The sequence below is a fragment of the Capricornis sumatraensis genome, chromosome 19 (assembly GCF_032405125.1).
Source record: "Capricornis sumatraensis isolate serow.1 chromosome 19, serow.2, whole genome shotgun sequence".
NCBI lineage: Eukaryota > Metazoa > Chordata > Mammalia > Artiodactyla > Bovidae > Capricornis > Capricornis sumatraensis.
Genome location: NC_091087.1, coordinates 76,801,967 through 76,871,553, shown reverse-complemented (window position 1 = coordinate 76,871,553; position 69,587 = coordinate 76,801,967). Strand labels below are relative to the sequence as shown.

Below are 69,587 nucleotides of genomic sequence, written 5' to 3'. Positions count from 1 at the left end.
CAGCTTGTCGGGGTGAGCAGGGGCTGGGAGGGTGGGAAGATGGCCTGGTGCTTTGGGGGAGCAGGTACAGCTTGAGAGGGTGAGTAAGGGGCTAGGAGGACAGGGGGAGCCCCTGGTGCTTTGGGGGAGCAGGTACAGCCTGTGAGGGTGAGCAAGGGGCTGGGAGGGCAGGGGGATGCCCTGGTGCTTTGGGGGAGCCGGTACAGCTTGTGATGGTGAGAAGGAGCTGGGAAGACAATGGGGGCCCCTGGTGCTTTGGGGGAGCAGGTACAGCTTGAGAGGGTGAGCAGGGGCTGGGAGGGTGGGAAGATGGCCTGGTGCTTTGGGGGAGCAGGTACAGCTTGTCGGGGTGAGCAGGGGCTGGGAGGGTGGGAAGATGGCCTGGTGCTTTGGGGGAGCAGGTACAGCTTGAGAGGGTGAGCAGGGGCTGGGAGGGTGGGAAGATGGCCTGGTGCTTTGGGGGAGCAGGTACAGCTTGTGATGGTGAGAAGGAGCTGGGAAGCCAATGGGGGCCCCTGGTGCTTTGGGGGAGCAGGTACAGCTTGTCAGGGTGAGCAGGGGCTGGGAGGACAGGGGAACCCCTGGTGCTTTGGGGGAGCAGGTACAGCTTGAGAGGGTGAGCAGGGGCTGGGAGGACAGGGGGAGCCCCTGGTGCTTTGGGGGAGCAGTACAGCTTGTGATGGTGAGAAGGAGCTGGGAGGACAGTGGGGGCCCCTGGTGCTTTGGGGGAGCAGGTACAGCTTGTCGGGGTGAGCAGGGGCTGGGAGGGTGGGAAGATGGCCTGGTGCTTTGGGGGAGCAGGTACAGCTTGAGAGGGTGAGTAAGGGGCTAGGAGGACAGGGGGAGCCCCTGGTGCTTTGGGGGAGCAGGTACAGCCTGTGAGGGTGAGCAAGGGGCTGGGAGGGCAGGGGGATGCCCTGGTGCTTTGGGGGAGCCGGTACAGCTTGTGATGGTGAGAAGGAGCTGGGAAGACAATGGGGGCCCCTGGTGCTTTGGGGGAGCAGGTACAGCTTGAGAGGGTGAGCAGGGGCTGGGAGGGTGGGAAGATGGCCTGGTGCTTTGGGGGAGCAGGTACAGCTTGTCGGGGTGAGCAGGGGCTGGGAGGGTGGGAAGATGGCCTGGTGCTTTGGGGGAGCAGGTACAGCTTGAGAGGGTGAGCAGGGGCTGGGAGGGTGGGAAGATGGCCTGGTGCTTTGGGGGAGCAGGTACAGCTTGTGATGGTGAGAAGGAGCTGGGAAGCCAATGGGGGCCCCTGGTGCTTTGGGGGAGCAGGTACAGCTTGTCAGGGTGAGCAGGGGCTGGGAGGACAGGGGAACCCCTGGTGCTTTGGGGGAGCAGGTACAGCTTGAGAGGGTGAGCAGGGGCTGGGAGGACAGGGGGAGCCCCTGGTGCTTTGGGGGAGCAGTACAGCTTGTGATGGTGAGAAGGAGCTGGGAGGACAGTGGGGGCCCCTGGTGCTTTGGGGGAGCAGGTACAGCTTGAGAGGGTGAGTAAGGGGCTAGGAGGACAGGGGGAGCCCTGGTGCTTTGGGGGAGCAGGTACAGCCTGTGAGGGTGAGCAAGGGGCTGGGAGGACAGGGGGAGCCCCTGGTGCTTTGGGGGAGCAGGCACAGCTTGTTGGGGTGAGCAGGGGCTGGGAGGGTGGGATGATGGCCTGGTGCTTTGGGGGAGCAGGTACAGCCTGTGAGGGTGAGCAGGGGCTGAGAGGGCAGGGGGAGCCCCTGGTGCTTTGGGGGAGCAGTACAGCTTGTGATGGTGAGAAGGAGCTGGGAGGACAGTGGGGGCCCCTGGTGCTTTGGGGGAGCAGGTACAGCTTGTCGGGGTGAGCAGGGGCTGGGAGGGTGGGAAGATGGCCTGGTGCTTTGGGGGAGCAGGTACAGCCTGTGAGGGTGAGCAAGGGGCTGGGAGGGCAGGGGGAGCCCCTGGTGCCTTGGGGGAGCAGGTACAGCTTGAGAGGGTGAGCAGGGGCTGGGAGGGTGGGAAGATGGCCTGGTGCTTTGGGGGAGCTCGTACAGCTTGTCAGGGTGAGCAGGGGCTGGGAGGGTGGGAAGATGGCCTGGTGCTTTGGGGGAGCAGGTACAGCTTGAGAGGGTAAGCAGGGGCTGGGAGGACAGGGGGAGCCCCTGGTGCTTTGGGGGAGCAGGTACAGCCTGTGAGGGTGAGCAGGGGCTGGGAGGGTGGGAAGATGGCCTGGTGCTTTGGGGGAGCAGGTACAGCTTGTGATGGTGAGAAGGAGCTGGGAAGACAGTGGGGGCCCCTGGTGCTTTGGGGGAGCAGGTACAGCTTGTCGGGGTGAGCAGGGGCTGGGAGGGTGGGAAGATGGCCTGGTGCTTTGGGGGAGCAGGTACAGCCTGTGAGGGTGAGCAAGGGGCTGGGAGGGCAGGGGGATGCCCTGGTGCTTTGGGGGAGCAGGTACAGCTTGTCGGGGTGAGCAGGGGCTGGGAGGACAGGGGGAGCCCCTGGTGCTTTGGGGGAGCAGGTACAGCCTGTAAGGGTGAACAGGGGCTGGGAGGACAGGGGGAGCCCCTGGTGCTTTGGGGGAGCAGGTACAGCCTGTGAGGGTGAGCAAGGGGCTGGGAACACAGGGAATGCCCCTGGTGCTTTGGGGGAGCAGGTACAGCCTGTAAGGGTGAGCAGGGGCTGGGAGGACAGGGGGAGCCCCTGGTGCTTTGGGGGAGCAGGTACAGCCTGTGAGGGTGAGCAGGGGCTGGGAGGACAGGGGGAGCCCCTGGTGCTTTGGGGGAGCAGGTACAGCTTGTGACAGTGAGAAGGAGCTGGGAGGACAGTGGGGGCCCCTGGTACTTTGCAGGAGCGTGTACAGCCTTTCAGTGTGAGTAGGAGGTTGGGAGGCCAGGGGGAGCCCCTACTGCTTTTGGGGAGCTGGTACAGGTTATGAGGGTGAGCAGGGGGCTGAGAAAGCAGGGGGTATCTCAAGAGCTTTCAGGGAGCAGGTATAGGTTATGAGGGTGAGCAGGGGCTGGGAGGACAGGGGGAGTCCCTTGTGCTTTGGGGAAGCAGGCACAGGTTATGAGGGTGAGCAGGGCCTGAAAGTAAGGGGGTGTGCCTGGTGCTTTGGGGGAGCAGGTACAGCTTGTGAGGGTGAGCAGGGGGCTGGGAAGCAGGGGGCATCTCAAGAGCTTTAGGGGAGCAGGTAGTGCTTCTGTGGATGAGCAGGGGGCTGGGAGGGCAGAGGGAGCCCTTGGTGTTTTGGGGGAGCAGGTACAGCTTGTGAGGGTAACCAGGGGGCTGGGAGGACATGGGGTGCCCCTGGAGATTTGGGGGAGCAGTTATAGCTTGAGGGTAAGCAGGAGGCTGGGAGGACAGGAGGTGCTCCTGTTGCTTTGGGTGAACAGGTGTAGCTTGTGGGTGAGCAGCGGCTGGGAGGACAGGGAGTGCCCTTGGAGATTTGAGGGAGCAGGTACAGCTTCTGGGGATAAGCAGGGGGCTGGGAGTTCAGGGAGCTCTCCCAGGGTATTAGGGGGGCAGACAAAGATGGTGCAGCCGGGCAGGCGCTGGGATGTCACGCCCCTGCCGAGGACCTCAGCTGCCCATGTGTGCTCAGCACACCAGTAGGAAAGGGTCCTAGGGTGCAAGCGGCCGTTTGTGCTATGGGGCCAGATTCAGGGACACTGGGCAGTGTGGGCCCTGCAGAGAAGATGGGCCCAAGAGCGCAGCCGTCCAGAGCTGAGTCCAAAGAGCTGAGACAGGGGTGTGGGTGCTGGACGAGGGCGAGGAGCGGGCATCAGGGAGCAAGGACACAGCGCTGGGAGAGCTCCGGCCACAGCTGGTGAGGTGGAGGGCTGAGACAGGGGTGTGGGCCGCCCCTCAAGCTGACGGGGGCGCGGTTTGGTGGAGGGACGGCATGAAGAGCAAAGCAAGGAGGAGCAAAGACCTGAGAGGAAGGGCTCTGGGGCTGCAGGGGAGGGGCGCCCTGAGGGCACGGGGTGGGCTGCACTTCCTGGGCCGAGGGTCCGCCTGTCCCAGCAGCCTGTGTGGCTCAGGAGCCAAAGTAGGGCCGGACCTGGCACGGTGTGCTTGATAGGGCGGTGCGAGGGGGCAAGGAAATACAGGGCGCCCTCTCAGCAGTCAGACAGGCTGCAGGCCCAGGGAGCTGACCAGGATGGGGGAGCAGGGGCCATGGGTCAGGCCAGGCTCCAGCAGGAGGGAAGGGGCCCTGGGCTCTAATCCAGGAGGCCACACTCACCAACCCAAGCGGTGTCCAGACATCCCAGCTGCAGCACACAGAGCCGGGTGGCCACCATGCCGGGCAGTCGTCAGACCCTGGAAGCAGATGGTGGCTGGGCTCAGAGGTGCCCCAGGCCTGGGCACCTGAGGTCCTGCTGGACCCTGCATTCACCAGCCTCCTCTCTCACAGCCTCCACCACACCCCCGAAAGTCTACCCTCTGACTTCTTGCTGCGGGGACACGTCCAGCTCCATCGTGACCCTGGGCTGCCTGGTCTCCAGCTATATGCCCGAGCCGGTGACCGTGACCTGGAACTCGGGTGCCCTGACCAGCGGCGTGCACACCTTCCCGGCCGTCCTGCAGTCCTCCGGGCTCTACTCTCTCAGCAGCATGGTGACCGTGCCGGCCAGCACCTCAGGAGCCCAGACCTTCATCTGCAACGTAGCCCACCCGGCCAGCAGCACCAAGGTGGACAAGCGTGTTGGTGAGAAGACGACCCCCGGGGAGGGTGTCCACTCCAGGAGACCAGGGTCAGCCCCTCTGCCTGCAGGGACCCCACCCCCAGGGGTGCTGTGAACCAGGCCCAGTGTGTCAGGGGAGGCCCTGTCTGTCTCTCTCCTGATGGTCTCGCAGGCTTGGGGAGGGGTCGTCTGGAGTTTCCACCAGGTCCAGGGTAGCCGAGGCTGGTCGACGTCCACATGCCTGGACCCACAGAGACAGGCCCTGGGCTCAGACCTGCCAAAACCCATCCCTGCCCTAAGCCCAGCCCATGGCTTCCTGCCCCTGGTAACCCCCAGTCTGCTCTCTCTGCAGAGCCCGGATGCCAAGACCCATGCAAACGTTGCCCATGCCCACGTAAGTCACCCAGTCTCACCATCAACCCTGGACATGGTCAGGGTCCGGGAGGGCCACAGGCGAGGCTGTGGGGCCAAGAGGAAGTCTGCCCAGGGGCTGACACCTGTTATGTCTTCCCCAAAGCCCCTGAGCTCCCCGGAGGACCGTCTGTCTTCATCTTCCCACCGAAACCCAAGGACACCCTTACAATCTCTGGAAAGCCCGAGGTCACGTGTGTGGTGGTGGACGTGGGCCAGGATGACCCCGAGGTGCAGTTCTCCTGGTTCGTGGACAACGCGGAGGTGCACACGGCCAAGACAAAGCCGAGAGAGGAGCAGTTCAACAGCACCTTCCGCGTGGTCAGCGCCCTGCCCATCCAGCACCAAGACTGGACTGGAGGAAAGGAGTTCAAGTGCAAGGTCCACAACGAAGGCCTCCCGGCCCCCATCGTGAGGACCATCTCCAGGACCAAAGGTGGGCCAGGTGGGCGGGCCCAGGAGGGTCCCGTGGGCCAGTCAGAGTGATTCCTGTGCTAACAGGCTTGTCTGTCCCCACAGGGCAGGCCCGGGAGCCGCAGGTGTACGTCCTGGCCCCACCCCAGGAAGAGCTCAGCAAAAGCACGCTCAGCATCACCTGCCTCGTCACCGGATTCTACCCAGACTACATCGCCGTGGAGTGGCAGAGAAACGGGCAGCCTGAGTTGGAGGACAAGTACGGCACGACCACATCCCAGCGGGACGCCGACGGCTCCTACTTCCTGTACAGCAGGCTCAGGGTGGACAGGAGCAGCTGGCAGGAAGGAGACACCTACGCGTGCGTGGTGATGCACGAGGCTCTGCACAATCACTACACACAGAAGTCCATCTCTAAGCCTCCGGGTAAATGAGCCACACGTCCCCGCACCAGCAAGCCCTCACCCAGCCCGCCCTCCCCGGGCTCCAGGTCCAGCCAGGACGCCCGAGCCCCTCCCTGTGTGCATGCCTCCTGGGCCGCCATGAATAAAGCACCCAGGCCGCCCTGGGCCCCTGCAATGCTGTGCTGGTTCTTTCCGAGGCAGAGCCCTGGTGACCGCCAGGCCTGCGGGGGGCGGGCTGAGCCCACTCTGGGCCGCTTTGTTCAGCATCTGTGGGGGCGCTGACCCCTCTCCGGGCCAGACACACAGTGAGTGGGTCCAGCAGGCCACCTGGGGGCTGCCCAAGGCCTCGGAGGGGCTTGGCCAGAGGCGCAGCTCCACGGCCCCCTCCAGCCACCACATGCTGGGCCGGACTCTGGGCGGGAACGGGGGAAGCCCCCGAGACCTCAGGGATTGAGGCCCAACGCTTCCCGCCTCTGCTCCAGCCCACGCCGTGGGGCAGGGCCACGTCCTTGTCCCCAGGCCCCTGTTCCTGGGTGTCCAGAGTCCGTGTGTCCACTCTGGGCCTGCCTGGAGCCAGAGTGGCCCGGGGGGTGGCCCCGCTTCACCCTCAAGGTCAGGCGTCGTCCTCGTCGGCCAGGAGGCTCTGCCTGGCTCTCTCTGCCCGGGGCCAGGCCTGTGCGCCCATGGGGAGGTCGTCCCTGTGCCTGAAAGGGGCCCAGGCTGGGAGCCCTGAACGTCCAGGGCAGGGACCTAGCTGCTCCCTGGGGACACTGAGCCCAGAGCCACGGACACCAAGCCCCAGCCCCGCATGCACACGAGACAGCCCTCACCCAGCCTCCTCCACACGCACTCAGGCGTCCACCCGCACACGAGCACGCTTCACCCCCGTCACTCACCCACACACCTGCACACACTCAGGTCTCGCACTCGGGGACCCATGGGGTGACCCCACGGGCCCAGACCCAGAGCTGGGTCTCGTGAGCCCTCCCTGTGGACACCAGCTGGTCCCCATCCTCCAGCGCCCTTGGGCTGCTCAGCGGCCCTTTCCCACACTGACCACACTGACCAGGTCAGACATCCTTCCTCGCCTCCCCTGGGGCACCCATGCTCCTCCCTCACAGGCTGAAACCCCCCTCAGCCCCTCGTCCTGGCACCCTCACCCCTCGGGCACAGGGACACAGCCCGGCACTGTCTGCCCTCCCTCCCGGGGACAGGGCCCAGGCACGTGCGCTCTGCTGAGCCTCCCGGCTCCAGGCCTGGCCCCCAGGGCAGAGGAGGCCAGGAACTGAGCCTCTGTCCTGCGGGGAGGTGGGGTCAGGGCCCCAGCTCAGGGCACAGCTCAGGATGGGAGCAGGACCCCACAGGCCAGGCCCAGACAGTGGCCAGGGCTGGAGGGCTGGGGCTGGGGCTGGGCCCCACAGACTGACCTCAGGTGACGCCTGCCCGGCCCATGGGGGATCACACCGCCGTCCCCCCCAGCCGCAGAGGGAGCCCTGCCCCGAAGCCCCGACGGCCCCGCCCAGCCCCCCGTGGGCAGACTCAGCACTGACCCCCCTCCCTGTGCAGATCTGCTGCTGGAGGAGGAGAGCTGTGCGGACGCCCAGGACGGGGAGCTGGACGGGCTCTGGACGACCATCTCCATCTTCATCACACTCTTCCTGCTCAGCGTCTGCTACAGCGCCACCGTGACCCTCTTCAAGGTGGGGGCCCACCCTGCTGGGCCCTCGGGCCCCCCTCTGTCCCCAGGGTCCCCGCAGAGTCCCTCACCGTCCACTGACGGCCCCTCACTGTCCCTCCCTGCCCCTCCCTGCCCCTCACTGTCGCTCTCTGTCCCTCTCTGTCCCTCTCTATCTGTTCATTTTCCCTTCACCGTAACGTTGAAACAGATTGGGGTCATTTCAGAGGGCGTCTGAAGAGTTTCTGTACCACATGCCTCCCTTCATGTCAGTGGGGAGAATTCAGCAAGGGTAGAGTGGTAGATGAGAAATGAGTTTTTAGACGAGGAGGCTTGTGACGCTTCCGAGCGGTGATGGGGCGCTGCTGCTCCCTGAGAACTTCGTGGACACCGGTTTCCATCGAGGGAGAAGTGGGGAAGGGAAAACGCCTTCTTGGTCTCTCTTGAGTAAGTGCCCCGTTTTGGTCATCAGTTCCTGCCCAGTCAGGCTAGAGGAGTCTACTCTTCCCTCTCGATGGTCAGGTCAGGACTGTCATAGGCTCCGGAAAATATTTTAGGTCTCCGTACAATGAGGGTCTTTCATTTTGGAAGTCACCTTCCTGTAAATGCTTGCTTTTTGTGTGCAGAGAGCCTGTTTTAGCTCAGGGGTCCTCAACTCGCTGAGCTCAGGGGGCAGGATGTGGGCTCAGGCGTCGTCGCCTCACTGCTTGGGAGCGCATCTCAGGCTGCTGTTGCAGCTTCGTTGCCAAGCGAGACTGCTTAGTCTTGTGGTTAAACCAGCCTGCTTTCTCGAGTGATTATTAATTTACAGGAGTTTCCTGTATTTTTCAACTTATAATCCCCTAGTCAGATAGCTCTTTAATCACCTATTCTGCCCCTTCATTTTCTCCCTATCGATCTCAGCAACCCATCACTGCCCTCACTGTCCTTAAACTGTCCCCTAACTGACCAGACTGTCCCTCAGTGTCCCCTCAGAGTCACCTCCCTATCACTTCACTGCCCCTCTCTGCCCCTCTCTGCCCCTCGCTGCCCCTCCCCGTCCCCGCGCTGCCCCTCCCCGTCCCCTCCCCGTCCCCTCCCTGTCCCCTCTCTGCCCCTCTCTGTCCCTCTCTGTCCCTCTCTGCCCCTCTCTGCCCCTCTCTGTCCCTCTCTGCCCCTCTCTGCCCCTCTCTGCCCCTCTCTGTCCCTCTCTGTCCCTCTCTGCCCCTCGCTGCCCCTCTCTGCCCCTCCCCGTCCCCTCCCCGTCCCCTCTCTGCCCCTCCCCGTCCCCTCGCTGCCCCTCTCTGCCCCTCGCTGCCCCTCCCCGTCCCTCTCTGCCCCTCCCCGTCCCCTCTCTGCCCCTCACTGTCCCCTCTCTGCCCCTCTCTGCCCCTCGCTGCCCCTCCCCGTCCCCTCGCTGCCCCTCTCTGCCCTGGGGGAGGCCCGCATGGAGGCGCCTCTGCTCACCCCGTCCCCCCGCCAGGTGAAGTGGATCTTCTCGTCAGTGGCGGAGCTGAAGAGGACCATCGTCCCCGACTACAGGAACATGATCGGGCAGGGCGCCTAGAGCTCCTGGGAGCAGAGTCCAGGGCGGCCACAGAACCATCTGGACAGCGTCCATCATTTTGAGCATCAACCTGCACCAGGCCTGCTCCTTCACGCTCTGACCCAGCGACCTCTGACCTCTTGGCCAGCCTTGCCCGCATCTCTACCCGCAGGCCTCATGGTCACCAAAACCTGCCCCCATCCCCGGAGACCCGAGTGGACAGCAGGCGTAGACCCCACCCGAGCTGATGAACGCCGAGGCCTCTGGGAAGCCAGCAACACACCAGTGGGCCGTGAGTCCCCCACCAGGAACACACACGTCGGAGTTCAGCTCTGCCTGGAGGAGTAGGAGGCTGGGTCCAGGGCTGTCTACACAGGGCACCCGCATCCTGCCCAGGCCTGGATCCAGGCCGCAGGTCCCCGGGGGAGGAAGCTGAGTCCCCACACCGTATGCACAGGGCCCAGCCCCCGCATCTTGCCCAGGCCTGGATCCAGGCCACAGGTCCCCGGGGGAGGCCCTTGTGTCAGATCCCTGGGAACAGCTGTCCTGCAGGGGCCCAGCCTCCCAGCAGGCAAGCTCCTGGGAGGACCACTACCGGTCACTCAGGTCACCTCCACCGAGGACGCTGCTGGGAGCAGGGCCTGGGCCCACGGCGGCTGCAGGCGCCCTGGTGGGGGAAGGGGTGACATCCCGCCAGACGGGCCGCCTGCAGACGGGCCTGGTGACTGGTTCCCAGTGGACAGAGCTGGAGGGGCTCCCAGGACACAGGACGGCAGGGCAGCCAGTCCATCCGGTGGCCAACAGCCTGACACTCCCCCTGGAGCTCGGCCTGCACCGAGAGCAGGGGTGAGAGGTGAGATCAGAGACCCACAGAGGCCCAGCCCCAGGCCCCGGGCCCACCCCGCCTCTCAGGACAGACTCTCCAGTCGTTGCAGAAATGTGCACGGGCTTCTCTGGATGGGAGGCGCTGCCCCAGGACTGGAAGGACCACAGCCCTGGGGCTTGGGAAGCTTCTTCTGCGTAATGTGGTAGCCTGCTCTTTGCTGTCTCTTCACCTCTTCAACGACAATAAAGCATGTTTACTTCACCTAGCTCACCGGCCAGTCTCCGTGCATTGACACACCTTCTCCCTTTGAGGAGTCCACAGCCTGGCTGCCCCACCCCCACTGGCCCCGGGCTTCCCGCCCCCACCACCTGCACCCAGGGTCCCTGGTCCCATCCCTACCTGACCCTGGGGTGCCTGACCCCCACCCACTACCCGCCCCTAGGGCTCCACTCCGCCTCCCAGGCAGAGGCCAGCCTGGCACCAGGGGAGCCACAGACAAGTGCCCCGTGTTGGGTGGTCAGCACAGGAGGCTGTAACAAACACCGCAGGGTGCTTGGACCACAGGCGTCACCACTCAGTCCCTGGAGCCTGGGACCCCGGATCCAGGAGCGCAGGGCCGGCTCCTGCCGAGGCCTGTCTCCGTGGGGTGCAGATGCCGTGTCCTCACAGGCGCACCCCTCTGTGCCTGTCTCTGCCCTCACCTCCTCTTAGAGGGTCTCCAGTCAGACTGGACGAGGGCCCACCCTGGGGCTCCAGTTCACCCTCATCACCTCTTCAGAGACGCCGCCTCCAAAAGCAGTGACGCTTGAGGTCTGGGGGTCAAGGCTGCAAGATTTGAATTTGGGGTCACAGTTCTGCCCTAAACAGGCTGGTTGGTGCTGGAAACCCAGAGCAGGAGGGGACACCAGTGAAAGCAGGCCAGGAGGGGCAGCTGGGGGAGGGATGTCAAAGGGACCTGGTTCAGTGCTCAGGACACACTGGTCAGTGAGAAGGACCTCAGAGGGTGCTGGGGACACTGTGCTCAGCCTGGGCTGCGCGGAGGTGATGGCTGTGCCACAGGAAAAGCGGGAGGGGCCCAGGGCTCCAGAGAGGGACCAGGAAGCGTGGCCGCCTGCATGCGATGAGGCCTCTGTGTCCACCAGCCGGCCTGGGTGCAGGATGCAGTCAGGACTCCATCCTCACAGACACCGGGGACCGAGGAGACTGGACCCTCCCCAAGGGCGGAGGAGGATCCGGGGGCTCAGGGACAGCTCCAAGAAGGGGGCCAGGGCCTGGGAGGGTGCTGGCCGTGCTGGGCTCTCTCCAGAGGGCATTTTCAGGGAGCTGGGTCATAGTGGAGGGGTGCCTTGTCAGCTGGGGGCCATGCTAGTGTTTTTCCAAACCTTTCAGGGGTCGGAAAGGACCTGCCACTGGACAGCCCTGGTCCTTGCCTGCTTTGTCAAGAAAGAATTCTGAAGAGGTGGCAAAAGGTAAAACTGAAAAGTATGTTAAAAAAGAAAAGTACACCTGGAAAGACACCAGGGCAAACTCGAGAGAGAGCCCCGCGTCCGGGAAGCTTGGCGCTTTAGTCGTTCAGTCATGGCCAATGCTCGGGGCCCCATGGACTGTAGCCTGCCAGGCTCCTCTGTCCATGGGATTTCCCAGGCAAGAATGCAGGCAAGAATGGGTTGCCATTTCCTTCTCCAGAGGATCCTTCCAACCCAGGAATCAAGCCCAGGTCTCCTGTGTTGTAGGCAGATTCTTTAAGAATTGAGCTACAAGGGGTGGCAGTGTCCCGGATCTTTGTCTTCCTTCAAGCCAGTCATCTTGCTTTGCCCACAGCTCCCCGCAGGCTAATTTGTCTCAGGACCCTCCCCTGGGTGTGCACCGCCCCTCAGCCAAGCTGGATCTCAAAGTGAAGTTCCGGGAGGAGCAAGACTCATTACGGCCTGGCATTATTCCCTGGCTTTTGACCCACGAGGAAACTTTCCGCACCTGTGTAGAATTTCACATGTCTCCAAAAGGAGCAGAGATCCCTTAATTCTTTACTCAAACACGGTTTGGCCCCTCTTTGTCGATTGTTGCCATGACTATTTCCTTAACATCTTTAAAGAGACAAAGATGGCCTGTTTGCCGTCTTTTTACCAATGCTGTAAAGAACACTATTGCATAGGAACCTGGAATGTTAGGTTCAAGAATCAAGTGGTCAGCAAGGAGACAGCAAGAGTGAACATCAACTTATTAGGAATCAGTGAACTAAAATGGATGGGAATGGGCAAATTTAAATCAGATGACTATTATATCTACTACTGTGGGCAAGAATACCTTATGCTAAGTGGAGTAGCCCTCACACTCAGTGAAAGAGTCTGAAATGCAGTACTTGGGTACAATCTCAAAAAAAAAAAAGCAGAATGATTTCAGTTCATTTCTTAGGCAAACAATTCAACACCACAGTAACCCAAGTCTATGCCTCGACCATCAATGCCAGAAAGGCTGATGTCGAATGGCTGAAGACCTACAGGGCCTTCTAGAACTGACACCCAGAACAGATGTCCTTTTCATCATAGGGGACTGGAGTGCAAAAGTAGAAAGTCAAGAGATACCTGGAGTGACAGGTAAGTTTAACCTTGGAGCACAAAGAGAAGCAGGGAAAAGGCTAACAGAATTTTGCCAAGAGAACAACACACTGGTCAAGCAAACACCCTCTTCCAAGAACACAAGAGATGACTCTAAACATGAGCATCACCAGGCGGTCATACCAAAATCTAACTGATTATATTCTTTGCAGCTGAAGACAGAAAAGCTCTATAAAGTCAAAAAAAACAAACACACAAGACCTGGAGATGACTGTGGCTCAGATCATGAACTCTTTATTTCAAAATTCAGGCTTAAATTGAAAAAAGTAAAGAAAATCACAAGACCATTCAGGTATGACCTAAATCAAAAGCCTTATGATTAAACAGTGGAGGTGACAAACACATTCAAGGGGTTAGATCCGGTAGACTGAGAACATGAAGAACTATGGATGGAAGCTCATAACACGGTACAGGAGGTGGTGACCAAAACCACCCCAAAGAAGAAGAAATGCAAGAAGGCCAAGTGGTGGTCTGAAGAGGCCTCACACACAACTGAGAAAAGAAGAGAAGTAAGGGGCAGAGGAGAAAGGGAAAGATACAACCAACTGAATGCAGAGTTCCCGAGGGGAGATAGGAAAGCCTTCTTAAGTGAACAGTGCAAAGAAATAGAGGAAAACAATAGGACACGGCAGGCTAGAGATCTCTTCAAGAAAACTGGAGAGATCAAGGGAATATTTCACACAAAGACGGGCACAATGAAAGACAGCAGTTGTGTGGACCTAACAGAAGCACGAGAGGTTAAGAAGAGGCGGCAAGAATACACAGAAGAGCTACACGAAAAGGTCTTTATTGTTGTTCAGTAGCCAAGTCATGCCCAGCTCTTTGTGACACCACAAACTGCAGCACGCCAGGCTTCCCTGTCCTTCACTGTCTGGGAGTGTGCTCAGACTCATGTCCACTGAGTAAGTAAGGCCATCCAACCGTCTCACCCTCTGTCGCCCCCTTCTCCTCCTGCCCTCAGTCTTTCCCAGCACTGAGTCCGCTCTTCACATCAGGTGACCAGAGTATTGGAACTTCAACATCAGTCATTCCAATGAATATTCAGGGTTGACTTCCTTTAGGATTGATTGATTTGATCTCCTTGCTGGGCAAGGGACTCTTAAGAGTCTTCTCCAGCAACACAATTCAAAAGCATCCATTCTTCAGTGCTCAACCTTCTCTATGGTCCAACTTTCATATCGGTACATGACTACTGGGAAAAAAAAGTCTTAATGACCCAGATAACCATGATGGTGTGATCACTCACCTAGAGCCAGACAGCCTGAGAATGAAGTCAAGCAGGCCTTAGGAAGCATCGCTATGAAGAAAGCTAGTGGAGTTCCAGCTGAGCTATTTCAAATCCTAAAAGATGGCACCATTAAAGTGCTGCACTCAATATGCCAGCAAATTTAGAAAACTCAGCAGTGGTTACAGGCCTGGAAAAGGTCAGTTTTCATTCCAGTTCCAAAGAAAGGCGATGCCAAAGAATGTTCGATCATACAGTTGCACTCATTTCACAACTAGTTAGGTTATACCACAAATCCTTCAAGCCAGGCTTCAATAGTAGTGAACAGAGAACTCCGAGATGTGCAGTCTGGATTCAGAAAAGGCAGAGGAACCAGAGATTAAATTGCCAACATCCGTTGGACCATAGAAAAAGAAAAACGTATACTTCTGCTTCACTGACTATGCTAAAGCCTTTGACTCTGTGGATCACAGCAATCTTTGGAAAATTCTTAAGGAGATGGAAATGCCAGACCTCCTTACCTGCCTCCTGAGAAACCTGTATGCAGGTCAAGAGACAACAGGCAGAACTAGACAGGAAACAATAGACTGATTCAAAATTGGGAAAGGAGAACGTCAAAGCTGCGTCTTCTCACCCTGCTTATTTAACTTCTATGCAGAGTACATCGTGCACGCTGCTGGGCCGGAGGAAGCACAAGCTGGAATATCAATAACCTCAGATACGCAGATGACACCACCCTGATGGCAGAAAATGAAGAGGAACTAAAGAGCCTCTTGATGAGGGTGATAGAGGAGAGTGAAAAAGCTGGCTTCAAATTCAACATTCAAAAAACAAAGGTCATGGTATCCGGTCCCATCACTTGCTGGCAAATAGATGGGGAAGAAATGGAGACCAAGGCAGATTTCACTTCGTTCTCCTTGGGCTCTGAGGTCACTTTGGCCAGTGACTACAGGCATGAAATTAGAAGATGCTTGCTCCTTGGAAGAAAAGCTATAACAAACCTACTTACTGTTCAGTTGCTCAGTCGTGTCTGACTCTGTAACCCCATGGACTACAGCACACCAGACTTCCCTGTCCTTCACTGTCTCCAGGAGTTTCTCAACTCATGTCCGCTGAGTCGAGCATGCCATTCAATCATCTCATCCTCTGTGGCCCCATCTCCTCCTGCCCTCAATCTTTCTCAGCATCACTGTCTTTTCCAATGAGTTAGCTCTTCACATCATCTGCCCAAAGTATGGGCTTCAGCATAAATCCTTCCAATGAATATTTAAGGTTGGTTTCCTTTAGGATTGACTGGTTTGATCTCCTTGCTTCCAAGGGACTCTCAAGAGTCTTCTTCGGCACCACGGTTCACTCAGCCTTCTGCATGGTCCAACACTCACATCTATATATGACTACTGGAAAAACCACAACTTTGATTAGATGGATCTTTGTTGGCAAGGTGGTGTCTCTGTTTTTTAATATGCTGTATAGGTTTGTCACAGCTTTCCTTCCAAGGAGCAAGCCTCTTTTATTTTCACGGCTGCGGTCACCATTCACAGTGATTTTGGAGCCCAAGAAAATAAAGTCTCTCACTGTCTCTGTTTTCCCACCTATATTTGTCATGAAGTGATGGGGCCAGATGCCATGATCTTGTTTCCTTTTAATGCTGACTTTTAAGCCAGGTTTTTCACTGCGCTATGATCCTCATCGAGAGGCTCTTTAGTTCCTCTTCACATTCTGCCATTAGAGTGGTGTTGTTTACATATTTGAGGTCACTGATGTTTCTCCTGGTAATCTTGATTCCAGCTTGAGCTTCATCAGCCTGCCATTTTACCTGATGTACTCTGCATGGAAGTTAAATAAGCAGGGAGACAATATACCGCTTTGATGTTCTCTTTTCCCCATTTTGAAGCAGTTTGCTGTTCCCTGGTCAGTCCTAACTGTTGCTTCTTGGCCAGGATGTGGGTTTCCTGAGAGGCAGGTCGGGTGGTCAGGCATTCCCATCTCTCTCAGAATTTTCCACAGTTTACTGTGATCCACACAGTCAAAGGCTTTGGCATAGTCAATAAAGCAGAAGTAGATGGTTTTCTGGAACTCTCTTGCTTTTTCAAAGATCCAGTGGATGTTGGCAATTTGATCTCTGGTTTCTCTGCCTTTTCTAAATCCAGCTTGAACATCTGGAAGTTCTCGGTTCATGTATTGTTGAAGCCTGGCTTGGAGAATTTTGAGCATTACTTTACAAGTGTGTGAGATGAGTGCAACTGTGCAGCAGTTTGAGCGTTCTTTGGCATTGCCTTTCTTTGGGATTGGAATGAAAACGGACCTTTTCCAGTCCTGTGGCCACTGCTGAGTTTTCCAAATTTGCTGGCATATTGAGTGCAGCACTTTCACAGCATCATCTTTCAGGATTTGAAACAGCTCAATTGGAATTCCATCACCTCCACTAGCTTTGTTCATAGTGATGCTTCCTAAGGCCCACTTGACTTCCACTCCAGGATGCCTGGCTCTAGGTGAGTGACCACAACATAGTGGTTATGTGGGTCGTGAAGATCTTTTTTGTAGAGTTCTTCTGTGCATTCTTGCCACCTCTTCTTAATATCTTGTGCCTCTGTTAGGTCCATACCATTTCTGTCCTTTATCGAGCCCATCTTTGCATGAAATGTTCCCTTGGTATCTCTAATTTTCTTGAGAACATCTCTAGTCTTTCCCATTTTATTGTTTTCCTCCATTTCTTTGCATTGATCACTGAGGCAGGCTTTCTGATCTCTCCTTGCCATTCTTTGGAACTTGTCATTCAGTTGGGTATATCTTTCCTTTTCTCCTTTGCCTTTTGCTTCTCTTCTTTTCTCAGCTATTTGTAAGGCCTCCTCAGACAACCATTTTGCCTTTTTGCTTTACTTTTTCTTGGGGATGGTCTTGATCCTTGCCTCCTGTACAATGTCATGAGCCTCCATCCGTAGTTCTTCAGCCGCTCTGTCTATCAGATCTAAGCCCTTGAATCTATTTCTCACTTCCACTGTATAATTGTGAGGAAGTTGCTTTAGATCACACCTGAACAGTCTGGTGGTTTTCCCTACTTTCTTCAGTTTAAGCCTGAATTTTGCAATAAAAAGTTCATGATTAGAGCCACAGTCAGTTCCCAGTCTTGTTTTAGCTGACTGTATACAGCTTCTCCGTCTTCAGCTCTAAAGACTATAATTAATCTAATTTCAGTGTTGACCATCTGATGATGTCCATGTGGATAGTTGTGACTTTTGTGTTTGGAAGAGGGTGCTTGCTATGCCCAGTGCGTTTTCTTGGCAAAACTCTGGTAGCCTTTGCCCTGCTTCATTTGGTACGTCAAGGCCAAACTTTCCTGTTGCTCCAGGTGTCTCTTGACTTCCTCTTTTGCACTCCAGTCTCCTGTGATGGAAAGGGCGTCTTTTTTGTGGTGTTAGTTCCCCAGCGTCCTGTAGGTCTTCATAGCACCTACAACGTCGGCTTCTCCAGCATTAGTGGAGGGGCACAGACTTGGATTCTGTGATACTGAATGGTTTCCCTTAGAAATGAAGAGAGACCCTTCCGTCATTTTTGAGCTTGCACCCAAGCACTGCATTTCAGGCTCTTTTCTTGACTATGAGGGCTACTCCATTTCTTCTAAGGGGTTCTTCCACACAGTAGTAGTTGTGATATAGCGGACTACGTCCACCCATTCTGGTCCATGCTGGTTCACTAGTTTCTAAAATATTGATGTTCATCCCTTCCATCTCCTGTTTGACCACTTCTAATTTACCTTGATTTACAGACCTAATATTTCAGATTCCTGTGCAGTATTGTTCTTCACAGCATCAGGCTTTACATCTGTCACCAGCCACACCCACAGCTGGGTGCGGCTTCCACTCTGGCTCGGCCTCTCCGCTCTTTCTGCGGCTGTTTCTCCGCTCTCCTCCTGCGCTCTGGCTCGGCCTCTCCGCTCTTTCTGCGGCTGTTTCTCCGCTCTCCTCCTGCGCTCTGGCTCGGCCTCTCCACTCTTTCTGCGGCTGTTTCTCCGCTCTCCTCCAGTAGCATGTTGAGCACCTTCCAGCCTGGGGAGTTCGTCTTCCAGTGTCTTATCTTTCTGCCTTTCCGTATTGCTCATGGGATTCTCAAGGCAGGAATGCTGAAGTGGTCTGCCATTCCCTTCTCCAGTGGACCACGTTCTGTCAGAACTCTCCACCATGGCCCACCCATCTTGGGCGGCCCTACCCAGCATGGCTGATAGTTTCGTTGAGTTAGAGAAGGCAGTGATCCATGTGATCAGCTTGGCTCATTTTCTGTGACTGCGGTTTTTATTCTGTCTTCCCTCGGATGTGTGCGGCTAAGAGGCTTGTGGAAGCTTCCTGGTGGGAGGGACTGGATGCGGGGGAATCTGGGTCTTGTTCTGATGGGCAGGGCCATGCTCAGCAAACCTTTAATCCGATTTTCTGTTGATGGCTGGGGCTGGGTTCTCTCCCTGTATTTTGGTATGAGGCCAGACTATGGTGGGGGTAATGGTTGTAATGGCGACCTCCCTCAAAAGGGCTTTTGCCAGCAACCCCCGTGGCCCCCAGGACCTTGGTACTCAGTGCCCTTGACCCTGCGGCAGGCCACTGTAGCCCGTGCCTCTGCCAGAGTCTCCTGGACACGCAGACGAAAGTCTGGCCCATCTCTTGTTGGGCCACCACTCCTTTCTCCTGGGTCCTGGTGAGCACAAAGTTCTGTCTGTGCCCTACAAGAGTTTGTTTCCCCAGTCCTGTGGAAGTTCTGTATTCAAATCCCACTGGCTTTCACAGCCAAATTCCCGGGGGGTTCTCAGTCCCTTTGCTGATCCCAAGGCTGGGGAGTCTGCTGTGGGCCCAGAAGTTCTGCCGCAGTGCAAGGACTCATTTCATATAACCCTTCCCCAGTCTGTGGGTCGGCTGCTCGGTGGCTTGATGGTGAGGCCAATGGTGACCTCCTCCAAGAGGGTTCAGGCCACATGCAGTGCCTGCCAGGTCCGCTGCACAGTGCCATCCCCGCGGCAGCCACTGCTGGTCCGGGCCTCTGCAGGAGACACTCGAACACTCGGTGGCAGGTCTGGCTCACTCTCTCATGGGGTCTCTGGGTCCTGGTGTGCAAAAAGGTTTCGTATTAGCCCTCTGAGCGTCTCTGGCAGGTATGGGGTTTGATTCTAAAGACAATTTTGCCCCTCCTACTGACTTTTTGGGGCTTTTCCTTTGCCCTTGGATGTGGAGTATCTTTTTTTGGTGGGATCCAACATTCCCCTGTCAACAGTGGTTCAGCAGCCAGTTGCAATTTTGGAGTTCTCACACATCCTTCTAGACTGTCATCTTGAGACCCAAGCCATAGGAGGCTAGTAAGACAGGTGGTCCAGAGACTTCCAGTTCAGTCAGTTCAGTTGCTCAGTCGTGTCCGACTCTTTGCAACCCCATGAATTGCAGCACGCCAGGCCTCCCTGTCCATCACCAACTCCCGGAGTTTACTCAAACTTATGTCCATCGAATCAGTGATGCCATCCAGCCATCTCATCCTCTGTCATCCCCTTCTCTTCCTGCCCCCAATCCCTCCCAGCATCAAGGTCTTTTCCAATGAGTTAACTCTTCACATGAGGTGGCCAAAGTATTGGAGTTTCAGCTTTAGCATCAGTCCTTCCAATGAACACCAGGACTGATCTCCTTCAGAATGGACTGGTTGGATCTCCTTGCAGTCCAAGGGACTCTCAAGAGTCTTCTCCAACACCACAGGTCAAAAGCATCAATTCTTCGGTGCTCAGCTTTCTACACAGTCCAACTCTCACATCCATACATGACCACTGGAAAAACCATAATCTTGACTAGACGGACCTTTGTTGGCAAAGTAATGTCTCTGCTTTTGAATATACTATCTAGGTTGGTCATAACTTTCCTTCCAAGGAGTAAGTGTCTTTTAATTTCATGACTGCAATCACTATCTGCAGTGATTTTGGAGCCCCCAAAAATACAGTCTGACACTGTTTCCACTGTTTCCCCATCTATTTCCCATGAAGTGATGGGACCAGATGCCATGGTGTTAGTTTTCTGAATGTTGAGCTTTAAGCCAACTTTTTCACTCTTCCTCTTTCACTTTCATCAAGAGGCTTTTTAGTTCCTCTTCACTTTCTGCCATAAGGGTGGTGTCATCTGCATATCTGAGGTTATTGATACTTCTCCTGGCAATCTTGATTCCAGCTTGTGCTTCTTCCAGCCCAGCGTTTCTCATGATGTCCTCTGCATATATGTTAAATAAGCAGGGTGACAATATACAGCCTTGCCCTACTCCTTTTCCTATTTGGAACCAGTCTGTTGTTCCATGTCCAGTTCTAACTGTTGCTTCCTGACCTGCATATAGGTTTCTCAAGAGGCAGGTCAGGTGGTCTGGTATTCCCATCTCCTTCAGAATTTTCCACAGTTTATTGTGATCCACACAGTCAAAGGCTTTGGCATAGTCAATAAAGCAGAAATAGATGTTTTTCTGGAACTCTCTTGCTTTTTCAATGATCCAGCGGATGTTGGCAATTTGATCTCTGGTTTCTCTGCCTTTTCTAAATCCAGCTTGAACATCTGGAGGTTCCCGGTTCAGATATGGCCACTACATAGTCACTACCTACGTGTGATAAGGTCTAGCCCAGTAATAATGCACTGAGTGGCCTGTCAATGACATCTTTTCCAGAACCAGGAATGAGCATTCCTAGCACAGTGGGATGCAATGGTCATGAAATGCCCCCCAAAACTTGGTCGAATTCATGACCATGAAGGGACCCTGCCAGCTGGAAACTGGCACTTGCCAATTATCTCTACAGGATCGATTCGTGAGCCACTACAGCTGCTGGCCTCCGATACCCTCTGGAAGGAGTTCAGGGTGGAGATCAGCAGAGAGGATCTCTGTGCTCCGGGAAGACTGAGAGCACAGGCCTTCAGATAGTCGGGTCTTCTCAGGTAGGGATGTCTATAAGCCCAGATTCTTTCAACTTCTCATACCTGGAAAAACACTAAAATCATTAATAGTGACATCTGTTTGGGCTATTCAGGAAAAAATTACAATTAGAAGTCGAGAGGGGAGCACTGTGGCTCAGACATCCAAGGTAATATTACGGGACACTATGGGTGTGATTTGACACAGCTCCTTGCACTGCTGAGAGCTTCAGTTTTATGAGCTGCATCAGACTTGAGGCCATCAGCCATTCTCAAGACAACACCAGCTGGCAGCTGGTGGCTGGGCCTCACATTTTCAAAGTCTCGTCTAGCACCTATTTCATTTGAGACAATGAAATTGCTTTAGTCCATATATTAGCATAAAGAAGAAACAAATAGTGCCTATTATTTATGTGTTGATACCAAATTAAAGGTTAAAACCTGCTTAGATAAAACCAGACAACTGGCCACCTGGCTACAAGTCTCTTTGAAATACCAGGTCCAGACTGGGTCTCAGGCTTACTCTCTTGAGAAGAAACGAGACTGGTTTTGTTGACTAACCTCCAGATTGTCCAACTACTTCTAACTGGACCTGCTAAACCCACATGCATCACGGTGGGCTAATAAACAAGGACATTAGAAACGTGTCTGGCAAACGGCTCCATTCCTTTGAACAGGATGATCCAGGCTCTGACTCTGCGGCATCACAATCAAAACTCTTACCAAACATGACCGTCTTACTCCTGCCAGGCCCCTGACTAAGTTCTTACTCCTACCCGAGCCCCTGGTCACAGTATATTTTTTTACTGACTTCTGATCCCGTCCTCATTTAATCCACATGCTCAATCTGTTCTCTTCGAGCACTACAGTCTTCCAGGCAAGATGACAGTGATGCAGAGATTCCAGCAACTCATCGGAACAGATTCTTTCAAAATAACAGCAGAAGTCACCCTTGGCCCCTTAATAAAACAAGGCAGAAACTCTGTGACCCCCAGCTAGGTGTCTGTGAACACATGCCAACCTGAAGAAGCTACAGAAGACAGACCTTCACCCTTCATCTTCCAAATAAACATTTCTTGGGGTTCTTGTCTCTCAGAGGAATTTGAGGTAGTAGAGAAAAGAGCCCCAAGGCTGAGCAGGTGGATTTTGCCAAGCACAGTAGGTGACTCCCTGACACTCCAAGGACAAAGCTAGGGGCAGGAGCTGAGCTTGGCTGGGACAGAGACAAGAGGGCCCCATCGATCAGACAGGGGAGCCTCCCCAACTGCACTTGTGCAGGAAGGTGCCTTGAGGGTCACAAGGTTGGGGGGAGGCACCACCCCATAATAAATGTTATCAAACCTCCTGCTACCCATGCACTGCAATCTTTCTTGGTAAAAAGATCCACACACATAAGGGCAGGGCCCAAGGACAGGTCAAATGTGAGGAAAGAGGTGAGATAATCAGCCAGAGGATAACAAAACCCAGAAGAACTGCCCCATAGACATGAGTCAACACACACATGAGTCAACACACACGTGAGTCAACACACACGTGAGTCAACACACATGTGAGTCAACACACACGTGAGTCTACATAGACAGGAGTCAACACAGACATGAATCAACACAGACATGAATCAACATTGTCATCAGTCAATACAGACATGGGTCAACACACACATGAGTCAACACAGACATGAGTCAACACACGTGTGTATACATACATGTGAGTCAACATACACGTGAGTCTACACACACATGAGTCAACACAGACATGAACCAACATTGTCATGAGTCAACATAGACATGGGTCAGCACACACAAGTTAGCAACCTCTTCACTGCACTCCTCCCCGTTAGGGAGGATGCCCACACCCTTTCTTTCCAGTCTGGTCTCTCTGCCTGCTCTGCCTTGAATAAATAGGCCTCTTCTCTGTGTGCTTTCCACATGCTGTGCTCTGTCTCTAATCATAAACGTCACACCTGTATTTACAGTGTTTGCCTCCTCAGAACATTCGTGCTTTCAAACGAGGCGAGAGCCAGGCGACCCTTCCTTCTAGTCCGCAGCCCCTGGTGGTCTAGCTGCTAGGACTCCGGGATTTCATCCAGGCTGTGCAGGTCCAATTCCAGGACAGGGAGCTAAGCTCCTGCTTTAGGACCGCTCCCTGCTGTCTCTCTAAGGAAAAGACCTCCACCCACAGCACCCAGGGTAGGGCCTATGGTGTCTCCCAATCCCTACTGCTCTATCGATGGGACAGCCAGCGTGCACATGGGGTCTAGGGTGCCCTGCAGCATTTCACGGCACAAGGGACAGAGGGACCCTGTCGTCCACACGCAGGGAGGCCACTGTGCCCACAGCCAGCAGTGGAGGGGCTGCACCGTGTCTCTCAGTTCGACCATCACTTTGGGCCCCAGTGACCACCATGACTCTGCCAACAGGCAACAGCTACGGCCAGGAGAACAGCTGCCCTCTGACCGTAGATGCTATTCCGGCCTCTGTCAGATATCAGAGCCGTAGAAGAAGGCAGGGGGAGGAGGTGGGCAGAGTCAGGACCCAGACGAGGACAGTGGTCTAGAGGGAAGCCCACGCGGGCTAGGGGCCCAGACCCGGCCCGAGGCTGGGCCACACGCTGGGCACAACACCCCCCACAGGGCTGCAGAGGAGCCCACCAGGGCTGGGAAGCCCAGAGGTCACAAGCGAGGGGCCCAGACCCTGGGCTGTGGTGGTTCAACCAGGCATAATCCCAGCGGAAGGTGGAAAGCCGTGACGGCTGGGGTTCCCACTCCTCCCTTGGGTCCCAGAGCACTGCTCAAACCACCCCACTCACCCACAAGACGCAACTCGCTGCATCTGGACTCCCCCAGGCCCTCTGAGGCAGAAACCACGCAGAAGAAAAGGGAACTTCAGGAAGCAAGGTGTGCCACCAGGTTTCAATCCACTTCTTAGTGTTTGGAGACTTGTGGGCAGGGAGTTCACACATCGGGGGACTGGTGCCCAAGTCCTAGGGAGCAGGGCTGCAGACACCGCACACAGATCCCAGGAGTACATGTGTCTGGGGCCAGAGCAGGGAAGGGGCCCGGAGCCCCGGGCTGCAGGGGAGCCCCCTCCACGGCCCCCACCATGGGTGAGTGGGGACCCTGAGGGTGAGCACACAGGGACAGGAATGGGAGCCCTGGAGGGAGATCGGCCTCGGGACCCCAGGAGGGGCTGGAGCAGCCGAGTGGGCCTGGGGGAGGCAGCTGCCCCTAGTCACGGTGCGGGACGAGGGCGGGGACGGAACCCGGGCAGGGGGCACCGCACCAAGAGCGCTGCTGCCCGGGGCTGGGGAGCTCGGGGGGGCTGTGGGCCGTCGAGGAGCAGGACGGGCTGCAGACGGGAGGGGGTGCTGCGCATGACCAGGGGCTCTGGAGGCCAGGGCTGGGTGGGCCTGAGGACCAGCCAGGGTGGAAGGAGGGTCTGATCTGAGGAGCAGGGAAGGGAGAGGACCCCAGGGCAGCGACGGCTCCTGGACAGGCCGCTGGAGCCGGCGTGGGTCCCAGGGCAGGGCCACGTGCGGGGACTGTGGGTCCCGACTGGGCTGGGGCCGAGCGCAGCGGCAGAGCTGGGGGCAGGGCTGCAGGGCCGGCCAGGCTCCGTGTCCACAGCGGGCAGCGAAAGGCTGAGCCCACCGCCCCCCAGGACGCAGGGGGCTGACCAGAGCCCAGGGCCTGAAGACCAGCAGCAGGAGCTGGAGAGAGGCAGGTGACCCGAAAACTGGAGGCAGCAAGGAGCCAGAGGAGGGTGTGGGTGGAGGGACAGAGAAGAGCGGAGAGCAAGGGCAGGACCTCCGCCAGGAGGGGCCCGGGTGGACAGAGCTCCTCCAGGGGAGGGCTGCCTGGAGGCCATGTGGGCACCTGGCAAGTCCAGGGACGAGAGCTGAGCCCAGGAAATAAAGGGGTGAGGAGTGGAGCTGGGCAGGGGTGAGGGCTCCCAGAGGGGCCAGAGGGGCAGGAGAGGCTGAGGGGGCAGCCCAGGGACAGGGGGCAGCAAGGTCACCAGTGAGCAGGGGCTGGGAGGGTAGGGGCTGCCCCTGGTGCTTTGGGGAGCAGGTACAGGTTATGAGGGTGAGCAGGGGCTGGGAGGGCAGGGGAAGCCCTGAGGATTTGGGGGAGCAGGTACAGCTTATGGGTAAGCAAGCCTTGGAGGACTTGGTGTGCCCCTGGTGCTTTGGGGGAGCAGGTACAGCTTGTGAGGGTGAGCAGGGCCTGGGAGGGCAGGGGAAGCCCTGAGGATTTGGGGGGGGTGGGTACAGCTTTTGGGAGTGAGCAGGGGCTGGGAGGGCAGGGAGAGCGCTGGGGCTTTGGGGGAGCAGGTACAGGTTATGAGGGTGAGCATGGGTTAGGAGGGCAGGGGACCTCTGGTGTTTGGGGGAGCAGGTACAGCTTTTGGGGGTGAGCAGAGCCTGGGAGGGCAGGGGGCCCCTGGTGCTTTAGGGGAGCAGGTACAGCTTTTGGGTAAGCAAGCCTTGGAGGACTTGGTGTGCCCCTGGTGCTTTGGGGGAGCAGGTACAGCTTGTGAGGGTGGGCTGGGGCTGGGAGAACAGGGGGTGTCCCTGGTGTTTGGGGGAGCAGGTACAGCTTGTGAGTGAGCAGGCCTTGGAGGACTTGTGGTGCCCCTGGGTTTTGGGGGAGCAGGTACAGGTTATGAGGGTGAGCAGGGGCTGGGAGGGCAGGGGGCACCTAAGAGCTTTAGCAGAGCACGTAGAGCTTCTGAGGTGAGCAGGGGGCTGAAAGGACAGGGGCGACCCCAGAGCTTCGGGTGAGCAGGCATGGCTTGTGAAGGCGGGCAGGGGCCTGGGAGGACGGGGGAGCCCCCCAGAGCTTTGGGGTATCGGGTACAGCTGTAGGGGTGAGCAGGGGCCTGGGAGGAAGGGAGAGCCCCCCAGAGCTTTGGGGGATCGGGTACAGCTGTAGGGGTGAGCAGGGGCCTGGGAGGACGGGAGAGCCCCCCAGAACTTTGGGGGATCGGGTACAGCTGTAGGGGTGAGCAGGGGCCGGGGAGGACGGGGGACGCCTGGCGCTCAGGGAGCAGGTAGGGCTTCTAGGGGTGAAAGGGGCAGGGAGGGCAGGGGACTCTCTGGGGCGTCGGAGGGGAGAAGGTGGCGACTGTGCAGGTGAACCGGGCTCTGGGAGCGAGCAGCTGGCCGGCTAGTGCTGAAGTCGGAGGCAGAGGGTCTGAGCTAAAGGGAGCCCTTTTGCTGCAGGGTCGGGGATAGCAAGGCCAAGTGCAGAGGAAAATGAAGGATGCTCTGGCCTGAAGTGGGAGGGCTTCCCGATGAGAGCAGGTGGCCTCCATTCATAGGCCCAGGGTTCCCATTGTGTTGCAGCCATCTCTGGGGACTCAGGGTGGATGGGGGTCGGCCAAGGCAAGGGGCAGCTGCCAAGACGGCGGACAAGGCTGGGACTACGTGAGGCTCTTCCTCGAGGTCTCAGACGGGCAGGGGCCCGGGGAGCTGACCAGGCTCTTCCTCGAGGTCTCAGATGAGGCTGCAGGCCCACGGAGCTGACCAGGCTCTAGGGACAGCCCGGTTAGATGGGCTGGGGCCCGTGGAGCCACCCGGTGCTGGAGGCGCAGGCAGGGCCCAAGCAAGGCCCCCACAGTGCTGAGCGCGGGGTGCACCCAGGAAGATCAGGGCCTGGAGGGTCTGGTGAGGAGGAGCCGGGCAGCCAGGAGCGTGGAGCAGGGGCCGAGGGCCAATCAGGGGAACCAGGTGAGGTACAGGGCCAGAGACACACCTTTGGGAGCCTGGTTGGACCAGGGTTGGGAGGGGACAATCAAGGAGGAGAACTCAGAGACAGGGTCCAGGATCAGGGCTGGGACGTGAGCCCAGCGCCCGTGCACAGAGCTGGCCCCAAAGTCACCGGCCTGCAGGGCTGAGGCCAGGCCGGACGGGGGCTGGGGGCAGAGCAGGATGAGGGGGACAGGCTCCTCCAGGCTGAGGGAGCAGGGGCCATGGGTCAGGCCAGGCTCCAGCAGGAGGGAAGGGGCCCTGGGCTCTAATCCAGGAGGCCACACTCACCAACCCAAGCGGTGTCCAGACATCCCAGCTGCAGCACACAGAGCCGGGTGGCCACCATGCCGGGCAGTCGTCAGACCCTGGAAGCAGATGGTGGCTGGGCTCAGAGGTGCCCCAGGCCTGGGCACCTGAGGTCCTGCTGGACCCTGCATTCACCAGCCTCCTCTCTCACAGCCTCCACCACACCCCCGAAAGTCTACCCTCTGGCTTCTTGCTGCGGGGACACGTCCAGCTCCATCGTGACCCTGGGCTGCCTGGTCTCCAGCTATATGCCCGAGCCGGTGACCGTGACCTGGAACTCGGGTGCCCTGACCAGCGGCGTGCGCACCTTCCCGGCCGTCCTGCAGTCCTCCGGGCTCTACTCTCTCAGCAGCATGGTGACCGTGCCGGCCAGCACCTCAGGAGCCCAGACCTTCATCTGCAACGTAGCCCACCCGGCCAGCAGCACCAAGGTGGACAAGCGTGTTGGTGAGAAGACGACCCCCGGGGAGGGTGTCCACTCCAGGAGACCAGGGTCAGCCCCTCTGCCTGCAGGGACCCCACCCCCAGGGGTGCTGTGAACCAGGCCCAGCGTGTCAGGGGAGGCCCTGTCTGTCTCTCTCCTGATGGTCTCGCAGGCTTGGGGAGGGGTCGTCTGGAGTTTCCACCAGGTCCAGGGTAGCCGAGGCTGGTCGACGTCCACATGCCTGGACCCACAGAGACAGGCCCTGGGCTCAGACCTGCCAAAACCCATCCCTGCCCTAAGCCCAGCCCATGGCTTCCTGCCTCTGGTAACCCCCAGTCTGCTCTCTCTGCAGGGATCTCCAGTGAGAACTCCAAGTGCCCTAAACCGCCTTGTAAGTCGGGAAACCTTTTCTCCATCCAGCAGATGGGGACAGCACCAGGAGGACTCAGGGTGTGGGGGTGGAGGGGGACAGCTGCCTTAGATGAGTGAGACCCCAATGCTAATCTGCCATGTCTCCGCCGTCAGGCCTGAAGGGACCGTCTGTCTTCATCTTCCCACCGAAACCCAAGGACAGCCTCATGATCACAGGAACGCCCGAGGTCACGTGTGTGGTGGTGGACGTGGGCCAGGATGACCCCGAGGTGCAGTTCTCCTGGTTCGTGGACAACGTGGAGGTGCACACGGCCAAGACAAAGCCAAGAGAAGTGCAGTTCAACAGCACCTACCGCGTGGTCAGCGCCCTGCCCATCCAGCACTACCACTGGACAGGAGGAAAGGAGTTCAAGTGCAAGGTCCACAACAAAGCCCTCCCGGCCCCCATCGTGAGGACCATCTCCAGGACCAAAGGTGGGCCAGGTGGGCGGGCCCAGGAGGGTCCCGTGGGCCAATCAGAGTGATTCCTGTGCTAACAGGCTTGTCTGTCCCCACAGGGCAGGCCCGGGAGCCGCAGGTGTACGTCCTGGCCCCACCCCGGGAAGAGCTCAGCAAAAGCACGCTCAGTGTCACCTGCCTCGTCACCGGATTCTACCCAGACTACATCACCGTGGAGTGGCAGAGAGAGCGGCAGCCTGAGTCGGAGGACAAGTACGGCACGATCCCGCCCCAGCGGGACGCCGATGGCTCCTACTTCCTGTACAGCAGGCTCAGGGTGGACAGGAGCAGCTGGCAAAGAGGAGACACCTACGCGTGCGTGGTGATGCACGAGGCTCTGCACAATCACTACACACAGAAGTCCATCTCTAAGCCTCCGGGTAAATGAGCCACACGTCCCCGCACCAGCAAGCCCTCACCCAGCCCGCCCTCCCCGGGCTCCAGGTCCAGCCAGGACGCCCGAGCCCCTCCCTGTGTGCATGCCTCCTGGGCCGCCATGAATAAAGCACCCAGGCCGCCCTGGGCCCCTGCAATGCTGTGCTGGTTCTTTCCGAGGCAGAGCCCTGGTGACCGCCAGGCCTGCGGGGGGCGGGCTGAGCCCACTCTGGGCCGCTTTGTTCAGCATCTGTGGGGGCGCTGACCCCTCTCCGGGCCAGACACACAGTGAGTGGGTCCAGCAGGCCACCTGGGGGCTGCCCGAGGCCTCGGAGGGGCTTGGCCAGAGGCGCAGCTCCACGGCCCCCTCCAGCCACCACATGCTGGGCCGGACTCTGGGCGGGAACGGGGGAAGCCCCCGAGACCTCAGGGATTGAGGCCCAATGCTTCCCGCCTCTGCTCCAGCCCACGCCGTGGGGCAGGGCCACGTCCTTGTCCCCAGGCCCCTGTTCCTGGGTGTCCAGAGTCCGTGTGTCCACTCTGGGCCTGCCTGGAGCCAGAGTGGCCCGGGGGGTGGCCCCGCTTCACCCTCAAGGTCAGGCGTCGTCCTCGTCGGCCAGGAGGCTCTGCCTGGCTCTCTCTGCCCGGGGCCAGGCCTGTGCGCCCATGGGGAGGTCGTCCCTGTGCCTGAAAGGGGCCCAGGCTGGGAGCCCTGAACGTCCAGGGCAGGGACCTAGCTGCTCCCTGGGGACACTGAGCCCAGAGCCACGGACACCAAGCCCCAGCCCCGCACGCACACGAGACAGCCCTCACCCAGCCTCCTCCACACGCACTCAGGCGTCCACCCGCACACGAGCACGCTTCACCCCCGTCACTCACCCACACACCTGCACACACTCAGGTCTCGCACTCGGGGACCCATGGGGTGACCCCACGGGCCCAGACCCAGAGCTGGGTCTCGTGAGCCCTCCCTGTGGACGCCAGCTGGTCCCCATCCTCCAGCGCCCTTGGGCTGCTCAGCGGCCCTTTCCCACACTGACCACACTGACCAGGTCAGACATCCTTCCTCGCCTCCCCTGGGGCACCCATGCTCCTCCCTCACAGGCTGAAACCCCCCCTCAGCCCCTCGTCCTGGCACCCTCACCCCTCGGGCACAGGGACACAGCCCGGCACTGTCTGCCCTCCCTCCCGGGGACAGGGCCCAGGCACGTGCGCTCTGCTGAGCCTCCCGGCTCCAGGCCTGGCCCCCAGGGCAGAGGAGGCCAGGAACTGAGCCTCTGTCCTGCAGGGAGGTGGGGTCAGGGCCCCAGCTCAGGGCACAGCTCAGGATGGGAGCAGGACCCCACAGGCCAGGCCCAGACAGTGGCCAGGGCTGGAGGGCTGGGGCTGGGGCTGGGCCCCACAGACTGACCTCAGGTGACGCCTGCCCGGCCCATGGGGGATCACACCGCCGTCCCCCCCGCCGCAGAGGGAGCCCTGCCCCGAAGCCCCGACGGCCCCGCCCAGCCCCCCGTGGGCAGACACAGCACTGACCCCCCTCCCTGTGCAGATCTGCTGCTAGAGGAGGAGAGCTGTGCGGACGCCCAGGACGGGGAGCTGGACGGGCTCTGGACGACCATCTCCATCTTCATCACACTCTTCCTGCTCAGCGTCTGCTACAGCGCCACCGTGACCCTCTTCAAGGTGGGGGCCCACCCTGCTGGGCCCTCGGGCCCTCCTCTGTCCCCAGGGTCCCCGCAGAGTCCCTCACCGTCCACTGACGGCCCCTCACTGTCCCTCTCTGTCCCTCTCTGTCCCTCCCTGCCCCTCTCTGTCCCTCACTGTCCACTCACTGTCCCTCTCTGTCCCTCTCTGTCCACTCACTGCCCCTCTCTGTCCCCAGGGTCCCGGGGGAGTCCCTCCCCACCCATTGACTGCCCCTCACTGTCCCTGCCTGTCCCTCTCTGTCCCTGGGAGCAAGCCGGTGGTGTCCAGGCTGCACTCACCCCACTCTCCCCGGCAGGTGAAGTGGGTCCTCTCATCTGTGGTGGAGCTGAAGCAGTCGATCACTCCCAACTACAGAAACATGATCGGACAGGGCGCCTAGAGCTCCTGTGGGCCACATCCGGACCACCTCAGACCCGGCTGGACCACCCCTTTCCGCTCGTGACTCTCAGCCTGTGCCAGGGCTGCCCCATTGCCTTGTGAGCTCGCTAACCCCTGAGCTCTCGGCCATCCTTCCCTGCACCTCAGAACTCCGGCACTGTAGCCGCCACTGTCTGCCCAGCCCCCCTCAAAGACCCAAGTGAACAGCAGGCGATGCCCCAACCTGAGCTGATGGACGCCGAGGGCCTCTGCGCAGCCTGCAAGACACCATTGCCACCAGCTGCCCTACGAAGAGTGCATGGGTCCAGGGCTGTCTGCACAGGGCGCCCATCTTGCCCAGGCCTGGATCCAGGCCGCAGCTCCCTGGGGGAGGAAGCTGAGTTCCCACACCGTATGCACAGGGCACCCATCCTGCCCAGGGTGGGATCCAGACCACAGGTCCCTGGAGGAGGCCCCTGTGTCAGATCCTTGGGAACAGCTGTCCAACAGTTGCCCTGCTGACCAAGCTCCTGGGAGGACCACTACTGGTCACTCAGGTCACCTCCACCGAGGACGCTGCTGGGAGCAGGGCCTGGGCCCACGGCGGCTTCAGGCGCCCTGGTGGGGGAAGGGGTGACATCCCGCCAGACGGGCCGCCTGCAGACGGGCCTGGTGACTGGTTCCCAGTGGACAGAGCTGGAGGGCCTCCCAGGACACAGGACGGCAGGGCAGCCAGTCCATCCGGTGGCCAACAGCCTGACACTCCCCCGGGAGCTCGGCCTGCACCGAGAGCGGGGGTGAGAGGTGAGATCAGAGACCCACAGAGGCCCAGCCCCAGGCCCCGGGCCCACCCCGCCTCTCAGGACAGACTCTCCAGTCGTTGCAGAAATGTGCACGGGCTTCTCTGGATGGGAGGCGCTGCCCCAGGACTGGAAGGACCACAGCCCTGGGGCTTGGGAAGCTTCTTCTGCGTAATGTGGTAGCCTGCTCTTTGCTGTCTCTTCACCTCTTCAACGACAATAAAGCATGTTTACTTCACCTAGCTCACCGGCCAGTCTCCGTGCGTTGACACACCTTCTCCCTTTGAGGAGTCCACAGCCTGGCTGCCCCACCCCCACTGGCCCCGGGCTTCCCGCCCCCACCACCTGCACCCAGGGTCCCTGGTCCCATCCCTACCTGACTCATGGGTGCCTGACCCCCACCCACTACCCGCCCCTAGGGCTCCACTCCGCCTCCCAGGCAGAGGCCAGCCTGGCACCAGGGGAGCCACAGACAAGTGCCCCGTGTTGGGTGGTCAGCACAGGAGGCTGTAACAAACACTGCAGGGCGCTTGGACCACAGGCGTCACCACTCAGTCCCTGGAGCCTGGGACCCCGGATCCAGGAGCGCAGGGCTGGCTCCTGCCGAGGCCTGTCTCCGTGGGGTGCAGATGCCGTGTCCTCACAGGCGCACCCCCTGTGCCTGTCTCTGCCCTCACCTCCTCTTAGAGGGTCTCCAGTCAGACTGGACGAGGGCCCACCCTGGGGCCCCAGTTCACCCTCATCACCTCTTCAGAGACGCCGCCTCCAAAAGCAGTGACGCTTGAGGTCTGGGGGTCAGGGCCGCAAGATTTGAATTTGGGGTCACAGTTCTGCCCCAAACAGGCTGGTTGGTCCCGGAAACCCAGAGCAGGAGGGGACACCAGTGAAAGCAGGCCAGGAGGGGCAGCTGGGGGAGGGATGTCAAAAGGACCTGGTTCAGTGCTCAGGACACACTGGTCAGTGAGAAGGACCTCAGAGGGCACTGGAGACACTGTGCTCAGCCTGGGCTGTGCGGAGGTGATGGCTCTGCCACAGGAAAAGCGGGAGGGGCCCAGGGCTCCAGAGAGGGACCAGGAAGCGTGGCCGCCTGCATGCGATGAGGCCTCTGTGTCCACCAGCCGGCCTGGTGCAGGATGCAGTCAGGACTCCATCCTCACAGACACCAGGGACCGAGGAGACTGGACCCTCCCCAAGGGCGGAGGAGGATCCGGGGGCTCAGGGACAGCTCCAAGAAGGGGGCCAGGGCCTGGGAGGGTGCTGGCCGTGCTGGGCTCTCTCCAGAGGGCATTTTCAGGGTCATCATGGGGGCATGCTAGTGTTTGCCCAAGCCTATTGAGAGGTGGGGAGGTCCTGCCGCTGGACACCCTAGGCCTGGGCCCAGCAAGACCGGCTCCAGACAGGGAGCTGCCATCATGTCAGCGTGGCCACATCGCCCCAAGGCCCTCGGAGGTGCCGATCCAGGCTCCTGTGCGTAGAGGGACAGACAGAGGACTTCACACATCACTCTGAGGACCAGACGTAAGACTGGGTGCTGGGAGGGGGCCAGCAGGATGGCCACGGGGTGGACACCATGGTCCAGGAAACCATCTGGCCCTGGGGGACCCGGCCTGGCCACATGTACATGAGGCCTCTCTGCCAGCAGGCTCTTGGGGGTCCCCCACACTCTGCTTTCCCCACACACTAACCATCTAACCAAGACGCTGACCATCCAATCAGCTGTCCAGCCTGCCCAGCCCTGGGCCCTGCCCCTCACGTCCATCTCCCAGACCAACAATCAGCCGCTAGCTGGTCCAGCCATCAGGAAGGCTAGGGTAGCCAACTCGGGCACTGGCTCTCTGGCCTCCTGGCTGAACACAACCCCTGGCAAGGCTACCCCTGGTCCCCTGGAGAACTGACCCCCCACACCACCTTCCAGGACTCCCATGCTGCCTTCTCAAAAGCCACACCACAGGGCACCCCTCCTCACAGTTTCCCTCTGTCGATTTAAAAACATTCACAACCTAAAAGTTAAGAATTATGTTTAATTGGGTGGGAATTTTTAGGACTTCAAGCCCGGGCGCAGCACCTCAAGCATCCTGAGAGAACGGCTATGAGGAGAGGAGGGGAGGAGCCAGCCTGTAGAAGCTTGCAACAAAGGGCAGGCGATCTGAATGTCAAAAGGTTATTGTTAATTAAATAAAATCGGAAGCCCAAGTTAAGGGACTTAGCACTTTTCTGTATGCCTGAAGATACAAGAGTCTGGGTTTGCTGACATGGTTCCTTTCATACGCACCTCAGCTATCCTGGGGCCAGCATCCTGTGATTTCACACCCTGCGGTCCCTAAGACTCACCACAGGGAGTGGCTGCGGGCTTCTAGGAGGCAAGTGTTCTTGTCGCTCCTGAGTGCCCTCAGGGCCAGTGGCTCACATTGAAGGGACGCAGCCACAGATGACTGTGGCATTCTCGTTTACTGATGTGGCAGGAAACACGCCATTTCTCACCCCCACCTCTGCACATTCCCCATGCCCCTCAAAGCCCAGTGGGGGTGCCTGCCCTTGAGCCGCTCCAGCTGTGCCCACATGAGCCTGAGGTCAGCCTCCAGCTGCCTCCTCACCCCAAGAGACTCCAGAGTAAGAGCCCCGGGCCACACCCGTCACTGTGCCACCTGGTGTACACACACCTCCATCTGAGTCTGCACACAGAGACACACACATGACATCAGTGTGTTACCACATGCACACACACCTCCGTCTGCATCTACACACACACACCTGTCAGTGTGTCACCTGTGTACACACACCTCCATCTGCATCTACGCACACCTCCATCTGTGTCTATGCACACCTATCCACCCTGTCAGTGTGTCACCTGGTGTGTGCACACCTCCATCTTGTCTACACACACACACACACACACACACACCCCTGTCAGTGTGTCACCTGTGTACGAACACCTCCATCTGCATCTACACACACACACACGCACCTCTCAGAATGTCACCTCATGTACACACACCTCCATCTATGTCTACACACACACACACACACACACCCCTGTCAGTGTGTCACCTGTGTACGCACACCTCCATCTGCGTCTACACACACCTCCATCTGTATCTACACACACACACACGCACCTCTCAGAATGTCACCTCATGTACACACACCTCCATCTATGTCTACACACACACACACACACCCCTGTCAGTGTGTCACCTGTGTACGCACACCTCCATCTGCGTCTACACACACCTCCATCTTGTCTACACACACACACACACACACCCCTGTCAGTGTGTCACCTGTGTGCACACACCTCCATCTGCATCTACACACACACACACGCACCTCTCAGAATGTCACCTCATGTACACACACCTCCATATGCATCTTACACACACACACACACACACACACACATACACACACACACCCCCCTCCACCGTGAGGCCCCCTGTCCCAGCCTCCTGCCTTGTCCCATGGGAAGCATCTGAACTCTGAACCTGATGTAGCCTCAGTGGTGTGGTGTCTTTGGTGTGGTGTCCCTGGGGGGCCCAGGCTGGAGAGTGGTCAGTGTGAGTGGGAGAGGGAAAGAAGAGGCGCAATGGGCTGAATGTTTCCCCCGAGATTCCTGCGTTGAAGTCCTCAGCCCAAATGCGATGCCACTCAGAGGTGGGGCTTTGAGAGAGGATGTGGTCCTGATGGTGGAGCCCTTTGGGAATGGATTGCCGTCCCTGTTGGGACCCCCAGGGCTCTCAGCCCTCCTGCCTCAGGGCACAGCAGGGAGATGCCACCTATGAACCAGGAAGCAGCCCCCACAAGACACCGAGTCTGCCAGCACCGAGACCTTGAACTTCCTGCCCCAAGAACAGTGAGAGCATGTCTGTCATCCACACGCCTGTGGTGCCCGGTCAGAGCAGCCAGACCCACTAAGACAGGAAACTCCTGGCCAGATGTCCCCACCCCAGGACCCAGCTGGGTTGGCAGAGCAACACTTGGGCTACTGAGATGGGGGAGGGACCCACCACAATCTGGGTGTGGGCACGTGAGACCCCATGCACTTGCTACCAAAGCCCCACCGTGAGCTCAGCCTGCATGGGTGGGCCCGGGGCCTGGCCAGGCCCGGGAGTGAGGTTCCTGTGGCGTCCTGGCGGGGGCTGTCCTGGCCCACAGGCTCCTGGCACCGCAGTTGCCAGGGCACCAGGCAGCCCAAAGCCGCAGGGTCAGTCAGCCTGGTGGGGAGGGGTGGGGAGAGCAGGTGGGCTGCCCCCAGGAGGCTCTTACAGGCATCCCCAGATGTGTCTGGACCCCTGAACAAGCGAGGGAGCCAGACGGGCACCCATCTGCCCACTGCCCCTGTGGGCTCGTCAGACTGCTCTGCAGGCTGGGGTCACTGGAGCCAAGGCCTGCCCAGACCCACCCAGAATGGCCCAGCTGCGGGCTGTGGCTAGCAGCCAGTAAGTAGAGGTGTCGGTCACAGCATTAGCATAACTGCAGGCTGGGGGTTAGTCTCACCACCACTACCTCCGGGCTCCCTTCAAATGTAGGCTGCAGAGGCCAAGCCAGAGGAGAGGCCAAGGGGGGATCAAGCCAGTGAGGAGCCAACAGCGTCAGGGGCACAGACAGACCCGGCAGGGCACAGTCACGGGACAGGGCTGACACACCAGCTCGCAGGCAGCTGGCTTCAGGCTCCTTGAGTGTGTCCTCATCCTGGGGGCACGCTGGAGACTGTCCCCACGGCTCACCAGGCACCCCCACGGCTCTGTCCCTCGGTGCAGTGATGCCCCCTCCCACCGGCCTTGCCTCAGCTGCAGGAGCGTGCATGGCAGCGTCCATCACAGCCCACACCTGCTCCGTCCCTCCACCCTGACAATGGCAAGTTCCAGAAACACCTGCTCCTTCGGCCTGGATCCCAGGACAGAGCAGCCCAGACAGCGTGCAGGAGACGCGGCCGCAAAAGAGGCATGTGGCCTCTGACACCGCAGCCTGCTCACCTGGGGCTGGTATGGTGGCCTCCTGGTGAGAGCTGGCAACACAGTGGCCCTCGGACGCCACTGAGCAACGTACGCTCAACGAGTATAAACACGTCTGGCGTGTGCAGAGTCCTGACTGCCCCAGAGTTTTCAGAGACTGTTAGGGTTGTCAAGAGAAACAGAGCCAACAGCACAAAGATGACTCGTGCGCCGCATAAATCCGTACGACACGGCCACACGCAGACGCACGCGCAACGAGAGGCGGAGCTGGGAGCCCAGCGAAGCGCGGCCCGGGCATCGGCGACGCACGCGAGCCGACGCACGCGAGCCGACGCACAGGGACGACGGGCTCCCCTCCGAAGGCCGGGCTCTCTGCTAGCACGGGGCTGACAGGCAGGGCTCACACGCGCGGGGCAGGCCAGTGGGCTGGAGCCTCAGCCGGGAGCGGCTGCTGCTGTCCTGAGGAAGAAGCCCTTCCTCCCCGAGGAAGCCTCGGCTCTGTTTTCAGATCCTTCACTGGTCACATGAGGCTTGCCCGTGTCGCAGAGGGCCAGCTCCCTTACTCACAGCCCTTTGGTTGTAGACGTTAGCCACGTGTACAAAATCCCTTCACAGCAACACCCGGACTAGCGTCAGAATGAGTCGCCTCACTGAGTGGGCGTGTGAGACTGACCCTCACAAGGGCCTGATCTCGTTTGTGCCCACGACACCCCACGAGGCCGGGGCACTGCCACTACCTTACCACTGAAGAAAGTGAGCTCCTGCGGCCCCTGTCCGTGGGGACCCCCTGCCTCTGGCGGGAGGGAGGTGCCAGGGCTTCATCTACGTCTTCTGAGCCCAAAGCTCATGTTGTCGCCATTGTCCACACTGCCTCTTACAGAGACCCTGGGAGGCCCTCCCGGTCAGATTCCTGCCCTCGGGACAGGCTGCCTGAGGGCACCCATCCAGCCGGGAGGCTTTCAGAGAGAAAGAAGCCCTGGAAGGTCTGTGAAGGTGCGTCTGTTTATCTACTGGACAGCTCCTCCCCAGACAGCAACTCTGCCATCAAGCCAGCCACCAAGTGTCCCTGATGAATGACACAGGCGTGGCCTCTGACCTCAGGAAAGACAGACCAGGGCAAAGCCAGGTGCCGAGTGAGTTGTCCCACAAGCATTGACGTGAGAGCTGCCACGACCAGTGCTAAGAAGGGGAAGCTGGGGCAGGAGGCCCTACAGCAGAGAAAACAGCCCCTTCTGCGGGGCCAGGGCAAGCGTCCCAGGGCACGCCCTGGAGCAGAGCCCTGGGGCGATGGTGCGGCTGCCTTGGGTCTGCTGGTCCACGCCTGGTCTCCCGCCCTCCAGGCCACAGGACTTCCTGGACTCAGGCTGCGTGAGGCCGCTTGGGAGGACATCTCAGTGACCTGCTGAAGAGCAGGCTTCGAAACACGGTCTGAGGACGAGCGGACACACAACGGACACTCCTCACAGGCAACTCACTCTCTAGTGGGCCACACCCAGTGCAGAGCAGAGTTCACAGTGCCGCATGCATACAGCTGAATCAGGGTGCAGAAATGAGCTGATAGCGGCTTCCCTGGTGGCTCAGATGGTAAAGCGCCTGTCTACAATGCGGGAGAGGGAAGATCCTCTGGAGAAGGCAGTGGCACCCCACTCCAGTACTATTGCCTGGAGAATCCCATGGACAGAGGAGCTTGGTAGGGTACAGTCCATGGGGTCGCAAAGAGTGGGACACGACTGAGTGACTTCACTTTCACTTTCACTTTTCCTTGGTGATCCAGGGGTTAAAATTCCGCCTTGCAATGCAGGGGACACAGGTTAGCTCCTTGGTTGGGGAACTAAGATCACACATGCCGTGGGGCAACTTTGCCCGCACACCACAACTGCTGAGCCCGCATGCCATGATGAAAGGTCCCACGCCAAGACTAAGAGCAACACAACCGAATAAGTGAATGCCTTCTGGAGGGGCTTTCCTCACAGCTCAGTAGGAAAGAATCTGCCTGCCCCTGCAGGAGACACGAGTTCCCTCCCTGATCCAGGAAGATCCCACATGCCCCGGCCAACTAAGCCTGGGAGCCGCAACTGCGGACCCTGCGCTCTGGAGCCCAGGGGCCGCAGCTGCTGAAGCCCACGCACCTTAGTGCCCGCGCTGCACAGCAGAAGCCGCCGCAGTGAGAAGCCTGCGCGCCACCTCCAGAAAGCAGCACCCGCTCACCACAACGGCAGAGGCCCAGCACAGCCAGAATTAAAGAGATAAAAATGCGTTAAGAAAGGAGTCTATGGATGGGAGGCAGGGAAGAAACAACTCTCCTTCCAAAACAGAGAATTTGCATTGCCATCGATTATCCAGGGCTTATGGAGTTAGAAAGTAGCCCAAAGACAGCAAGAATCGCAGAGCCCTCTAGGACCAGACAGCCTTGCAGGGTATGCAAGACAGCACCTTGCTTTCCACAGAAAACACAAGCAGCAGCCTTTTGGCCCACTGCCAAGTCTTTCACAGTTTCTCCTACTAACACGCACAACAGAAACAGATCCAGAATAGAGAGGGAGCGCCTGCAAACCAATCAGAAAATCAAACACGCTGGCAGAGAAGTGGCCAAGAGAAGCAAACAGAGGTTTCACAAAAGATGTCCAAACAGCCCTCAAACGTTTGAAAGGAAACATGCTGGTTACCGGGGAAATGAAAGTGAAAACCCACATCAGAGAAAGTAGTTCTGATCCCAGCACAGGTGGGGCAGCCTGGCCCAGACTAACCCCTTGCAAATAATAATTATAAGCCGTGGGAGGAAAAAAAACTATCTAAAAAAGGATCTGAAGGCACTGGGGAATGCCCAAAAGACACTGGAGACCCTCTGAAAGGCTAGTCTGAGGAGGTACCTGTGGCCAGGCACCAGGTGTGGCTAGGACACGAGCAGGAACCGCAGTCAGCACAGCGTCGCATCACAGGACACAAGGCTGCATGCAAGGGCAGCTGGGGCTTGAGGAGAGAAGTCCAGAAAAGGAGGGGGCCACAGAAAGGGAGCCCCCAACACTGCAGCGCACTCTGCCCAGATCTCAGCTGGCCCCTTCCCTGCGCACGTGTAGGGAAGCTCCAAAGGGCCTGGAGGGGGCACCAGCAGGAGCTCAAGAGGACTGAGGCAACCGGAGCTACCGCCAAATACAGGGACGGTGCCAGAGCAGACAGACTGGAGCTAGCTGCCTCCCAACAGAAAATCAGTCCTTGTCTGAGGAAGAGCGCACAGTCCGTCACCTTTGTTCCGTTAAATCTGCAGCACCAAGCACACACTCAAAAGTCACTGCTCGTGCAAAGAAACAAGGAAATGCGACCCACAGTCAAAATACAAGGTTGTCAATGGAGCAGATAATCTCTACAGAAAATGTTTAGACTATTTACAAGAACCAAATTAAAATTCTAGAACTAGAAGTACAATTCTGAATTTTTTAAGTCACTTGATGAGCTTAACAGCAGATGGAAGATGCTAAAAGCAAGGTCAGAAAACTGCATTTCAATATAGAGATATTCTATATTTATTATAGATATTCTAATGTGTTACATGTGCAAAATACATTTTAAATAATATATAGATACACATTGAATCTGTACTTTATATATCAATAAAATGTTGTTAATCCAATTCAAAGAACACAAAGAAAAATATTGGGGAAAATAAAGAAAAGAGACTCAGTGTCCTGCAGGACACTGTGAAACACTTGAAAACACGTAAAACTGGATGGAGCCCTAGAAAGGGACAAGCGATAGAACAGGGCGGGAAAAGGTTCCCAATGTGGCCAAAGTATCAATTCACAGATTTAAGAAGCTCAGCCAGTTCCTAACAGCAGGTACGATATGATGTGCCATGTGGAGGCATATTGCTCAGACTGATGAAAACCAGAGATGAAGAGGGTGCCTTGAGAGCAGCCAGGGAAATGACACGAATGTGCAGGAAGCAGGTCACGTCTGCCTTCTCACAGGGAGAAGCGGTGACCAGGAAACAGTGGAACGGGGAGTTTCAGCCAGAATTCTGCATCCAGAGAAAATACCATTCCAAAATGAGTATGAGTATATGATAGACATTTACAGACACCCAGAGCCTGAGGGAGCACATTTCCAAGAGGCCTGCAGTAAAGGAAAGGCTAACAGAGAAACTTTGTGCTGAAAGGAAATGACACCAACTGAAAACTCAGACCTACGGGATGGAAAGAGGAGCTTCAGAGATGGTACAGATGCAAGCGCAAAAAATTATCTTTCTTCTCTTCGTTTCTCGAAAAGATAACGGGTTGTTTAAAAATCACCAACAGCGTGTTATGCGGGTTTTGATATGTATGGATGCAGTGTACATGACAATAGCACAGAGGATGAGTCCATAAGTGAAACCAAAGTTTTCACAGATCTATGACTTATGTAGCAAATATTTAATCTAAGTTCACTGTGGTGAGTTCGGAATGCACAGTATATAGTCAGGAAGACCATAATGCAAAGAGACTCATCTAAAAAGTCAACAAGGGAACTAGAATGGAAGCCTAAGAAGTACTTATCGACCCAGAAGAATGTAAGAAAGAAGGAATACACTTGACAGACAGGTTGTAGAGGCGATCCCATGAGATGGGCAATGTGTAGTGGGAATCCCTAATAATGTACTTTCACAGCCTTGAGAAATCCCGCAGAAATAGGATCTGGAAAAACAGCAGATATTAAGAAACTGTGTTAATGATTACCTTTCAAGCCCCAAGGCCCGACCTGGAGGGAGTATGACTGGCATCGTGAAAACATGGACCTTGGAACACTGGGTCGGCGCCGGGTGTGAATGCTGCCTGTGAACTTGCTAATTGTTCCCGAGACTAGACCGGAAGAGGACGGCCTGGGGTGTAAACAAGCAGACCTGGACCACATCAGCATCGCCCAGGACATTCAGGAGTACATGATTAACACAGCATGTGTCTTGAGAAAGATAGGGTTTGAGAAAGTCTTGTAGTCTGCAATTAGGAATAGAAGCTGGACTCAGAGTGTACTCTGCATGCCAGTCCAATCGAGGCTGCAGGTCCCCTGACCCATTGCACCAGATTTTGTATCCTGTCTTCATTCTCGTCACTCACCCCTGGACCATTAGGGCAACAGAGATGAAGCAAGTATGCCCGTCCCTCCTGCCATACTATTGTGCAGTGCTTTTCACACATGTGACCTGACTATTTGTGGACAGTGAAATCAAATCAGAGAGCTACCTTTCTTAATAAAGAAAGAGTGAAAAACCTTTATATGGTTTCATAATAAAGGTTTTTAAATAAAAAACCTTTCATAATAAATAAAGAAAATGAGAAAAATCTATGCATTGTATACAACAAGACTAAATATTTTTGTGAAACTTTTTTTCAGTTACATAAGTAAATATACATAATATATGTTATATATAAATAATGTTGGGCTTCCCTGGTGACTCAAACAGTAAAGAAACTAGCTGCAGTGCAGGGGACCTTGGTTCAATCCCTGGGTGGGGAAGATCCCCCCGGAGAAGGAAATGGCAACCCACTCCAGTATTATTGCCTGGAGAATTCCATGGACAGAGGAACCTGGCAGGCTACAGCCAACAGGGTTGCAAAGAGTTGGACACAACTGAGCGACTAACACTTTCACTATTCTTTCATAAATAATGTATGCATGTGAATTACATTAAAATGTGAAACAAGGACTGTGGTCAAAACAGCTTGAAAGATCGTCATTTAATAGATTATTGGAGGTCCTGGCCAATGGTACATGACAAGAAAAAAGAAACAGGGCTGTTTCGATTGAAAGGAAAGATGTGAAATAGGTATTATTTGCAGATGATATGCTCATTTCCAAGAAAAAGCCAACACAATCAGCAAACTGTTAGAACTAACGAGAAAACCAGCACAATTCCTATGCTAGACCAGTTTACCAAGAGTAGTCATGCTCTTCCACGTCAGCAAAAGCCTACTAGAAACTGCGATCGAAAAGACAGCACAAGCCACAGCAGCTCAAGGGAGAACCGGAAAAGAAAGTCCCAGGTCTTTTAAGGAAAAAGTCAGATTCCACTCAAGGGCATGAAAGAAATCTGAGTGGCTGGAGAAATACACCAGTCAAGAAAGGGACAGCTTATTAAAGCATCATTTGTCTCCCAGACTAAGAGATACAGTGTATGCCAAATCAAAATCCCAGCTGAGTTGGTTGGTTGGTTGGTTGGTGGGTTGGTGGGATCCATTTACAGCTTAGACCATTTTGAAACATAAAGCTAAGAATGGAGGGTTTGGGGGAGACTGTCCGCCTCAGTGTTAGCACATACCCCTAACCGTCACTGAAAATGATGGTCTCACACACAAATGAGCAGACCCAAGGACTAGGAGAACACTCAGAACCAGCCTGGCCGTGCCTAGGAGCTTGGACTACAGTGAGTGTGGCACTGTCAGGCAGCAGGAAAGCTTCTGAGGTGACCGCGGAAACTGGCTTCTTCCATGGAGAAATTCAACCTGCATTTCTACTCCACTGCAGTTGCGAGGTGAGTGGGTGGTGGGGGAGCCTGCTGGAATCCAACACTTACATCAGAAAGGCCAGCTTGAAAGCTGGAAGAAAAGGACCGGCCGAGGCTGGCAAAGAGTAGCGGCAGCATCTCCCTGGTGCCGTGTGCATGCCCCCAGAACTCCACAATGGGACCTTGTCTGGATATGAGGTCTCTGCAAATGTCATTTGCTTAAGGACCTTGAGGTTAGTTCACACTAGATTTCAGAAGCACGTTAAGTCCAATGGCTTAAAGCAGGAGGAGCTGACACAAAGGGCAGATGGCCGTGTGAGGATGGAGGCCAAGACTGGATGCCACCAGGCACTGAAAGAGGCAGGAGGGTTCCTCCCCTGGAGCCTTCTGGAGAGTTCAGACTCCCAGAATGTGAGGGTCCATTTCTTTGGTTTTAAGCCACCAACTATGTGGCCTTTGTTACGGCAGGCCCAGGAAGCTCACACAGCAGCCCCGAAAGTGCAAGCTGGAGGGTAAATAACCAATGAATCGGTCATGTGGAAATCAATAATTTCTGTTCAACGAAAAGGATTCAATAAGCAGCATTAACAGCCAAGGGATTAACCAGGAGAAGCTTATCACAAGTTGAAAACTAGCAAGGGGGAACTTTGCTGCTGGCCCACCGGTTAAGACTCCATGCTCCCAATTCAGGGGGCCTGGGTTCGATCCCTGGCCAGAGAACTAGCTTCCATGTGCCACAACTAAAGATCTCACGTGCCACAACTAAGCCCCAGCACAGCCAGATAAACATATATATTGGCTGGGCACCAAGGCCTCTGCCCTGAGTGCCCACAGCAGGAGAGAATGAGCAAAGGGATGCCGGGGTAGGCCCAGGCAGACAGGCCAAGCCCCAGCCCCACTCACACAGTGAAGGCTGCAGGGCCTGACACCACCTGGCGGGAGGCTCCCCAGTGGGGCTCTGCCCTCCCTGTGGTTTCTCTGAGAACCCTGGGTCCTTCCAGGGAACTCAGTGTCCTACCGTCCACCTCCCATGCACCATCTGTCCCTGGGGCCAAGGGGGGAGGGGTGGCACAGGCCAGAACAATCTGTTCTGGGGTCCTCGGGGCCCCAGCTCTGTGCACTGGGTCCACCCCCAGGCATCCAGCTGCCCCTCTGGGGTCTTCTGCCCTCCAAGGGGACCAGGCCTGACAAGGCTTCTGGCATGCAGACCTCCAGCCCAGGACGTCCTGGGTCAAGGGGACAGGGTCCTGTAGCCCAGGTCCATGACAGGGAGGCAAGGCTGACACTCAGCCATCACCAGCTAAGCCACATTGGTGAGCATCTGTGGGGGACCAGCTGCCCCACAGGTCAAAAGTCACCACTGTCCTCACACCCTGGGTGGACAATGGCAGCCCAGGGGGCACGGTCCACCCCAGGCTCCAGGGAAGTTCATGTCCAGCCTTCCCCAGGCCCTCGCTAACCTGATGGGAGCCTGGCTGCGGGACAGTGATCGGGCAGCGGGCACACAGAGGACGAGACTGCCGGCAGGCGGGCTGTCGCTCCCCTACCTACACCCAGCTGGACTCACAGCCCCGCACACACAGCCAGGGCCACCCCAGTGGGCCAGACTCCAGCCTGCTCCTCCTGGCAGTGTGCCCTCGGGTAGCCCCAGGATCCACCGCAGGCTCTGGGGCCACCAGGCCTCGACCTCTCGCTCGCAGGGTGGCCTCGGGGACAGTGGTGGTAGTGCCCGCTGCCCTGTCCCTTCCTGGCTATCACACGACCACAGTGCATGCCAAGGGCTCACCAAGGCAGCTGGTGGCATTGAGGAGAGAGGCCACGAGCCAGCAGCAGAGGCCAGGGGGTGAGGCCACAAACAGGAGCCTGGCCTGGGACCCGCCATCACTCAGTCGACTTCCCAAGAACAGAGAGAGAAGGGAAGTTCCAGGGCTGCTGCGGCCTCCGGGGGTTCCCAACCCATTTTTAGCTGCGAGCAGTGAGGCAGAGCTCCCCCAATCCCCGCCCAGGCCCTACCATCTGGATGTGAAAATATCGGCAATGAGTCTTAACGATTCACCTCACCCAGGAGCCTATCCTGGGATCCTGCAGATGGCCACCACTGGCCAGACGGGCCACATCAGCCATGGACACATGACAGAGGACCCAGCACCTCGGGCGCCCCAGTTCTTGGAGCCACCCAGACCCTGCTGGGGGAAGACACCTGAACTGCCTGCCATGGGAATGCAGCCTCCAGGTCACTGCTTGTCTCTCCACTGTCCACTCCCCTCATGGGGACAAAGGAAAGGGAGAAAATGCTCGAAGCCGACCTGGAGGAGACAAAGGGGTCAAGATTCTCAGACAGGTCAGGGCCAGGGCAGGGACCACACACAGGGCGTGGAAAGTGGGCTGAGCGTGAATCTGTCCACAGCCAGCCAGGACAGTGGCGGCCAGCCCAGGATCGAAAGCTGCCGGGGTCAGTCCACATGCCAGGCAGCACAGCAGGAGTGCTGCGCCCATGTCGTCCGGCCTGAGCCACCCTGACCCAGGTAGGCCAGACAGGGCTCCTCTGGACCAAGTGCGGCTTAGTGGATGGAGCTACAAGGAGGGAGATGAACCATCCCAGCCTCAGCTGGGCCTCACTGGCCACGTGGGACTGTGCACTGAGCTGAAGGGAGCTGGGCTGCTTGGAGTCAAGGTGATCCAGGGTTAAACTGGGTGGACTGAGCCAGGTGGCTTGGACAGATGCCGTCCTAAAGGGGCCAGAGTAGCCTATCTTGGCTGTCCTAGACCAGGCTGGTCCAGCTGAGCAGAGCTCAGGAGTCAGCTGTCCTGGGTTGGCTGAACTGGGCTGTGCTAAGCTGAACTAGGTGGACCTGGACTTGACTGGACTCAGCTGGACTGAGTTGGGCTGTCAGAGGAAACTGGGCTCAGCTGAGTACAGCCGAACTAGAATGGCTAGGTGGGTAAGATGGGCAACCCAGACCTATCTGGGCTGGTGGGGTAAACAGGGCTGAGCTGGGCTGAACTGGATTGAACTGGCTTGAATAGGGCTGAACCAGGTTGAGTGAGGCTGAACTGGGCTGAGATGGGTGGAAAAGGGTTGAGCTGAACTGAACTGGGTTGAGCTTGTTTGAACTGGCTTGAACAGGGCTGAACTAAGCTGAACGGGGCTGAACCAGGCTAAGCTGAACTAGGTGGACCTGGACTTGCCTGGACTTGGCTGGACTGAGTTGGGCTGAGTCAGAAGAAACGGCTCAGCTGAGGACAGCCGAACTAGAAAGGCTATGTGGGTAAGATGGGCAGCCCAGACCTACCTGGGCTGGTGGGCTGGGCTGGGCTAGAATTTCCTCCAGTGAGTTTGCCTACCCTGGAGGGGTGGGGCTGAGTGCGGATTGGCTGGGTTGAGCTGTATCAAACTGGGCTGAGCTAGGTTGAGCTGCACTGTGCTGGGCTGAACAGGGCTGAACTGGGCTGACCTGGGTTTAGCTGGGCTGAACTGGGCTGAGCTGGGCTGAAAAGGGTTGAGTTGGGCTGAACTAGGCTAAGCTGAGTTGAATAGGGTTGATCTGGGCTTACTTGGGCTAAACTGGGTTGAAGTTGGCTGAACTGGGTTGAAGTTGGCTGAACTGGGCTGAACTGGGTTGAGCTTGGTTGAACTGGCTTGAACAGGGCTGAACTAGGCTGAACCGGGCTGAGCTGGGCTGAACAGGGCTGAGCTGGGCTGAACTGGATTGAATTGGCTTGAACTGCCTTGAACAGAGCTGAACTAGGCTGAGCGGGGCTGAACCGGGCTGAGCTGGGCTGAAAAGGGTGAGCTGGGCTGAACTGGGTTGAACTGGCTTGAATAGGGCTGAACCATTCTGAGTGGGGCTGAACTGGGCTGAGACGGGTGGAAAAGGGTTGAGCTGAACTGAACTGGGTTGAACTTGTTTGAACTGGCTTGAACAGGGCTGAACTAAGCTGAACGGGGCTGAACCAGGCTAAGCTGGGCTGAAAGGGGCTGGGCTGAGCTGAGTTAAACTGGGCTGAGCTGGGTTGAACTGGGCTGAGCTGAGCTGGGATGAACAGGGCTGAATAAGGCTGAGGACGGCTGAACTAGACTGAGCCAAGCTGAACAGACTGAACAGGGATGAGCTGGCCTGAGCTGCACTGGTCTGAACTGACTGAACTGGACTGAACTGTGCTGAGCTGGGCTTGGTTGAGTTGAACTGGGCTTGATTGAGTTGAGCTGGGCTGACCTGAGCTGAGCTGAGCTGGGCTGAACTGAGCTTAGCTGGGTTGAGCTGGGCTGAACTTGGCTAAACTGGGCTGAGCTGAACTGAACTGGGCTAAGTTGGGCTGATTTGGGCTGAACTGAGTTGAGCTGGGCTTAGCTGTGCTGAACTAGACTGAGTTGGGCTTATCTGAGCTGAACTGAGCTAAACAGAGCTGAACTGGGATGAACAGGGCTGAGCTGGGCTTGGTTGAGTTGAGCTGAGCTGAGCTGAGCTGGGCTGAACAGTGTCGAGCTGGGCTGAAATGGCCTGAACAGGGCTGAACTGGACTGAGTAGAGCTGAGCTGGGCTGAAATGGCCTGAACAGGGCTGAACTGGACTGAGTAGAGCTGAGCTGGGCTGAAATGGCCTGAACAGGGCTGAACTGGACTGAGTAGAGCTGAGCTGGGCTGAAATGGCCTGAACAGGGCTGAACTGGACTGAGTAGAGCTGAGCTGGGCTGAAATGGCCTGAACAGGGCTGAACTGGACTGAGTAGAGCTGACCTGGGCTGAAATGGCCTGAACAGGGCTGAACTGGACTGAGTAGAGCTGAGCTGGGCTAAACTGGGCTGAGTTGGGCTGAACTGGGCTGAGCTGAGCTGAACTGGGGTGAACAGGAATCAACGGGGCTTTAGCTGGGCTGAAATGGGTTGAGCTGGGCTGAACTGGACTGAGTTAAGCTGGGCTGAACTGGGATGAACAGGGTTGATTTGGGCTGAACTGGGATGAACAGGGTTGAATTGGGCTGAACTGGGGTGAACAGGGCTGAATTGGGCTGAACTGGGATGAACAGGGTTGAATTGGGCTGAACTGGGATGAACAGGGTTGAATTGGGCTGAACTGGGGTGAACAGGGCTGAATTGGGCTGAACTGGGATGAACAGGGTTGAATTGGGCTGAACTGGGATGAACAGGGCTGAATAGGCTGAGCTGAATGAACTGGGCTGAGCCTGTGGGGGGCGCTTCAGAGGGGGCTGAGAAGGGCCTTGAGGGATCTTCATCCTCTCTCAACGGGACTGTAGTTGGAATTCCCTGGGGGTCCACAGGCAGAGAACCAGGGGGCATGGGCTGTTCAGGGGAAGAATGAGGTGAGGGGGCAGCCGTGATGGAACAGCTCAGGGACCTGAAGGGCTAATCCACTGGCTTCAGGGAGCAGGGCCCAGAGGGCAGCAGGTGTATCCACCCACAGGATGCCCACAAGGACTGGGGTGATTTCTGGAAAGTGGGGGCCTTTGGATCCCCAGGGGGATTTGAGTTAGGGTTGGGGGTGGGGAAGCAGCCTCGTGATTCCTGGGCGTCTCTGACCCAGGCCAAGGCTAAGGGTGGGCAGAGGGGACAAACTCGTGGTTGCTGGGGTTCTCAGGGTCCCTGATCTCCAACAGGGGTCTGAGTAGGGGCAGAAGAACAGCCTGGTATCTCCTGGAGGTCTCTCCGGTCCCCAGGCACTGACAGGGGTCATAGGCTCTGAGCACCCACCTCCAGGAGGTGGGTTGGCACCTCCACTCAAGTGTCCTGTGTCCAGGCACTCAGGCCAAAGGCAGTGACTGTCACTCCTCACTGGTGGGGTCAGGAGGTGGAGCAGAGCTGCTCGCTGGAGGGGTCCCTGGAGGGGTCAGGAGGTGAGAAAAGGACCCAGAAGAAGCCATCTGTCCCTCAAGGCTGGAGCAGAGTCCCTGTGTTCCCTGAGCCAGACCACCCCACCTCAGCTCCACAGCCCACCCCGGGTGAGCAGTCAGACTGGCACATATGGGTGACAGCCCTGAGACCAGCGCTGACCTGGTCCTGTCCCCACAGTCTCCACCCAGCATCCATCCATCTACCCCTTGAGGACCTGTTGCATAAAAGAAACCTCTGTGGCCCTGGGCTGCCTGGTCAAGGACTACTTCCCAGGGTCAGTGGCTGTGACCTGGGACACAGTGCCCCTGAACGGGAGCACCCTGACCTTCCCTAGCATCCAAATGGCGAACTCCAGTCTCTACGTCACCGCCAGCCAGCTGACCGTCTCGGGCGAGCAGCCCAAGCAGTTCACCTGCAGTGTTTTCCACGCTGAGACTAACGTCACTGCCATGAAGACCGTCAGCACTGGTGAGCCAGGGCTGGGGCAGCTGGGAGTGGGGGGCGGGCCAGCCGGGCTGGAGGAGCAGGGAGGAGAGGCTGGGGGTCTCCGGGAGACCAGCCCCACGCCTGCCACCTCTGCCCCCAGAGTGCGCCAAGAACTTCAGCGACCCCTCGGTGAGGCTCTTCTACTCCTCCTGCGACCCCAGCGGCGACACCCACACCACCATCCAGCTCCTGTGCCGGATCTCCGGCTACACCCCAGGCAAGATCAAGGTCACCTGGCTGGTGGACGGGCACGAGTCCAAAGAACTGTATGCACAGCCCGGCCCCGAGATACAGGAGGGCAATCTGACCACCACCTACAGCGAAGTCAACATCACACAGGGCCAGTGGGTGTCCGAGAAAACCTACACCTGCCGAGTCAACTATTACGGCTTCAACTATGAAAACCACGCCCGCAGGTGCACAGGTACGGCCCTCACCTTCGCCAACACTCAGACACCGGGGGCTCAGGGAGGAGGGTGGTCAACCTCACACGGGCCCCTCTTGCACACAGCCGAGTCCGAGCCCCGCGGCGTGAGCACCTACCTGATCCCACCCACCCCCCTCGAGCTGTACGTCAACAAGTCGCCCAAGATCACCTGCCTGGTTGTGGACCTGGCCAGCACGAATAACTTGAGCCTGACCTGGTCGAGGGCAAACGGGAAACCTGTGCACGCAGACCCCGTCGACATCAAGCATCAGTTCAACGGGACGATCACCGTCACGTCCACCCTGCCGGTGGACGTCATTGACTGGGTTGAAGGCGAGACCTACTACTGCAAAGTGAGCCACGGCGACCTGCCCAAGGATATCCAGAGATCCATCTCCAAGGATGTTGGTGAGTGGCCGGCTGAGGGGAGGTAGGTGGGCCTCCTGAGAGAAGCCTGGCTAACCACACACCTGTCCGCAGGCAAGCGTGTGGCCCCCAAGGTCTACGTGTTCTGGCCAGACAGAAAGGAGCTGGAGAATCAGGAGGAGCTCACCCTCACCTGCCTGATCCAGAAATTCTTCCCCAAGGACATCTCTGTGCGGTGGCTGCGTAACAAGAAACCGATGCGGGAAGGCCAGCACACCACCACACAGCCCGACAGGGCCGACAACAACAGCCTCGCCTTCTTCACCTACAGCCGCCTGGCAGTCCCCAAGGCCAGCTGGAAGATGGACGATGAGTTCACCTGCCAAGTGATCCACGAGGCACTGCCCAAGACTAGGACCCTGGAGAAATCGGTGTTCATTAACAGCGGTAAATAATGCCCGCCCTCCCACCCGCCCCTCTCCCGGGGCAGGGGAGGGGCCAGTGGGACCTTCTGTCCACCGTCAATAAACACTCTGGTGCCTGCTCAGAGCCCTGGGCATGCCTGTTCTTGGGGCTCATGGGCTGTGGGTCAGGGTTGGGGGGGATGTCCCGGCACAGAGAAAGGGAAGGCTCGGCAGGCAGACAGGGCTGAGGCAGGGCTCTGTCCAGCATCACTCTCCATGTCGAGGCCCTCTACCCCACTATGAATTCTGCCCACTCAGCAAGTTCTAAGAGCCAGAGGGCGGTCCTAGGGGAGGGACCACAGAGGCCTCAGCCTTTTCTGGGGGTCTCAGATCCCCAGGTGGGGGGCCTCCACCCGAGGATCCTGCCAGCCCCTCTGGACACAGATAAGCCCCCAAGCTCCCAAGTCCAGCTGCTCACACAGAGGCCCTCCAGATAGAGAAACGGGTCAAGTTAGACCCGCACACAGGCGCCAGCATGCGGGTCCCTCCACTGTCACCTCCGGGGCACAAACAGGCCAGCTGCGCACATGGGCTAGTGTGGGGTCTGCTTCTCTGCCCCCCCTGAAGTACCCCCTACCCATGCGGTCCTGCTGGGCTGGGCTCCGCGTCCAGTGCCCCATCTTGCTGCTCAGCCTCACTCCACTCTGAATCGGTCTGGGATACACCCATCACTCCCAAGCACCCTCGGGCCACCATATCCACTGGTGCCAAGGCTCCACACCCATCTACTGCCAGCCACAGGCAGCATCCCACACACTCACAAGAGGCCCATCCTCTCACCCAGAACATACCCTCTCACCCAGGCCACACCCTCTCACCCTCTCACCCAGGCCATACCCTCACACCCAGGCCACACCCTCCCACCCTCTCACCCAGGCCACACCCTCACACCCAGGCCACACCCTCTCACCCTCTCACCCAGGCCACACTCTCTCACTCAGGCCACACCCTCTCACCCTCTCACCCAGGCCACACTCTCTCACCCAGGCCACACTCTCTCACCCTCTCACCCAAGCCAGACCCTCTCACTCAGGCCACACCCTCTCACCCTCTCACCCAGGCCACACTCTCTCACTCAGGCCACACCCTCTCACCCAGGCCACACCCTCTCATCCAGGCCACACCCTCACACCCAGGCCACATCCTCTCACCCAGGCCACACCCTCTCACCCTCTCACCCAGGCCACACCCTCTCACCCAGGCCACACCCTGTCACCCTGGACCCTGGACCCTCCCTTGCCCCATGTGGTTTCCTGCTGTGGTCCCAGCCTCCCAGGCCAACCCTTCTCTGTCAGTTGCACCCCACAGATGACCAGTTGGATGCACAGACACATGGGAACACACACGGATACACACACTGACACACATGGACACACACAGACACGTGGACAGACACACATGGACACACACCTGCGTGCACACAGACATGGACACAGTCACAGAGACATGTATGTGGATGCACGTGTGGACAGCACACAGGCGCCGCCACGCGCACACAGAAAGCACCACGTCACAACCCGCACCCTGAAAGGAGCCCAGAGTGGAGGCTGTGCTGGGAGAGGAGGGGCCCAGCCCCGGGACAGGATGGGCAGAGGGCTGGGGGCAGCTCTGGATTCCCACAGGTTGGGCAAGGTCCACATGTCTGGGCACAGCTCTCGGGCGCCCCTTGTGATGATCTGTTGACTCCAGGGGCCATCCTGGGTCCAGGCTTCTCCTGAGGGCTCCAGGCAGGGAGGCCAGCCCCATGCTCTTTGAGGGGCCCCCAGGCTGACAAGAGTGAGGCTGAGCAGGAATGGGACCCAGGGAGCCGGGCTGGGCAGCCACGGGCCATGCAGCTGATGGAAGAGGACACTCCCCGGGCCAGGGGCCACCACCTGCCGTGGAGCAGGGAGTCGGGGTGGGACAGAGGTGAGGAGCCCACAGAATCGAGTGCAAGTGACCAGCAGTCAGCAGAAAAGTGTGCAAAATGGTGGGAGACAAAACCCCAACCACCTGGGGGTAGAAGGATGGACAACGGGGGCAGGGGGCCAGACTCCCCGACACAGCTGCCTGCAGCTCAGGGGCCTCCGCCCCCATGGCCAGGCCAGCTGGAGGGGCCAGAGGGGAGGCCACCCAGGACCAGGGCACCAGGCCCAGCTCCCTCCATTCCCTAAAGGTGGCCAGGCCTGTCCTCCCCACCTTGACGCCAGGCCAGGGGGCTGACCACTGCTGCCCACAGAGCTGGCGCTCGAGGACCTGTGTGCGGAGGAAGCTGAGAGCGAGGAGCTGGAGGAGACCTGGACCAGCCTCCTTGTCTTCATCGTGCTCTTCCTGCTCAGCGTGAGCTATGGCGCCGCGGTCAGCCTCTGCAAGGTGGGCACGGACACCCCACTTCCGGGCGGGGCGCCCCGAGAAGGGGAGCCCCAGCTGGGCTCAGAACCTGCCTCACACGTGCCTTCCCCCAGGTGAAGTGGGTCCTGGACGCCCTCCTCCAGGGGCAGCCCCAGGGCTCCCAAGACTACACCAATGCCATGCAGCGTCCACTGCCTCCTGGTGTCTGAGCATCCCTGCGGCTGCCAAGCTGCCCTGGGAAGGAGAAAGGAGCAGACAAGCACTGAGGGCCTCAATGACCAGCGTGCAGGCGTCCAGGCAGTCCAGCCCAGCCTCGAGGTCACGGGCAGCGAGGAGGCCCATTCACAGCTCCCACAGCCAGCCTACTTAGGGAAAAGTCCCAGGAGAGCATCTGCCCCCTCCAGGGACCTGGGCTGGGAGTGGACACTGACCACCCTAGGCTCCTCCCAGGCCCCTGCGGTGGGGACCACATCCTGACCAACAGAAACGCCCCCAAAACACAGGGAGGGCCTGGAGCTCACAGCCCACCCCATGCTCAGAGTCCAGAGCCCACCTAAGACTCAAGAGCCCCAGTCCAGCCCAACCAGCATCTGAGTCCAGCCCAACCAAGCCAAGAGCTCCCTCCCCAGCCTCTGTCCTGCCTCCTTGCCCCAGGTCCAAGGGCCCTGCCCCCCACCCCTGCCCTGTCCCCATGTCCACCCTCCCTGCTGCCCACCCCCAGGCGCTGGGCCTGCAGAATAAGGGGGCAGGGAAGCCCTTCTGGAGAGAGCTGTGGGGGTTTTCAGGGCTGCAGGCAGGGCCTCCAGAGTGGGAGGCAGGTCCCACAGCACAGGGGCATTACCACAGGGCCTGCCCCGCGGCCAGCTCAGCCCAGGCCCACCCCAAACACCCCACTCAGCCCAGCAGCCCACCCCAAACCTCCCCCGCTGTGGCCTTGTCTGACCTCTCTCTACACAGGGGCCTGCACCGCAGCCCACTCAGCCCAGCAGCCCACCCCAAAAATCCCCCACTGTGGCCTTGTCTGACCTCTCTCCCCTAACTTTTCCAAGTAAAGTTTGTTAAAGTAAAAAATCCCGTGAGCATACTTCAGGGGAGGTACCTGTGGTCCCACGGAAGTGGGAGGTACCTCCACCCAAGGAAGAAGGCAAGGAGCCAAGGGAAGCAGGCAGAAGACAGCCCTGGGTCCTGAGCCCAAGTGCCCAGCCGGGCCTGACTCAAGCCCTTCGATGCCCAGAGGCCCTGCCTCAGCCTCCGCCACACCTGCCCTGCTGGCCTCCAGCCCAGACTCACCGCCCTTCCCCACACGGAGGCCGGACAACAGCCCCACTCCCAGCAGGCAAACCCTAAAGGGCCAGTCATGGTCAGCGCTGACAGAAGAGACCGCTCATGGTGCAGGCCCTTCTGAGAGCCGCCATCCATGCTAGGAGACCGCGCCCCATGGACACCAACATAGACCAAGCAGCCTGCAGGGATCGCGCGTAGAACACCCAGGGTTGGGCAACTCTGAGGTTGTCCAGAGACACCAAAAGTCTGATCCAAATAGAACGTGAGACCAGGAGAGAGCCTCATACAAGGCCACAGCCGCAGCCCTTGCCGTGCTCATCCCGCACAGGTGAACATGACGCACTTGCACAGACCCGTACAGTCTAAGGAGACAGGCCTGAGACCAGACCCTACCTGCAGGGCTCTCTCAAGCCAAGGCCAGGTACCCTCCTCCCTGTCCCCTGAGCTGGGACTCCTGAGGGCAGAGTGGGGTGTCTTCTCTCTCTGACTTGCACCCCAGACCATGAGACCCACTGGGGACCCCAGAACGAGGGCCACGAGGGCTCAGCCCTGTGAGGTGGGTGTCACCACACACTGACCACACACGTCTTCCCAGAGTCAGGAGGGAAAGGGGTGAGGTAAGAGAGAGAGGGCCCTGGGCTGAGCAGGTAGAGTTTGCCAAGTGCAGTAAGGGATTCCCTGAAACTCCAAGGGCAAAACCAGTGGCAGGAGCTGAGCTCTGCTCAGGTAGAGACAAGAAGACCCCATCTATCACTCCTGAGGTCAGGGAATCCTCCCCAGCTGCACCTGTGAAGGAAAGCTCCTCCAGGGTCACAAAGGGAGAGTGTAACCCATAATCAGTGTGGGCAAACGTCCAGTTAGCCTGTGCTAGAATCTTCCTCAGTGAAAAATGCGTATGCATATGGGGAGGGCCCAAGGACAGGTCAAGTGTGGGAAGAGGCGAGATAATCGGCCAGAGGAGAAAAAACCCAGAAGAACTGCCCCATAGACACGAGTCAACACACACATGGGTCTACACACACATGAGTCTACACACACATGAGTCTACGTACACATGGGTCAGTGTACAGATGAGTCTACGTACACGAGTCTACACACACGAGTCAACACACGTGTGAGTCTACATACGTGTGAGTCTACATACGTGTGAGTCAACACACATGCGTCTACATACACATGAGTCAAAACACACATGAGTCAACATAGACATGGGTCAGCACACACACGTTAGCAACCTCTTCACTGCACTCCTCCCCGTTAGGGAGGACGCCCACACCCTTTCTTTCCAGGCTGGTCTCTCTGCCTGCTCTGCCTTGAATAAATAGGCCTCTTCTCTGCGTGCTTTCCACATGCTGTGCTCTGTCTCTAATCATAAACGTCACACCTGTATTTGCAGTGTTTGCCTCCTCGGAACATTCGTGCTTTCAAATGAGGCAAGAGCCAGGCGACCCTTCCTTCTAGTCCACAGCCCCTGGTGCTCTAGCTGCTAGGACTCCGGGATTTCATCCAGGCTGTGCAGGTCCAATTCCAGGACAGGGAGCTAAGCTCCTGCTTCAGGACCGCTCCCTGCTGTCTCTCCGAGGACAGTGGCAGGCAACCCCTGTAGTGGGGCTGGACGGTGAGTGCTCAGCCAAAAGCAGGGCCGCAGAGAAGGGCAAGAGGAAGGGTTATGCCAGCCAGCTGGGCTCTGAACCAGTGACCCTGCTGCACGTGCCCTCCCAGCAGCAAGATGCCAGCTTCTCAGGGTCCCCTCTGTCCCTCCTCCTCTTCTTTCTCCATTAACCCACCACTGAACGATGCCCCCCAGAAATTATGCCCACGTCCTAAGCCCTGGAACCCATGAGTGTGACCTTATTTGGTCTTTGCAGATACGATTAAAGGATTTTAGGGTGAGATTGTCCACGTGGGCCCTAAATCTAACGAGAAGAGTCCTTACAAGGGACAGAGGAGGAGAGGTCAGACTCAGGGCGGGAGGTCATATGAGGACAGGGGCAGAGACTGGGGCGATGCCTGGGATGCCTGGGTGGTTGAAAGCTGGAGGAGGCAGGAAGGCAGGGCAGAGCCCTGCCCACACCTTGATCTCAGGCGTCTGGCTCCAAGAGAAAGTCACTCAGTTGTGTCCAGCTCTTTGTGACCCCATGGACTATACAGTCCATGGAATTCTCCAGGCCAGAATACTAGAGTGGGTAACCTTTTTCTTCTCCAGGGCCTCTTCCAAACCCAGGGATCAAACCCAAGTCTCCCTCTGGCTCTAAAGCATGAGATTAAATTTCTGTTGTGTTGAGCCCTGCAGTGAGGTCTTTATCATGGCCCCAGGACCCTCACTGCCAGCCAGCAGGCCTTGGCCATGCCGAGGCCCCTGCTGCTTCTGAAGAAGCCCAGGAGGACTAGTCCAGTGCCAGCTCTTTCCTCTCCAGCCTGGACCCACATTGAACAAGTCCCTGACTCCCGAAGGTGCTCAGTGAATCTTACCAACAGTGCCCACTAGGACTCAGACCCTTCCCCCAAACCCTGCGGCTCTCAGTCCTATAGACCCCACGTCCATCCGTCTCAAGTCCAAGCTCTTCTTTCTGCCCAAAGCTCCATGCCCATCTGTGACCTTGGTAGGGTAGTGTTGCCTGTATGGGGTCACAGGATGCTGGAGAGGGCAGCCCCCAACCCCCCACCACCTTCCTCTGCTTCCTGCATGCCCGCCAGGCCACACGTGACCACACATCCTGAGGCCTGTCCCTCCAGCACCAGAGGACATGAGGGACACAAGGACCCCCAGAAGGCACAGAGCCCTGGGCACTTGAGGGCCGGCAAGAAGAAGGATTCTCGGAGCCAGCCATCCACGATGCAGACACCACTGGTACAGTGGGCGTGGGGTGGACCAAAGGCCAGCCGGCAGCCTGGGAGGAAATGTCCCTTGTGGGTGGCACTATGGGTGACCCAGGGTTCATGATAGACCCCAGAGCCAGGGTGTGTGTGCCCACCTGGCATGCCGCCCTGGGCTCCCTTTCCTCCATCCATCTCCTCCTACCCTCCCAGCCCCACCCCTGCCCCAGGGAAAAGCCGGTCTCCCCCTGAGGCCCAACATCTCCACCTGCCAGCCGCCCTCCCTGCAACGGTATTCTTCCCGGGAGGGGACTGTTGGTCCCTGTACTGCTCCAGAGCCTTCTGTGTGTGAAGAAATGAAGGAACAGGGCTTCCCTGGTGGTCCACTGGTTGAAAATTCACCTTGCAATGCAGGGCACACCAGTTCGACACCTGGTCCAGAAAGATCCCACCTGCCGCAGAGCAACTCAGCCCGTAAGCCACAACTACCGGGCTCTAGAGCCCAAAAGCTGCACCTGCTGAGCTCACCCAGAGCCCGTGCTCCACAGGAGAGAGGCTGCCACAGCGAGAGCCTGCGCACCACAGTCAGAGCAGCGCCTGCTGCCCACAACCAGAGAGAGCCCGCACACCACAACCAAAGACCCAGCACAGCCAAAAGTTAAGAAACAAACTTTATAAGAAAACAGATGCAAACCAAACCCCTCAGCCCACTGTGTGCCCAGGCAGGGGCCGCCTCCGGAGGGCCACCAGGGAGGCCAGGCAGGGGCCGCCTCCTGGGGCCACCAGGGAGACCAAGCGCCTGGGCAGCTGGAAGGGCAGCTGGCTGGAGTCCTGGGCAGGAGACAGGGCGGAGGCAGCAGGGGCAGGAGGCCGGCCACCCCCACCACACAGGACTCCAGACTCCAGACAGGGGCGACCCCCACACCCCCGCGCCAGCTCCAGTCAAGGACCCCGCCGCTCCCAGAGGAAGAGCAAGGGTTGCGGCCAGGCTGGAGAGGCCCCACCCCCACAAGCCGCCCTGCACCCTGACGGTCTAGGAGGCCTGCTTGCTGGGGTCACCCTGAAGTGCCTGTCTCTCGGGGCGCCAGCCTCTGCTGACCCGTGCAGCCTCCTCCCGCTCCAGCCTCACTTCTTCTCCACTCTGGGACCATGTCTCCCTCAGTGATCCGTGGCCCCTGACTCTGGCTACTGTGGCCCCTGACTCTCTGGCTACTGTGGCCTCTGCTTCTTCCACTGTGGCCTCGGCTTCTTTCCACCTCGGCCCCCAGCACAGCCCCATGGACAGCCCCCTGGGGCCGTGACCCCCCACCCACGGTGCCTATCTCTGCACCCACAAGGTCTCAGGCCAGGGTCAAGTTCCTGGGGGTCCCACAGTCCAGGCCACACACACCTGGCCCCACCACAGCCAGACCACAGACCAGACATGACGTGGAGGCAAGCGGCCACAACTGGCGGGACAGGAAGTGGGTGAGTGACCCCATCTATGGGGTCACGCAGCCGAGCCCAGCCTGCCCCTCACAGCATCAGCCTCACCAACAGCCCAAATGGCCCAGAGCGGGGCAGGGTCAGCTGAGACTACACAGCCATCAGGATGGCCTGGACAAGCCTAGGCCTCCACCCGCTCCGGCGCCTCGGGGCAGGCAAGCAGAGGGACCTGCAGCGCGGGGCTACGTGGCCAGCAGGCGAGGGCCCTCCCAGCCACACGGGCCCTTGGGCAGCCATGAGCAGGTGGGTCCCAGAAGCTGCTGGGGGTCATCTCCTCTGTAGTTGGGCATTCTAGGGCCTCCTGGGGTGGGAGGACAGAGGACAGGCTCCAGAAAGAAAGGCAGACTGCCGCCCACCAGACCCAGAGCAGGGTGCTGCACACAGCAGGCTGAGCTGGGCTGGGAGCTGAGAGCTGGACTGGCCTGAACCAGGCTGGGCTAAGCGAGCTGAGCTGAGCTAGGCTGAGCTGAGCTCAGTTAGGCTAAAATGGACTGAGTTGGGCTGAACTGGGCTGAGCTAGGTGAGCTGAACTGAACTGGGCTGAATTGGGCTGAACTAGGCTGAGTTGGGCTCAATTAGGCTAAAATGGACTGAGCTGGGCTGAACTGGGCTGAACTAGGCTGAACTGGGCTGAGCAGGGCTAAGCTGGGCTGAGCTGGGTGAACTGGGCTGAACTAGCCTAGGCTTGGCTGAGCAGGGTTGAGCTGGCCTGAGTTGAGTGAGCTGAGATGAACTGGGTGGAACTGGACTGAACTGGACTGGGCTAGACAAGCTGAGCTGAACTGGGCTGAGCTGGGCTGTGCTACGTGAACTGAGCTGAAATGGGCTGAACTGGCCTAAGCTGGGCTGAGCAGGGTTGAGCTGGCCTGAGCTAGGTGAGCTGGGTGAACTGGGCTGGACTGGGCTGAACTGGACTGAACTGGGCTGGGCTAGGCAAGCTGAGCTGAACTGGGTAGAGCTGAGCTGAACTAGGCTGACCTGGGTTCAATTAGGTTAAAATGGACTGAGCTGGGCTGAACTGGGCTGAGCTAGGTGAGCTGGGCTAAGCTGAGCTGAGCTGGGCTGAGCTGGGCGAACTAAGCTGAACTGGGCTGAAATAGGCTGAACTGACCTAGGCTGGGCTGAGCAGGGTTGAGCTGGCCTGAGCTAGGTGAGCTGGGTGAACTGGGCTGGACTGGGCTGAACTGGACTGAACTAGGCTGAGCTGGGTTCAATTAGGTTAAAATGGACTGAGCTGGGCTGAACTGGGCTGAGCTAGGTGAGCTGGGGTGAGCTGAGCTGAACTGGCTGAGCTGGGCTAGGCTGGGCTGAGCTGGGCTAGGCTGGACTGAGCTGGGCTAAACCAGGCTGAGCTGAGCTGAGCTAAACTGGGCTGAGATGAGCTGAGCTGGGCTGAGCCGGGTGAACTGAGCTGAACTGGGCTGAAATAGGCTGAATTGACCTAGGCTGGGCTGAGCAGGGTTGAGCTGGCCTGAGGTAGGTGAGCTGGGTGAACTGGGCTGGACTGGGCTGAACTGGACTGAACTGGGCTGGGCTAGGCAAGCTGAGCTGAACTGGGTAGAGCTGAGCTGAACTAGGCTGACCTGGGTTCAATTAGGTTAAAATGGACTGAGCTGGGCTGAACTGGGCTGAGCTAGGTGAACTGGGCTGAGCTAGGTGAGCTGGGCTGAGCTGAGCTGAATTAGGCTGACCTGGGCTGAACCAGGCTGAGATGAGCTGAGCTAAACTGGGCTGAGATGAGCTGAGTGGGGCTGAGCTTGGTGAACTGAGCTGAATTGGGCTGAAATGGGATGAACTGGGTTGAACTGGGCTAGGCTGGGCTGAGCAGGGTTGAGCTGGCCTGAGCTGGGTGAGCTGGGCTGAACTGGACTGAACTGGGCTGAAATGGGCTGGTCTAGGCAAGCTGAGCTGAACTGGGTAGAGCTGAGCTGAGCTAGGCTGACAGAGCTGAGCTGGGCTAGGTTGGGCTGAGCTGGCCTGAACTGGGCTGAGACGAGCTGAGCTGGGCTGAGCTGGGTGAACTAAGCTGAACTGGGCTGAAATAGGCTGAACTGACCTAGGCTGGGCTGAGCAGGGTTGAGCTGGCCTGAGCTAGGTGAGCTGGGTGAACTGGGCTGGACTGGGCTGAACTGGACTGAACTGGGCTGGGCTAGGCAAGCTGAGCTGAACTGGGTAGAGCTGAGCTAAACTAGGCTGAGCTGGGCTAAGCTGGGCTAGGCTGGGCTGAGCTGGGCTCAACTGGACTGAACTGGGCTCAACTGGGCTGAGCTGAGCTGAACTGGGCTGAGATGAGATGAGCTAGGCTAAGCTGGGCTGAACCAGGCTGAGATGAGCTGAGCTGGGCTGAGCTGGGTGAACTGAGCTGAACTGGGCTGAAATGGGTTGAACTGGATTGAATTGGCCTAGGCTGGCTGAGCAGGGTTGAGCTGGCCTGAATTGCATGAGCTGGGCTGAACTGGGCTGAACTGGGCTGAGATATGTGAGCTGAGCTGAACTAGGCTGACCTGGGCTAAGCTAGGCTAGGCTGGGCTGAGCGGGGATAAACTGGGCTGAGCTGGGCTGAGCTGGGTGAACTGAGCTGAAACGGGCTGAACTGGGTTGAACTGGCCTAGGTTGGGCTGAGCAGGGTTGAGTTGGCCTGAGCTGGGTGAGCTGGGCTGAACTGGGCTGAACTGGACTGAACTTGGCTGAACTGAGCTGGTCCAGGCAAGCTGAGCTGAACTGGGTAGAGCTGGGCTCAAATAGACTAAAACGGACTGAGCTGGGCTGAACGGGGCTGAGGTAGGTAAGCTTAGCTGAACTAGGCTGAACTGGGCTGAACTAGACTGAGCTTGAAAGGTTGTTGCTGAGCCGTGAATGATGCTGGAATTCTTGGCCTCCGGAGTAGAGGAATTCAATCCAGGGCCAGTGACGAGGCTTGATCTCTCAGAGCTTTTGTGTGATAAAGATTTATTAAAGCATAAAAGAGAGAGAGGCCGCTTCTGACATAGACATCAGAAGGGGGCAGAAAGAGGGCCCCCCGCTAGTCTTTAGGAATAAGTCACATGCCTATCAGGAGGCTGTTAATTAGAAAAAGGAAATGTCTCAAAAGTCAGAGACTGGCACCAGGCCCCTCACCCACAGCATGCATTTTGAGATGACGTTGACACAAAGTGAGTCATCCCAGGCCATGAAATGATTGACATGAATCTTGAAGAAAGGCAGGTTTCCAAGCACATGTGTGGCCTGGATAACATAGCTTAAGACAATATCTGCATGGGTAAAATATACTGGATTGTCAGGTTGGTTCTGAGTCTTAGGTGGAACTGACTTGAAGACAGTATAGAGTAAACACATAGTTCATTAACATAGCTTAAGAAAAACATTTCCATAGGAAAAATGCATCAGTTAGCTCAAGGTTTGAGCAAAGGTAAGTTCAGGTGGAACCAGGTGTCGTCATGGCGACACGGAATTTTAAAAGAAACCTCCTTCTGAGTTTGTACAGAGAAGGGAGGAATCTGAGGCCTGTGGTCTGCTTCCTCCTGCCGCTGAAGAGAGGAGAGACATCTGACCCTTGCGGCCTGCCTCCTCTGGAGACCCCTGGCCTTCCTGCCCGCCGCCCTCTCAGTTGGTCTGAACTGGGCTCTTCTTGGCTGAGCTGAGATTAACTGGGCTGTACTGAGCTGGGCTGAACTGGATTGAAATGGTCTTAATTGAGTTGACCTGGGCCGAGTTGGGTTGAGCTGGGTTAAAATGGACTAATCTAGGCTGGGCTGGGCTGGGTTGAATGTGGGTGACTGGGCTAGTGCCTGAGTTGACCTGGAGGCGTGGGTTGAGCCCTCCTGTCCAGCCAGATAGCACCCCGTGTTTCCTGGGGGCACACAAGGGCCACGCAGCCCCAGGGTGCACCTCTGACTCTCCCCTGTGCCTTCACCTGTTGACAGGAAGGGGACTGTGAAAACACAGGTGTAGCCCACGTCCTCTGTAGGGGCCATCCAGGGGGCAACCCTGAAGGACTGATTTGTTACTGGGCTTCCAGCCTCAAAACCCTCGTAGTCCACGGAAGCCAACTGCTGGTTTAGAACGGGTGGGGGGATTCATCAGGGTGGGAGCAGGGGCAGGGGGGTAGTGTGACCGAGACACTACCCAGGGAGTGGGAGCGGGACCCAGAAGGCAGGCTCCCCCTCCCCACCGGAGCCCCAGGACAGCCAAGCTAAGCCCCCACAGACTCAGCTTCGAGCCCAGGCTGCTGTCTCTGCTTAGCCCGCTCTCTCCTTCCCACGATCCCCCACACCCTGGGGGAGGGCAAGCTGGGCCCACCACACAGAGGGCAGCTGAGGCTCCTACAGTGCCCACAGCCTCAGCTGGTCAGTGAGAGAGCCCTGTGTCAGCCAGGACCCCCACCCGGGAGTGGCCTGACCCAGAGGCCCCTTCTGAAGAGCCTGTGTGGTCCCCATGCTCAGAGCCCTGAGGGGCATGCTCAGAAATGGCTCGCCTGGACTCAGGTGGGCACTGCTGACCCCAGGGGCACCTCGTACAAGCTGTGTGACCTTGGGCCGGTCACTCACTCTCTGTGTAAAGGAAAGGTGGCCGTCGCCCTGTGTTTGCGGGGCTGTCAGGGGTCCGGTCAGCAGAGGGCTGCTGTCTCACAATGAACCCTGTGTTTCAGAGAGTGAAGCCAGCCCCAGCATCTTCCCACTGAGCCTTGGGAACGACGACCCAGCCGGGCAGGTGGTCATCGGCTGCCTGGTCCAGGGCTTCTTCCCATCGGCACCCCTGAGCGTGACCTGGAACCAGAGCGGCGACAACGTGTCCGTCAGGAACTTCCCCGCCGTGCTGGCCGGGAGCCTGTACACCATGAGCAGCCAGCTGACCTTGCCGGCCAGCCTGTGCCCAAAAGACAAGTCTGTGACCTGCCAAGTGCAGCACCTCTCCAAAGCCAGCAAGACCGTAGACGTGCCCTGCAAACGTGAAGGTCAGAGGGCAGGCTGGGGTGAGGCCCCATCCTCCCACCCCAACCCAACGTGGACCATTTTCCTGTGGGCGCTCTACTCAGACAAGAGGGGATTGAGCCCCCAGTGGGCGTGCCATGAGGGGCCCGGGCTGGTGCTGGAGGCCAGGGGAGGCGGGCAGAGGGCTCACTGACCTGACCTGCCTCTCTTTCAGTTTGTCCATGTTGCGTGCCGAACTGCGAGCCCAGCCTGTCCCTGCAGCCACCAGCCCTCGAGGATCTGCTCCTGAGCTCCAACGCCAGCCTCACGTGCACACTGCGTGGTCTGAAAAGCGCCGAGGGCGCCAGCTTCACCTGGAGCCCGACAGGCGGGAAGACCGCCGTCCAGGGGCTGCCTGAGCGTGACTCCTGTGGCTGCTACAGCGTGTCCAGCATCCTGCCGGGCTGTGCCGACCCCTGGAACAGCGGACAGACTTTCTCCTGCTCTGCCACCCACCCCGACTCCGAGAGCCCACTGACCGCCACCATCAAGAAAGACCTAGGTGGGCCTGGACCACCACGTGGGCGGCTGGGCACACTCCACACACAAGACACCCCCCCCAAGCCTGCCCCTCCCTCTCCAGCCCTGCCCACCCTTCACAGAGGGAGACTGAGGCACGGGGGGCACAGGGCACAGGGGCGCTCTCCTCGCTGTACGACCCCTGACCCCTGACCCACTCTCTGCCCTGCAGCAAACACGTTCCGGCCTCAGGTCCACCTGCTGCCGCCGCCGTCGGAGGAGCTGGCCCTCAACGAGCTGGTGACGCTGACGTGCCTGGTGCGGGGATTCAGCCCCAGGGACGTGCTGGTGCGCTGGCTGCAGGGCAATCAAGAGCTGCCCCGCGAGAAGTATCTGACCTGGGGACCCCTGCCTGAGCCTGGCCAGAGTGTCACCACCTTCGCCGTGACCAGCGTGCTACGCGTGGACGCCGAAGTCTGGAAGCAGGGGGACACCTTCTCCTGCATGGTGGGCCACGAGGCCCTGCCCCTGGCCTTCACCCAGAAGACCATCGACCGCCTGGCGGGTAAACCCACCCACGTGAACGTGTCCGTGGTCATGTCAGAGGTGGATGGGGTCTGCTACTGAGTGCCCCCACCCCCAGCCCTTGAATAAACTCCATGCTCGCCTGAAGCAGCTCCGCGCTTCCCTGCGGCCGCCTGTCTGTCCGTGCTCCTCCTCGGGGTCTGCGCACACTGGGAGGGGGCAGGTCCCACGAGGAAAGCCACAGCGCCAACCCTCTCCAGGCCTCGGCGTCCCCTCAGCCTGGCGCTGGACATGCCTTCACGGCTGTGCACGTGTGTGTGTGTGTGTGCACATGGGTGTGAGCACAGCAGTGAGGGCTGAGCTAGGGCTGACCGTGCGAAGCAGACACAGCCTGGTGGGTACTGGGAGCAGGGGCCGCGGTAGGGAAGGGGTGACGCGGTCACCTGTAGTTCAGGAAGCTGCCTCTAGGGGCAGCCGGTAGGCACGAGCCAGTCAGAGCGGGGAGCCTGCCGACCAGAGACTGGAGGAGAAGAGGCTCAGAGAGGGCTGGACACCAGGGGCCCCGCGCCACCCTCTGCACAGGAGAGCCCCTGACGCAACAGAAAGGGGCCACCCCCGCCCGGAGCACAGCTCTCCCCACCCCACACCCACCGCTCTGCACGTGTACTCAGGGGTGCACGCACACACGCACACATGCTCTCATGTATGCACATGTTCTCTCTCTCACACGCACACACACATGCGCGCGCGTGCGCACACATGCACGCCTGAGCCCCGCAGGTGCAGGAAGTTGGCAGCCCAGACCCAGCTCCAGGAAGGCTAGGGGAGCCCCCGCCCAAGCGCCCAGAAGTTCCCCAGGCCCAGCTCCACTGCCCCAGGCCCCTCCTGGCCTCAGCACCCCCCGTCGGTCCAGCTGGGCACAGCTCAGGGGCCCGCCGTGGAAGCCCAGCACCTGCTCCCTGCTTGGCCCCCAGATTCACGTCTCCTATCCCTTCCTGAGCCCAAGTGTGGCCCAAACCATGGACAGTATGGCAGGCAGAGGGAAGGGTCAGAAGAGAGCTCCTCCACCCAGGGACCCTCGGTAGCTTCTGCTCGGAGCTCCGGGCAGGAGGGGAGCCTGGGGAGGCGGAGCCCAGGAAGACAGGTCATGGCTGCTGTGGGGCGCCTGCGCCAGGGCCCCTCGAGGGGCAGCTGGGCCCCTGCTCTCATCCAGCACCTTCTGGGCCCGCCTAGGGGCACCTTCTCCAGGGCCCCCCGAGGGGCAGCTGGGCCCCTGCTCTCATCCAGCACCTTCTGGGCCCGCCTAGGGGCACCTGCTCCAGGGTCCCCCGAGGGGCAGCTGGGCCCCTGCTCTCATCCAGCACCTTCAGGGCCCGCCTAGGGGACATGGCCTTCTGGCTGCCTCTCTCCTCCCAGGGCCAAGGTGGGCTGGAGCCCCCTGCCAGTGCTGGCCATTGCCCCCTCTCAAGGGCCAGTCCCCAAGGGCAATGGGTGAAGCAATAGGGAAGTGCTGCTGCAGAGAAGGTGGGCCCGCTGCCAAGAGCCAGGACCTGGCCACAGGAGGAGCTTTCTAGAGAGATGGGGAGGAGGGAGGGTCAGCAGACGAGGGTGGAGCCAGCAGACAGCACAGAGAGAGCACGTAACGGACGCAAGGGTGGACAGACAGGTGGACGGACGGGTGGACAGACGGACCAACAGGTGGGTGGATGAGTGGATGGCCAGACAGACAGATGGGTGAGCAGATGGACAAATGGATAGACAGAGAGCTGGGAGTATGGAGGTTGGATGGGTAGGTGGATGGATGGACCGGTGGGAGGGTGAAAGAGTCGACAGGTGAATGGGTGGGCAGGTAGTGGACGGATGCAGGGGTGGGTGGATGAATGGATGGATGCCTGGATGGGTCAACTATGACAAGCAGGTCCTGATCCCACTTAACAGGCGAGGCCTAGGCCTGGGACCCCGAGCTGGGGCTTTCACCTGGGCCTTCCTTGTGTTCCTTGTAGCTTTATCAGCCATTTCCTGGGAGAGCAACCGAGCCCCTGGGTCTTGTCCACCCAGCCCCTGGCACAGTGAGAGACAGACCAAGCCCCGTGTCCCAAGCTGGAGCATCCTGAGGGTATGCGCGGCTGGCCTCTGGCCCCACCCAGGGCCCAGACCAAGAAGGTCCAAGCGCAAGGGCTTGCCGAGGACACAGGCGGGGCTGGGAGTCGGGAGACCGTGGCCTTTAACTCTCCTTGGGGCAGCAGAGCCGTGCCCACCCTCCTGCCCTGCCACGTCTCTCCCTGAGGGGTCCTGAGACCCCGGAGGCGGGAGTCCCATGGGTGTCTTCAGAGCTGCAGGGTCCTGGCCCCTCCCTGGGCATCTGCAGCCTCAGTCCTGAGACCGGGCACTGGCTGCCCGTGTCCCCTCCTGAGAGTCGGGGCAGGGGAGGGCGCTGTCCTGGCCCCGCCCAAGCAGGCCCAGGCCTGGCAAAGCCTCTGTGTCTTACAGAACCTCAGCCCTGGCTGGTGCTGGACCTGATGCAGGGCAGCCCCGAGGAGGACAGCCCGGAGGCCAGCCTGTGGCCCACGACCGTCACCCTGCTCACCCTCTTCCTGCTGAGCCTCTTCTACAGCACAGCGCTGACCGTGACGAGCATCCGGGCCATGCCGGACAGCCGGGAGGTCCCCCAGTACTGAGCAGGAGCCAGCCGGGCAGGTGGGCAAGGAGGCAGAGCCTTGGGCTGAGGGGTGGGAGTGCCCAGCCTCACCAGAGCTTGACTGTCCCTCCCCAGTGGGGGACTGGCCTCAGAGGGGGATGGTGCCTGCACAGACACTAAGGGCTTGTGCAGGCTGGGGGCAGACCCTATGTGCCCCTCCAGGGCAGGGCATCCGCTTCCCTGGGTGTGGCCTTCCCTGGACTCAGCCAGTGTACAGCAGGCAGGCCATGCTGGGGACAGGGCATTGGCAAGGACCCTGCCCACCTCGGGAGGCCACCAGGCCCTGACCCCTCTCGTGTTGGCAGGAAGGAAACTTGAGGAGCCTCCAGACAGCCCAGCTGGATACCAGGCATCAGTCCCGGTCAGAAGCCACAGCCCCACCCACAAAGGCCTTCCTCTCTGGTGCAATAAATTATCCCAAAGGCAGACATTTTCAGACTCTGAATGAAGGGAGGGGAAGAAGAGGGGCAGAGGCTCTGGAGACACAAATGCCTGCCTCATGGATGAAGGAGGGTCTCAGATGCATGGATGGATCATGAGCTGATTCTGCCCCAAAAATATTAGGCAAAGACTGGAGCTGTGCTTCATCAAACAGTATAAAGTGAGACCTCTACAATAACTGAGCTCAAGTTCTTGGCCCTGATCACTGAGCCTGGTCCTGATCACTGGGCTCTGGTCCTGATCACCGAGCCCTGGTCCTGATGACTGGGCCTGGTCCTGATCACTGAGCCCTGGTCCTGGTCACTGGGTCCTGGTCCTGGTCACTGACTCCTGGTCCTGATCACTGGGTCCTGGTCCTGATCACTGAGCCCTGGTCTTGATCACTGAGCTCTGGTCCTGGCCACTGAATTCTGGTCCTGGTCACTGAGCCTGGTCCTGGTCACTAAGCTCTGGTCCTGATCACTGGGTCCTGGTCCTGATCACTAAGCCCTGGTCCTGGTCACTGAATTCTGGTCCTGATCACTGGGCCTGGTCCTGATCACTGAGCCTGGTCCTGATCACTGAGCCTGGTCCCGATCACTGAGCCTGGTCCTGATCACTGAGCCTGGTCCCGATCACTGAGCCTGGTCCTGATCACTGAGCCTGGTCCTGGTCACTGAGTCCTGGTCCTGGTCACTGAGTCCTGGTCCTGATCACTGAATTGTGGTCCTGATCACTGGGTCCTGGTCCTGATCTCTGGGCCCTGGTCCTGGGCCCTGGGCCCTGGTCCTGATCACTAAGCCCTGGTCCTGGTCACTGAATTCTGGTCCTGGTCACTGAGCCTGGTCCTGGTCACTGAGTCCTGGTCCTGATCACTGAGGCTGGTCCTGGTCACTGAATTCTGGTCCCGGTCACTGAGCCTGGTCCTGATCACTAAGCTCTGGTCCTGATCACTGAGCCTGGTCCTGGTCACTGAGTCCTGGTCCTGATCACTGAGCCTGGTCCTGATCACTGAGCCTGGTCCTGATCACTGAGCCTGGTCCTGGTCACTGAATTCTGGTCCTGGTCACTGAGCCTGGTCCTGGTCACTGAGTCCTGGTCCTGATCACTGAGCCTGGTCCTGATCACTGAGCCTGGTCCTGATCACTGAGCCTGGTCCTGGTCACTGAATTCTGGTCCTGGTCACTGAGCCTGGTCCCGATCACTAAGCCTGGTCCTGGTCACTGAGTCCTGGTCCTGATCACTGAATTGTGGTCCTGATCACTGGGTCCTGGTCCTGATCTCTGGGCCCTGGTCCTGGGCCCTGGGCCCTGGTCCTGATCACTAAGCCCTGGTCCTGGTCACTGAATTCTGGTCCCGGTCACTGAGCCTGGTCCTGATCACTGAGCCTGGTCCCGATCACTGAGCCTGGTCCTGATCACTGAGCCTGGTCCCGATCACTGAGCCTGGTCCCGATCACTGAGCCTGGTCCTGATCACTGAGCCTGGTCCTGGTCACTGAGTCCTGGTCCTGGTCACTGAGCCTGGTCCTGGTCACTGAGTCCTGGTCCTGGTCACTGAGCCTGGTCCTGGTCACTGAGTCCTGGTCCTCATCGCTGGGCCCTGACCCTCGCTTGGCCCTGGTCCCCATCAGTGGGTTCTAGCCCTCATATTCTGTCCATTCATCAGGAAGCCTCTGTTCTTTGGCTTCATCACTTGATCTTAGATCCTGAGCCCTAGTCTCACCCGGTGGGTCCTGGATCTTAAACTTTATAAAAAGTGACTCACATGGAGGAAGAAGAACCTCCCAGGGACCCTGAGGCTCCTGGAGATCCTCTTGGTCTGAACACAGAATGGAAACGAGGTGATGCCCCATCACTGACTTCACCTCTTCCAGGGTCCAAAGGTGTTTGTGGATGCTAGGTCACCTTGATGGAAAGAAAGCTGGCCCAGGGCCCAGGGTGCAGGAGCCAGGACCCCGTCCACGAGGGTCGCCAGGCAGAGTCGCCGGGGGAGGGCTGGGGTGCAGGGTGGGAGAGGATGGGGGAGGCAGCGGTACCCGTGCCCTCTTGTCTTCCTCTCCTTCTCCAGCCTCCTGCCCCCCATCGCCTGCTGAGACATCCAAGATAGCTCTAGGTGGCTGCTGAGTCATTGCGAGCACAACCCGACCCAGGTGTCCCAGCAGGCCGCTCTTCTGAGAATCGGGCCCCTAAACCGAGACTTGGCCAGGTGGGCCTGGGGCCTGGGCCCGGGGCCAAAGCCCAGGGGAGTCCTGGGGGGGGGGGCAGTGAGTTCCCCAAGGCCTGGAGAGGGCCCTGTCCCCTCCCCCACCAGCCCCCATGGGCCTAGGATCAGCCAGGGTC

At 58.6% G+C, this 69,587-nt stretch overlaps 4 gene segments (V, D, J or C); all 4 read left to right on the top strand.

The window, feature by feature from the left end:
• Positions 1 to 4,259: 4,259 nt before the first annotated feature.
• Positions 4,260 to 9,095, top strand: LOC138095050 (immunoglobulin heavy constant gamma 4-like). The segment is given in 7 exon segments: positions 4,260 to 4,293; positions 4,375 to 4,668; positions 4,998 to 5,039; positions 5,163 to 5,492; positions 5,576 to 5,896; positions 7,441 to 7,574; positions 9,012 to 9,095. Coding segments are annotated over 7 exon segments (1,239 nt in total).
• Positions 9,096 to 26,861: 17,766 nt separating this feature from the next.
• Positions 26,862 to 30,460, top strand: LOC138095079 (immunoglobulin heavy constant gamma 1-like). The segment is given in 6 exon segments: positions 26,862 to 27,152; positions 27,482 to 27,520; positions 27,655 to 27,975; positions 28,059 to 28,379; positions 29,924 to 30,057; positions 30,377 to 30,460. Coding segments are annotated over 6 exon segments (1,098 nt in total).
• Positions 30,461 to 45,159: 14,699 nt separating this feature from the next.
• LOC138095049 (immunoglobulin heavy constant epsilon-like) lies at positions 45,160 to 52,797 on the top strand. The segment is given in 7 exon segments: positions 45,160 to 45,190; positions 48,692 to 49,008; positions 49,103 to 49,424; positions 49,512 to 49,835; positions 49,908 to 50,237; positions 52,476 to 52,609; positions 52,702 to 52,797. Coding segments are annotated over 7 exon segments (1,554 nt in total).
• Positions 52,798 to 62,639: 9,842 nt separating this feature from the next.
• LOC138095048 (immunoglobulin heavy constant alpha 2-like) lies at positions 62,640 to 66,806 on the top strand. The segment is given in 5 exon segments: positions 62,640 to 62,658; positions 62,823 to 63,128; positions 63,320 to 63,646; positions 63,836 to 64,168; positions 66,586 to 66,806. Coding segments are annotated over 5 exon segments (1,206 nt in total).
• The last annotated feature ends 2,781 nt before the right edge of the window (positions 66,807 to 69,587 follow it).